General features: G+C 36.7%; 1 protein-coding gene across 10 annotated transcripts; it reads left to right on the forward strand.

Moving 5' to 3' along the window:
* Positions 1–392: 392 nt before the first annotated feature.
* Positions 393–51,166, forward strand: ADAD1 (adenosine deaminase domain containing 1). 10 transcript variants are annotated; one of them, NM_139243.4, is made up of 13 exons: positions 393–497; positions 754–827; positions 1,444–1,623; positions 2,374–2,562; positions 5,181–5,348; positions 14,971–15,039; positions 17,634–17,759; positions 29,290–29,413; positions 32,604–32,774; positions 33,962–34,191; positions 36,761–36,998; positions 42,643–42,772; positions 51,008–51,166. In NM_139243.4, the coding sequence occupies exons 3-13, from the start codon at positions 1,452–1,454 to the stop codon at positions 51,119–51,121; spliced, it is 1,731 nt and encodes a 576-aa protein (NP_640336.1). In that variant the 5' UTR covers positions 393–497; positions 754–827; positions 1,444–1,451; the 3' UTR covers positions 51,122–51,166. The 10 variants fall into 10 exon arrangements, with proteins under 10 accessions (NP_640336.1, XP_005262800.1, XP_024309656.1 ...); XM_005262743.4 differs by lacking the exon at positions 754–827; XM_024453888.1 differs by lacking the exon at positions 393–497 and having other exon boundaries at positions 740–827.

Raw genomic sequence — 72,089 nt, forward strand, 5'->3', positions numbered from 1 at the left:
TCTGGGAATACCAGTGCCCACCACCATGCCTGGCTTCCTTCTTTTTTTTAAAAAAAAAGATTTACATCTGACTTAATTACTGAGAAAACTTATCCCTATAAAAAGGTAGATGGACACTGAAATTTTGTTATAACAAAGTTACTCCATCCTTTGGATTACTTTTTGTTTACATGCCGAAATTTGTTGGGTGACTTAGTATTCTTATTTTCCACGAACTATCACCTAACACCTCGAGTAGGGCCTCCTTCAACCTTTAGGAGAGCAAAGAATTGAAAACATCCACACTGGATTTGTCATCCGGATAGCAGAGCCATTTGCTCTCAAAGACTCCATCTGTTTTCATGATTGTTCGCTCACTGGCCAAGCTTCAGGACGTGTGAGGTAGTTTTTCTGTAAACAGGAAGGCCACAGTGGAGGCCAAGCCTTCCCCATGGGCACCTTCTCAGATTGCGATTGTGGATGAAATGAGGGATTTTCTTGAAACAACCCTCACGCAGGTACCCCTTGGGCAGCCTTCAACCGCTCTGGGGAAGGAGGCCCCAGGCATAGACAACTGCAGTATAAATAATCATCCCTACAGTGCTCTGTCAGGGCTGTAGGGGGGCACGGGACAGTAAGGGAGGAGGCTGAACTGCGCGATTTTACCTGGCTTCTCCAGAAGGGTAAGGCGGCCAGTTGGACCCGGTCCTTGTGTTCGGAGAACAGAGTCACCCAGGCCTCGAACGCCTGCGATGGTCGGCGTCTCTTCCCTAGGTGACGCAAGACGCGGAGCTCGGCTGCACGACGCTGGCGCAAGCGCGGGGGCAAGAGCGCCGGCCTCCGAGACGGTTAGTGATTGGACGAAGCAGGGCGCGGGGGCGCAAGCCCGGGTCCTGCAGGGGCGACGCGAGGCCTCTTTTGAAAGATGCGGCCCTGACCCTGTGAACCTCGCGCAGAGCGGCCTGAAGCGAGAGGTTGAGGCTGGGAGGTGGGAGCAACGGCGGCGGCGGCCGCCTGCGAGCCCCCGGCCTGAGGCGCAGCAGCAGCTGCCCGTCTTCCCACATAGAGGGCAGGAAGGACAACTTTGGTGGGTAGGGGTTGGGCCAGGACTCAGGAGGCCACCTACGAGCTGATTTTTTTTTCTTTTTTTCTTTTTTCCTGACCTTGCTAATATCTTCCCTAACTCCTGAGTAGTTTTAAGGTCTTTTACAGGGACCTCTCTCTGTTCCTTCTTTCCTCCTTTGTAGCAGAGGTTTAGGGAAGGGATTCAGGAGAGAAGAGGTCCGTGTCTATGAAAACTCAAAAAGCAGTCGTGAGATCAGTTCAAGAGGGATTTGACTCTAGTCATCTGAATATGTGCCAAGGCCATTTATGGAAATAATGGGGGGGTGGGGTTTGGAGTAAATATTTTCAGTTTACATAGCGTTTTGTCTTGTTTTCTGCCAATTTTATCGTGACCTCTAGGTGAGAAAATGGCTAGCAACAATCATTGGTTTCAGAGTTCGCAGGTCCCCAGCTTTGCCCAGATGCTGAAAAAGAACCTGCCAGTTCAACCAGCGACAAAGACGATAACTACACCCACAGGATGGTCCTCAGAAAGTTACGGCCTGTCCAAGATGGCATCCAAGGTTACGCAAGTAACGGGTACGACTTTTTTCATTTGTAACAATGAGTCAGTTCTTTAAGATTCTAGGATGGCCAGTAAGTTCTGTCGAGTCTCTGGTTTAAAGGTTTCGTGGTTGTATAGACATTTACCCGTGGCCGTGTACCTGGAGCTGGCATCTGACTCAACATTTGGAGGAGGCCTGTAGAGCTCTTTACCTGTGCCGCTCGTTTAACCATCTGTTACCACCTTGACTGTTCAAACCCCCCCCTTCAAGTGTGGCTTGCCTTTCTGAGGTGAGGCGCAAGGGAAGATACTGGACTTACACTGGTCTGTATTCCACATAGCACTTAGCGTAGTGTTAAGTATAAAGCAGGGGCAAACATACTTTAAAATTCGGTGGAATCCAGTGAGAAAATGAGTGGATGGGAGCCAGAAGCTACGTTTTAGTCCCAGATCTGTGTCTTTCTGTATTCTAGGCCTTAGTGATATTATCTGTAAAAATTTCTTGGTTTCTGGAGACCCTGACATCACTAAAATTCCATGACCCTTGATATCACTTAATAATGACATGTTGATATTACCTTTTTGCAAAATAGTCTTAGTACTCGATAGATGCAATAACATGTGGTGCTTGTCATGTGTGCCAAAATTGTTTAGTAGAAACTTAAGAAAAACATATGATGAAGTGTATCTGGGACAACCTTCCATTTCGGGGAGGATTTATTGCTTTTGCTCATTTTTGTTTGTTTGTTTTAAACCAAATTGACAAGTATAACATTTGTTTTTAGGTAATTTTCCAGAGCCGTTGCTTTCCAAGAATCTTTCATCTATTTCAAATCCTGTCCTTCCTCCAAAAAAAATACCTAAGGAATTTATAATGAAATACAAACGTGGAGAGATAAATCCTGTGTCAGCCTTGCACCAGTTTGCACAAATGCAGCGAGTTCAGCTTGACCTTAAGGAAACTGTGACAACAGGCAAGTGTAAAATTGTATTTGTCTCAAAAACAAAACGAAAAGTATAGCAAAATAATTGTGCTAAGTTTAGTTCTTTCTTCTAATATTGGAGTTAGGTAACTGATTGTATGTTTTCACAAGAATACTTAAATGTTTATGTTCACACTTCTTTAGCCTTTGCAGCCTCTACAAATAACTCACATATACCAAAGTTTTATAATCATTGAATTGTAATTTTCTTATGTGTCGCTAGCTGAATGGAAATTAGTCTCATGGACTATTTTGGGGTGTAATTACTTCCTGTATCATAAACATGCTTTTGTAAAGATGTTAAATATTTGGACTATGATTATTTTATGAGAAGGATTCTGTGAGGATGATGACTAAGAAAAGGTCAAATTTGCCTTCTGAAACTCAAGCATTAGATTATATGATTGGTACTTTGTCTGCAGACTAGTCTGTTACAGTTTTCTCAATTCTCTCTTAAACTCCCCAAACAGAATAATCTGTAACCATGCTGTGCCTGTGAAAGGCTACACGAGTACAGATAAGGAAAATGCAGAAAGTAGTTTCTGATCTCTTCACATTATAGCCAATGATTAGGAAGATTTTAGGAAAGTGGAAGGATAAGTGCTCTTAAGAGGCATTGACAGCTTAAAATTTTAAATTTTAAAAACTTTGTGTATATGTACATGTGTGTGTGTTTGTACACACACATGAGTAGTTAGGTTGTTTCTTTAATTTTCCTGGTGCTAACTTGCCAATATGGATCTCAAAGCTAACATCTTTGCTAAATAACTTTAACATGTCAAGATTTTAGTAAAGATAGTTACAGCGACATCAAGTTTCAGTCTGTTGTTTTAGGTGGAATACCAGTAAACTAACAGGTGACAGAAATAGTATCTTAACATAGATGGTGGTGGTAATGTAGAAGGTGGACTTAATTTCCGTGTAACTAGTTAGCTTTCCTCCAGTAATCTCACACTGCTCTTGGAAAATGTAAACTGTTGGTCATTGTAAGAAAAAATAAATGATCAGGACAAATCTTCACTGCTCTGAGCAAAAACTACTAAAAAACATGACCTGTTGGTTGTTAATGGTGTACATTTTATGCTCAAAGTATATAGTTCAATAATCCAGTGTGTTTGGTAGTGAAACCACAGTGTCAGAATTTTTTAATAGCTCTATGTGTGATTTAGATTTACACTAAAGTTTGAGAACCTGAGTTATAAACAGGCTGAAGCTTAAAGGCTCCGCATTCTGACACAGAAGACTTACTAATAAATTTTAGGTAAAATATCTTTTTTTTTCTTTAGATAGAGGCTCTCACTCTGTTATCCAGGCTGGAGTGCAGTGGTGATCCTCCCACCCCAGCCTCCCAAATAGCTAAGACTGCTGCAGGCATCCACCACCAGGCCTGGCTAATTTTCAAAATGTCCTGTAGAGAAGGAGTCTCACTATATTGCCTAGGCTGACCTCGAACTCCTGGCATCAAGAGATCCTCCAACCTCAGCTTCCCAAAGTGATGGGATTATGAGTGTGAGCCAGTGCACCCAGCCAAGATGTGTAATATACATAAGAATCATCTGGGCCACTTGTTGATTATACAAAATTCTCTCTGATTTAGTAAACCTGGATTGGAACCCAGGTGATCATGAAGAAAAGAACTTGGGAAACTGAAGTCTGAGATGTTATGGGGAAAGCAGTTTACCCAGAAGCAGTCAGGAGTTGCTTGTAAAACCTAGATGTACATATTAAAGAGTTAATGTAATATAATTGTGAGTATGTGAGGAAATAAGAGTGGGGTTTATGTGTGGCAGCATTGTATGTAGCCATCTGTAACCAAAGAGTGGAGAGTCAGATTCCTAAAGGCCTCCTAAAGTCTAAATACTAACAAGCAAAACCTCAAACAGAAGAATCTTTGACCTGTAAATACGGGAGACAAGACAATTCTATTTCATTTTTTATCCAAATATAAAAGCTAAGTAAATAAATTGTGATGACTGGACATTCAGTTTAATTCTTTAGTTTATCATTATGTTTTGGTTTTCTCTTCCTCTCTCTCCCCACCTCCTCTCCCACTCCCCAACCTTCACAGCTGTAATGGGTTGAGTTGCTTATAATGCCCTGATAGTACACAGGGTTTCTTCAAAGAGATCTCTTATATTCTGGAGCTTAAAAGTATATTAGGGCAATCCAAGGGGTGGGGGAAATTCAGCTTTCTTTGTTTTAAAGTTTTAAAGACGTTTGTATTTAAGTTTTAAAGATGTGAGATGTTACGTGAAATCTCCACATTTTATCTCTCACTAGCCGTTTGACAGATAGTGGAGTGTTTACCATTGCCAGGCATTATACTAGACACTCACTGTTACTCCACGTGTGATCAGTACTCTACTACTGGCCCTATTGCTCACACTGAATCTGGAGCTGGCCTAAGCTGCTTGAATCCTCAGAGTTAGTTCAGATGCCCATTCAGTTTTAGTTTAACTCCTATTGGTCCTACAAAAGGACTTGTAAAGTTGGTGTTTATGAGGTAGTTTTTGAGAATTTTTGTACTGGAATGTTTTCCTATGTACATACATTGTTTGCAAGAATATAATAAAAATTATTGTAGCATTCATTCTGAGTTCTTTTTCAAGGTAATGTTATGGGACCATATTTTGCCTTTTGTGCTGTGGTGGATGGTATTCAGTACAAGACTGGACTGGGACAAAATAAAAAGGAGTCTAGATCCAATGCAGCAAAATTAGCTCTTGATGAGCTTCTACAACTGGATGAACCTGAACCACGAATTTTAGAAACATCAGGTAAATACTCTTGATTATAAAGTATTTATAAGAGGTATCATTTTTCAAAAGGAATCACCTGAAAGATTTATGTTAATGAGAGTTACTTGGCAGCTACAAGATAGAAGTTGCAGGATTTGAATAATTTATTTCAGTTGCTGTCCACTGATGTATTTAATAGTAGTTAAAATGCTCTTGCATATTTCAGCACTGAAAGGTATAATCATGTTGCTAAACTGTCCGGTAACTTGTCAGGTTGTTAATTGACAGATTAAGTCCTAAAATATAGTTTTCTTTGTAATTTGTTAGATTCTTATTATGAATGTAATACTGTACATTTAATACTTAGAGGTTTTAAATGCAGCGTTTGTGAAGTTTATGTTAAATTCAGTAAATGGTAGAATTACTTGAGAAAATGGCCTAAGGTAGCATAGCAAATAGGTTAAGTGTGTGAACTCCAGAATTCGATTGCTCAGGTTGGAATATTGACCCTATGCTGACAAGTTGTTTGCCCTCTAAACCTGTTTTATTTGGAGAGGGGAGACAGTGATAGTTATACCTTCTGTGGTTGTCATTAGGATTAGATAAACAATGCATGCAAAGTCCTTAACCAGTGCCTACTGAAGAATACACAATCAAATTACAAAGTATTTAAAATACTTTGTTGAACTCAAGTTAAAACATACCTATAGAATTTCCTAAGCATCCAGTTAAATTGTGAGAAAAATATATTGATGATTAGTTTCTCCTGCCTTTTCCCTAATAGCTTTCAGAATGTTTATGTAGGGCTAGCGAATGTTTTGCCCACTGGTCTGCAAACTTTAGTTTCTAAAACATTTATTTTTTTCCCTCCTTCATAAAAATTAAGGTGGCATTTAACCATGTCTGCTGCCACTACTTTGAAAACTAAGGCAGCATTTACCCATGTCTGCTGTCGGCACTTCTATATTCATTATTGTTTTCTCCAAAAAGTACCAATGGTGCCTTAATTACAACTAAAAGTTCTTTAACGATATATTCTGTCTTGGGCTAGAGCCTGAAAAAATAATAAGGTCATCTTTTTCCCTATAGTAAGCTAGAGTTTCTTCTTTATTTTTTCTACTGTAGACAGCTGAGTTTAAATATCTATTTGTGTTATGAAAGGATGTAGAAGATAAGAGTTCAGTATTCATTATTAACAATTTTTCTAGTCTTCTCCTTCTTATTCACAACATAAAACTTTTAAAACTTTAGTTTTTTTCAAAATTTTGAGCTCATCACTGTTTTAAAATTATTTTTCATGTATATCTTCTTTAATATTTTGCACATGGTTTTTTTATGTAGTGTTTTTCGTTTTGTTTTGTTTGAGACAGAGTCTCACTCTGTCACCCAGGCTGGAGTGCAGTGGTGCGATCTCTGCTCACTGCAACCTCCCCCTCCCGGGTTCAAGTGATTCTCATTCCTCAGCCTCCCTAGTAGCTGGGATTATAGGTGCCTGCCACCACACCCGGCTAATTTTTGTATTTTTAGTAGAGATGGGGTTTCACCATGTTGGCCAGGCTGGTCTTGAACTCCTGACCTCAAGTGATCCTCCCACCTTGGCCTCCCAAAGTGCTGGGATTATAGGCATGAGCCACTGCACCTGGACTGATGTAGTTTGTTTGTTTTTTTAAAGGATACGTGTGCAGAACATGCCAGTTTGTTACATAGGTATACATGTGCCATGGCAGTTTGCTTTACCTATTAACCTGTCCTCTGTTCCCTCCCTCAACTCCCACCCCCTAAAAGGCCCTGGTGTGTGTTGTTCCCCTCTCTGTGTCCATGTGTTCTCAATGTTCAGCTCCCACTTATGAGTGAGAACTTCAGTATTTGGTTTTCTGTTCCTGTGTTAGTTTGCTGAGGATGATGGCTTCTGGCTTCATCCATGTCCCTTCAAAGGACATGATCTCATTCCTTTTTATGGCCGCATAGTATTCCATGGTGTATATGTACCATATTTTCTTTATCCATTCTATCATTGATGGCCATTTGGGTTGGTTCCATGTCTTCGCTATTGTAAATAGTGCTGCAGTAAACATACGTGTGCATGTGTCTTTATAGTAGAATGATTTATATTCCTTTGGATATATATCCAGTAATGGTATTGCTGGGTCAAATGGTATTTCTGGTTCTAGATCCTTGAAGAATCACCATGCTGTCCTCCACAATGGTTAAACTAATTTACATTCCCACCAATAGTATAAAAGCATTCCTATTTCTCCACAGCCTCACCAGCATGTATTGTTTCCTGACTTTTTAGTAATAGCCATTCTGACTGGCATGAGATGGTATCTCATTGTGGTTTTGATTTGCATTTCTCTGATGATCAGTGATATTGAGCTTGCTTTTTTCATATGTTTGTTGGCCGCATAAATGTCTTCTTTTGAGAAGTGTCTGTTCATATCTGTGGCCCACTTTTTGATGGGATTGTTTTTTTCTTGTAAATATGTTTAAGTTCCTTGTAAATTCTGGATATTAGACCTTTGTCAGATGTGTAGATCAAAAATTTTCTCCCATTTTGTAGGTTGCCTGTTTGATCACAGTTTCTTTTGCTGTGCAGAAGCTCTTCAGTTTAATTAGATCACATTTGTCAATTTTGGCTTTTGTTGCAATCGCTTTTAGCATTTTTAACATGAAGTCTTTGCCCATGCCTGTGTCCTGAATGGTATTGCCTAGGTTTTCTTCTAGGGATTTTATGGTTTTGGATTTTACATTTAAGTCTTTAATCCATCTTGAGTTAATTTTTGTATAAGGTGTAAGGAAGGGGTACAGTTTCCATTTTCTGCATATGGCCAGCCAGTTTTCCCAGCACCATTTACTGAATAGGAGATCCTTTCCCTATTGCTTGTTTTTGTTCAGTTTGTTGAAGATCAGATGGTTGTAGATGTGTGGAGTTATTTCTGAGGTATCTATTCTGCTCCAATGGTCTACATGTCCGTTTTGGTGCCAGTACCATGCTGTTTTGGTTACTGTATTCTTGTAGTATAGTTTGAAGTCAGGTAGCATGATGCCTCCAGCTTTGTTCTTTTTGCTTAGGATTGTCTTGGCTATATGGGGTCTTCTTTGATTTCATATGAAATTTAAAATAGTTTTTTCTAATTCTGTGAAGAATGTCAATGGTAGTTGCGAAAGTAGCATTGAATCTATAAATTAGTTTGGGCAGTATGGCCATTTTCTTTTCACGATATTGATTCTTCTATCCGTGAGGATGGAATGTTTTTCCATTTGTTTGTGTCCTCTGTTATTTCCCCGAGCAGTGGTTTGTAGTTCTTCTTGAAGAGGTCCTTCACATTCCTTGTTAGTTGTATTCCTAGGTATTTTATTCTCTTTGTAGTGATTGTGAATGGGAGTTTATTCATGCTTTGGCTCTCTGCTTGCCTACTGTTGGTGTAAAGGAATGCTTGTGATTTTTGCACATTGATTTTGTATCCTGAGACTTTGCTGAAGTTGCTTATCAATTCAGGAAGTTTTGGGGCTGAAAAGATGGGGTTTTCTAAATACAAAATCATGTCGTCTACAAACAGAGACAAATTGACTTCCTCTCTTCTTATTTGAATACCTTTTATTTCTTTCTCTTCCCTGATTGCCCTGGCCAGAACTTCCAAAACTATGTTGAATAGGAGTTCAACATACAAAAGTATGTTGAATAATAGTGTGCCAGTTTTCAAAGGGAATGCTTCCAGCTTTTGCCCATTCAATATTATATTGGCTTTGGTTTGTCATAAATAGCTCTTATTATTTTGAGACATGTTCCATCAATACCTTATATATTGAGAGGTTTTTTTTTTTTGTTTTTTGTTTTTTGTTTTTTTTTGAGACGGAGTCTTGCTCTGTTGCCCAGGCTGGAGTGCAATGGCATGATCTCGGCTCACTGCAAGCTCTGCCTCCTGGGTTCATGCCATTCTCCTGCCTGAGCCTCCCGAGTAGCTGGGACTACAGGCACCTGCCACCACACCCAGCTAATTTTTTGTATTTTTAGTAGAAACAGGGTTTTACCGTGTTAGCCAGGATGGTCTTGATCTCCTGACCTCGTGATCCACCCGCCTTGGCCTACCAGAGTGCTGGGATTACAGGCATGAGCCACTGCGCCCGGCTGAGAGTTTTTAACATGAAAGGATGTTGAAATTTATCAAAGGCCTTTTCTGCATATATTAAGATAGTCATGTGGTTTTTGTCTTTGGTTCTGTGTATATGATGGATTACATTTATTGATTTGTGTATGTTGAACCAGCCTTGCATTCCAGGGATGAAGCCGACTTGATTGTGGTGAATAAGTTTTTTGATGTGCTGCTGGATTTCATTTGCCAGTATTTCATTGAAGATTTTCCCATTGATGTTCATCAGGTATATTGGCCTGAAGTTTTCCTTTTTTGTTGTGTCTTTTCCTGGTTTTAGTATCAGGATGATGCTGGCTTCATAAAATGAGTTAGGGAGGAGTCCTTCCTTTTCAATTGTTTGGAATAGTTTCAGAAGGAATGGTACCAGCTCCTCTTTGTATTTCTGGTAGAATTCAGCTGTGAATCCATCTGGTCCTGGACTTTTTTTTGGTTGGTAGGCTACTAATTGCTGCCTCAATTTCAGAGCTTGTTATTGGTCTATTCAGGGATTTGACTTCTTCCTCGTTTAGTCTTGGGAGGTTGTATGCATCCAGGAATTTATCTATTTCTTCCAGATTTTCTAGTTTATTTGTGTAGAGGTGTTTGTAGCATTCTCTGATGATAGTTTATATTTCTGTGGGGTCAGTGGTGATATCCCCTTTATCATTTTTTATTGTGTCTATTTGATTCTTTTCTCTTCTTCTTTATTAGTCTAGCTAGCAGTCTATTTTGTTAATTTGTTTCAAAGAAAAAAAACAGCTTCTGGATTCGATTTTTTTTGGAGGGTTTTTCATGTCTCTGTCTCCTTCAGTTCTGCTCTGATCTTAGTTATTTCTTGTCTTCTGCTAGCTTTTGGATTAGTTTACTCTTGCCTCCGAAGCTCTTTTAATTGATGTTCGGGTATCAATATCAGATCTTTCTAGCTTTCTGATGTGGGCATTTAGTGCTATAAATTTCCCTCTTAACACTACTTTAGCTGTGTCCCAGAGATTCTGGTACATTGTCTCTTTGTTCTTATTGGTTTCAAAGAACTTCTTGATTTCTGCCTTGATTTCATTATTTACCCAGGAGTCATTCAGGAACAGTTGTTCAATTTCCAATAAATTGTGTGGTTTTGAGTGAGTTTCTTAATCCTGAGTTCTAATTTTATTGCACTGTAGTCTGAGAGACTGTTAGGATTTCAGTTCTTTTGCATTTGCTGAGTGTTTTACTTCCAATTACATGGTCCATTTTAGAATTAAGTGCCACGTGGCACTGAGAAGAATGTATATTCTGTTGACTTGGGGTGGAGAATTCTGTAGATGTCTGCCAGGTCCACTTGATCCAGAGCTGAGTTCAAATCCTGAATATGCTTGTTAATTATCTGTCTCATTGATCTAATACTGACAGTGTGGTGTTAAAGTCTCCCACTATTATTGTGTGGGACTTTAAGTCTCTTTGTAGGTTTCTAAGAACTTGTTTTATGAATCTGGGTGCTCCTGTATTGGGTGCATATATATTTAGAATAGTTAGCTCTTCTTGGTGAATTTTTCCCTTTACCATTAGGTAATGCCCTCCTTTGTCTTTTTTGATCTTTGTTGGTTTAAAGTCTGTTTTGTCAGAGACTAGGATTGCAACCTCTGCTTTTTTCACTTTCCATTTACTTGGTAGATTTTCCTCCATCCCTTTATTTTGAGCCTGTGTGTGTCTTTGCACATAAGATGGATCTCCTGAATACATCACACCAATGGGTCTTGACTCCTTACCCAGTGTGCCAGTCTGTGTGCTTTAATTGGGGCATTTAACCCATTGACATTTAAGGTTAGTGTTGTTATGTGTGAATTTGATCCTGTCATCATGATGCTATTTGGTTATTTTGCACACTAGTTGATGCACTAGTTTATTCATAGTGTCATTGGTCTTTATATTTTGGTGTGTTTTTGCAGTGGCTCTTTCCGATTTTTCATTTCCGTATTTAGTGCTTCTTTCAGGAGTTCTTGCAGGGCACATCTGGTGGTAATGAAATCCCTCAGCATTTGTTTCTCTGAAAAGGATTTTATTTCTTCTTCACTTATGAAGCTTAGTTTGGCTGGATGTGAAATTCTGGGTTGATAGTTCTTTTGTTTAAGAATGTTGAATATTGGCCCCCAATCTCTCCTGGCTAGCAGAGTTTCTGCTGAGAGATCCCCTGTTAGTCTGAAGAGTTTCCCTTTGTAGGTGACCTGGCCTTTCTTTCTGGCTGCCCTTAATAGTTTTTCCTTCATTTCAGCCTTGGAGAATCTGATGATTATGTGTCTTGGGGTTGATCTTCTTGTGGAGTATCTTAATGGTGTTCTCTGTATTTCCTGAATTTGCACTTTGTCCTGTCTTGCTAGGTTGTGGAAGTTCTCCTGGATAACATCCTGAAGTGTGTTTTCCAGCTTGTTTCCATTCTCTCTGTCTCCTTCTGGTACTCCAGTCAATCATAGGTTTGGTCTTTTTATGAAGTCCCATATTAGAGTCTTTGTTCATTCATTTTCATGTTTTTGTCTATTCTTGTTTGCATGTCTTATTTCAGTAAGGTGGTCTTCAAATTCTGATATCCTTTTCTCTGCTTAGTCAATTCAGCTGTTGATACTTGTGTATGCTTCACAAAGTTCTCATGCAGTTTTTTTCAGCTCCATCAGGTAGTTTATGTTCCTCTCTACACTGGTTATTCTAGTTAGCAATTCCTCTATCCTTTTACCAAGGTTCTTAGCTTGCTTCTTTGCATTGGGTTAGAACATGCTCCTTTAGCTCAGCGAAGTTTTTTGTTACCCATCTTCTGAATCCTACTTCTGTCAATTTGTCCATGTGATCCTCCATTCAGTTATGTGCCCTTGATGGAGAGACATCGTGATCATTTGTAGAAGAGGCACTCTGGCCTTTTGGGTTTTCAGTATTTTTTCATTGATTCTTTATCATCTTCGTGAGGTTGTCTAGTTTCAGTCTTTGAGCCTGCTGACCCTTGGATAGGGTTTTTGTGGGGAGCTTTTTTGTTCTTGTTGATGCTATTGTTGCTTTCTGCTTGTTCGTTTTTCTTTCAATAGTCAGGTCCCTCTTCTGCAAGGCTGCTGCAGTCTGTTGGGGTTCACTTCAGGCCCTATTTATCTGATTCTCTCCCGTGCCTGGAGATGTCACTCAGGGAGGCTGGAGAACAGCAAAGATGGGTGCCTGCTCCTCCCTCTGGGGCCTCTGACTTTGAGGGGCACCAACCTGATGCCGGTAGGATCACTCCTGTATAAGGTGCCTGACAACCCCTGTTGGAATGTCTCACCCAGTTGGGTGGCACGGGGAGCAGGACCCGCTTAACAAGGCACTTTGTCCTTTGTTGGAGAGGGTGTGCTTCGCTGTGGAGAAACCCACTCCTCTGCGTTGCCCAGATTCCTCAGAACTACCAGGAAGAAAGGCTAAGTCTGCTGGTCCGCAGAGACTATGGCCACCCCTCCCACTTAGGGGCTCAGGCCCAGGGAGATCCAAATTCTGTCCCTGAGCCTCTAGCTGGAGTTATTGGAGATCCTCCAGGGAAGCCCCGCCCAATGAGGAAGGATGGGTCAGGTTTAGGCCTGAAGAGGCCCTTTGGCCACAGACTGCCACAGCCGGTATGTTGGGCTGTGGGGATAAGTCTTGGGACTTGTCTTTTTTGTTTGTTTGTTTTTTGTTTTTTGTTTTGAGACAGAGTCTCTCTGTCACCCATACTGGAGGGCAATGGCGCAGTCTTAGCTCACTGCAACCTTTGTCTTCCAGGTTCAAGTGATTCTTGTGTCTCAGCTTCCTGAGTAGCTGGAATTACAGGTGCGCGCCACCATGCCCAGCTGACCTTTGTATTTTTAGTAAAGATAGGGTTTCGCCATGTTGCCCAGGCTGGTCTCAAACTCCCAGCCTCAAGTGATCTGCCCAACTCAGCCTCCCAAAATGCTGGGATTACAAGCATGAGCCAACATGCCTGACCTTGTACTTGGTGTTTTAAAATGCAAAACATCTTGTACAGTCTTTCTTTCTTTGTTTATTGAAATTATTTATGCCTAATAAACAGGATTTAATATCTTTAATTTTCATTCCATGGAATTAAATCTATCTGTCTCTGAGTTTTAAAGTTCTGCTTATCTAAAATCCAGAATGTCAACAACTCTATTACTGGGTTTATAACCAAAAGAAAATAAATTATTCTTTCAAAAAGACACATGCAATCTTATGTTCATCTCTGCACTATTCACAACAGCAAAGACATCAAATCAACCCAGGTGCCCATCAGTGGTAGATTGGATAAAGAAAGTGTGGTACATACACAACTGTGGACTACTATGCAGCCATTAAAAAAATAAAGTCATGTCCTTTGCAGCAACATGGATGGAGCTGGAGGCCATAATCCTAAGCAAATAAACGCAGGAATGTAAAACCAAATACCTCAAGTTCTCACTTGTTGTTAATATTAGGAGCTACTCATTAAGCATGTGTAGCCATAAATATTGGAACAATAGATGCTGTGGACTACTAAAGGGTGGAGGGAGGTGGGGGTAAAAGAAAAACTACCTTTGGATACTATGGTCACTATCAGGTGATGGAATCCATACTCTAAACCTCAGCATCATGCAGTATTCCCATTTAACAAACCTACACATGTACCTCCTGTATCTAAAAAGTTGAAAGTTTTTGAAAAAAGTTTATACTTTATAAATTGTTACTATATGGTATATGGGGGATGTAGTGCTCTAAATAAATAAAACTGGAATTTCTTATCAGATAAAAAAATAAAAAGTCCAGCGTCTATGTATCTAAACCATACTTAGTATTTTTCTTTTACTCGTATGAGCTCTAAGGTGACATTGTCACTCTTTGTTCACTTCTGTCTTCCTCAAAATTAATTCCAGAGAAGCAGTTCTGTTTGCTTTCTTTGTCTTTATGAATGATTCTTAAGAGAAACTGACTACTTTAATTGGTACCTTAGCTTCTGCAGCCTCTTCCTTAAATTTTCCTGATTTTTTTTTTTTTTTTTTGTCCCTCAGGTTTAGTGGTTTTTAAACTTTTTTCTGTACTCCCTAACTTTGGAGACCAAATTGAAAAGCAGTTGTAAAGAGTGAGACTAAAAGCATTGAAAACTGCGAATGTAGCATTCCCTTAGAAAAATGGCCTGGTAAAATAGTGTTATTTATAAAATGATATATTTTACTCATTAATTTTTAATAGAACATTAATTTAAAATGTTTTTCACAGTATTATAAATAGAAAGTTGTTTATATGTATCTAAAATAGGATTTCATTTTAGCAGCTTTTCAGGATGTTGCATCTATTATAAAGCAAGCAATATTGTACTGTAAGATTAGGAAACTCAGAAATTTGTTTGCATAAACAATTTCAAAATAGGAAAGACATTTATCAGGGCTGAGCTAATGAGTATTTGATGGCCCAGAGTTGGCAAAAATACGGAAAAAAAAATTTTTGGATTGCTGTTTTATTACAGAATAAAAGAAATACCAGCTCTTTGGAATGTTGAAGTTTCATGTTTCCTTATGTTTTTGTTTTGTTTACAGGTCCTCCTCCTTTCCCTGCAGAACCTGTTGTTTTATCTGAACTAGCATATGTTTCAAAAGTACATTATGGTAGGAAAGTTTTTTGTGACGTTCTTCTTTAGAAGAGTAGCCCAATTAAAAATAGTAACAACATAATTAAAATAAGCATAGGTATGAAAATGTACATTAACACTTTATCATCCAAACCTTTCACACTTCTACAAAAAGAAGAATTTTTTTCTATACTATGCTAAAAATGAAAGAAACAAGGAATGGAGAGGACAGATTGAAGAAAAGATTTTTTTTTCCTATAAGGAGATGTTTTATCAATTTCATACATCTTTTTTAGAATTCTTTGCTTTGGTGGGCTTGTCATGAACGAAAACCAATGGCTTTGTGATACTTGGAGGTCATTTGACACATTCATTTCAAATAATTTGTTTATTTTGTTTTAATGACCATTATTTGTCACTCAAGCCCGAGAAAGCTGCAACTTCAATTGAAGTTACTAGTTGTGTGACCTAGGACCAGTTACTTCTCTGTGTACCTTTTTTACTCATCTATGAGATAGTCATTACGGTAATTATCTTATAGGGTTATCATGAGGATTAAATGAATTCATAAATGTAAAATTCTTAACATCAGTGCCTAACACACCATAGATACTCACTAAATAGTAACTAATATTATTTTATTATAACAATCATATTTCACATTGTATGGTAGTTATTATATATTTTGCCTTTTAGATTATGAATCTCCTGAAAGCTAGACAATTATTCTTAATTTTTACTTTTACTACCAAGTGGGCACACTTCAGACTTTAAAGTTTAGAGTATTTGTAAGAGGAAAAAGGAAAGGAGCCTTTATTTTCCATTTTCAGGCCTGCAGGTTAGGATTTGACAAGTTCCATGCCTATTCAGCATCCATTGTCTTTCTAAGACAGGAAAAAGGCCTTGCACATTTGTGTGCTTGCGTGAAGTAAAAGGACCAGACCAGGGAAAATAGGCCCATTCAAAAGACAAAAATCCACCAATAGTTAGATATAGTGTGTGGCCTAACAGTTGTAAGAACTGATGAAGAGAGGGCAATGAGGGATCAGTCCTACAGCAGTGATCTCTTAATATGGGAAGAGGTTCTTGTCTTTCCTTTCAGCTTCTGTGTACATTTTTAACGAATAAGAGGATAGAATCCTAAGTCAAGGATGGCAAATAATATAGATTGCTATTACTTCAGGAAAACAGGTGATAATCTGTGAGAAAGAATATGTAGTTTTTAAAAATACCAGGTTTGGTAGGCTTAGGTCAGGAGACATATCTGTCATAAAAGGGAAAGCAAATTCTTTAAATTTATGGGTAAGAACAAGTTTTGGATGTTATAACTTTTGAAGAAGAAAGATTTGAGACCCACAAATTGTTGGGCCAGTTACAGAGGTAGTCACTATTTCCCAGCCTGTGTGGTTTGCTATATATATGTGTGTGTGTATTTATTTATTTATTTGAGGTGGAGTTTTGCTCTTGTCGCCCAGGCTGGAGTGCAGTGGCACAATCTCAGCTCACTGCAACCTCTGCCTCCCAAGTTCAAGTGATTCTCCTGCCTCAGGCTCCCAAGTAGCTGGGATTACAGGCACCCACCACCATGCCTGGCTAATTTTTGCATTTTTAGTAGAGACAGGGTTTCACCATGTAGACCAGACTGGTCCCAAACTCTTGACCTCAAGCGATCCACCTCCCTCAGCCTCCCAAAGTACTGGGATTACAGGTGTAAGCCACCGCGCCCAGCCTACTTTGCTATATGTTTCTAACTGGACCATATCTTCATTAAAAATAATGAGGCCGGGCGCGGTGGCTCACGCCTATGATCCCAGCACTTTGTGAGGCCAAGGCGGGTGGATCATGAGGTCAGGAGTTCAAGACCAGTCTGGCCAATATGGTGAAACCCTGTCTCTACTAAAAATACAAAAATTAGCCGGGCATGGTGGCGCACGCTTGTAGTCCCAACTACTTGGGAGGCTGAGACAGAAGAATCGCTTGAACCCGGGAGGCCGAGATCATGCCACTGCACTCCAGTCTGGGCAACAGAGCAAGACTCCATCTCAAAAAAAAAAAAAGGATCCATAGATAACTTTTGATGTATATTCTTGGTTATAAACTGTTCTATGGTAATCCTGGGTTACTTAGAGCTATCCTCCTCCTCTTTCAAAATTTCTGTCTTTTTTAGTGAGAACATGGAACTATATCAAGAATCTAAATGCTTAGTGGTTTATAGCGGTTCTCAATGGGACAAATAATAAGAGAATGTATTTTGGTTGTCACAATGATTAGGGCATTCAGTGGGGTGCTGGTCATCTTGCAAAGTGTGGCACAGTCCTGTACAACAAAGAATTGTCTTGTGTCCTGTATGACTTTTGAATATATCATCAGAGAAACTCTACAGATATAAATCAGTAGTCTGCTAGTATGTAATACTGACACATCTTTTTATAAGTTATCCAAAAAGCTCAATAACTCATATTCTTTTAGAATTGAAAACTTTGAAATCTCAGTCATGACCTAAATTATAAATTTGCTTACAGATGTCTATATATTATTAAATAATTTGATTGTAAGGTTATAATAAGAATAATAAGACAGCTCTAGGAGGAGCACAATGTTCTTGAAATTTATGTTTTGATTTTTTTCTAGAAGGGAGACATATTCAATATGCAAAGATTTCACAGATCGTTAAAGAAAGATTTAATCAACTAATTTCTAATCGTTCAGAATACCTGAAATATAGCAGTTCATTGGCTGCTTTTATAATTGAAAGAGGTAAGTCCACATATTTGGGAAAAACTAATATTGTAATAATCTAATAGTAATATTTTAGTTAACTATCTTTGCCCCTGTACACAATGGTGTTGCATTGATTTGAAGTGACTTTTTCTAGTAAGTGTGGGTCATTAAACACAAAGCTTCTCCAAGGTAGAGATAAAGCACACTGACCAGGACCCAACAGAGAACTGCAAAATGGTGAAAGTCCTAACATTTTAAACCTTAGCCCTGCTGGCATCACTACCCTTCTGAAATCTAGTCCTCAGTAACATTAAGAGTAGCATCTTTTCTTCATTTTCAAGTAAGAAAAGATTGAAATATGGAATCTTATTCTTGTGGACATATAATGTGATTCTAACTATGTTTTTATCTTGTGTTAACGCTTTAATGTTCTGAGTTCATCATTAATTAAAACCATTTGAGTCTTACATTCATCTCTGAATTAGATATTATAAATTATATAGAAACAATTTGAGATTTGATTCCTATTCTTAAGGAGTTGTTATGATCTAAGTAGGCAGAGTAGATAAATATACTAGTCGAAAGTCTAAGATGATAAAAGTTAAAACTTGTTTTCCATAATGCAAAAAGTGTGTGAGAATTCATAGATAGGAAAGAAATGATAGGGTTTAGAATCTTTTGGAATAGGCATGACTTAAGCTGTAACTTTAAGGGTTGATAAAATTTGGATAAATAGAAGAAAGGAAGACATTTTTGCAGAGAGAAAGGAATGAGGGAAGCAGCAGTGAGAAAACTGCAGGACAATGAGGTAAATTTATTGCTAGCACAGATTAGTCTGTGTACAGGAGTAATACAAAATGCAGTTAGATTGATAAAATAGTGCCAGATTATGGAGTGGTTTAAAAACAGGTCAAAAGTTAAATTTAATAAGATCAGTTAAAGCTGTAATTTCAAACAGTGATAGACCATGGGCTGTAATTGTTGGGAGCATTAATCAGACTCAGTTCTGCTATTTAAATTACTTTGGGCAAATTATATACTTAACGTCTCTATGCTTTAATTTTTTCTCATTTCTTAAAAGTAGAGATAATAGAAACAGTGACAACCCAACTTCATGGAGTTGTTAGGATTAGATATAATAATGTCAATATTAGTACTTGGCATTTAGTAAAAGCCTAATTTCATTTGTAATGATTAAGATAAATGAATATTTAAACAATAATTGACAAATAATTTTTTAAAAGATTGCAGGGGTTGAACCTGAATTATGGAATCACAATTTATGTGGTTGTGATGGAGTGCCTACATTAGAGTTGAGGTGGACATAAATGGGAAGGGAAAAATACATTTTTAAAAAAATTTGATAAGGTGAAAGTGACAATAAATGATAGATGAAGTGACATGAATAAAAAGTAATACCAACATTTAAAGTTGACGTAGGATAATCATGTTTCCTCATCCATAGGGAATCTAGAAGCTAGTGTGAAGCTGATTGAAGAAGAGCATGGATAAGAATAATAAATGTAGTTTTAGATAATATGAGTATGAATATAAGCAGGAAAAGCTTGAGTGCAATCAGATGAACATTCCTGGAGTAACTCACATAATCAGTACATATTTAAGATGTATTATTAGAAATTTTGCCTCATCAGTTTTTAAAAAATTTCAGTAGTTTTGGGGGAATGGGTGGTGTTTGGTTATAGGGATAAGTTCTTTAGTGGCGATTTCTGAGATTTTGGTGCACCCATGACACAAGCAGTCTATGCTGTACCCAGTGTGTAGTCTTTTATCCCTCATCCCCCCTGCTACCCTTCCCCCGGTGCCCCAGAGTCCATTATATCATTCTTATGCCTTCTTGTCTTCCTGGCTTAGCTCCCACTTGTAAGTGAGAACATAGAATGTTTGATTTTCCATTCCTCGTTACTTCCCTTAGAATAATGGTCTCCAACTCTATCCAGGCTGAGTAGTATTCCAGGGTGTGTGTGTGTGTGTGTGTGTGTGTGTGTCTGCGCCACAATTTCTTTATCCACTCATGATTGATGGGCATTTGGGCTTGTTCCATATTTTTGCAGTTGCAAATTGTGCTGCTATAAACGTGTGTGCAAGTGTCTTTTTCATATAATGACTTTTTTTCCTCTGGGTAGATACCTAGTAGTGGGATTGTTGGATCAAATGATAATTCTACCTTTAGTTCTTTAAGGAGTCTCCATACTGTTTTCCATAGAAATTGTACTAGTTTACATTCCCACCAGCATTGTAAAAGTATTCCTTTTACACCACATACACGTCAACATCCATTATTATTTTAATTTTTAAATTATAGCCAGTCTTGCAGGAGTAAGGTGGTATTGCATTGTGGTTTTGATTTGCATTTCCCTAATAATTAGTGATGTTGAGTATTTTTCATATATTTTTGTCCATGTTATATCTTCTTTTGAGAATTGTCTATTCATGTCCTTAGCCCATTTTTTTGATGGGATTATTTTTTTTTTTCTTGCTGATTTGAGTTCCTTGTAGACTCTGGTTATTAGTCCTTTGTCAGATGCATAGTTTGCAAAGATTTTCTCCCACTCTGTGGCTTGTCTGATTACTCTGCTGATTATTTCTTTTGCTGTGCAGAAGTGTTTTAGTTTAAGCCTCATCTGTTTATCTTTGTTTTTGTTGCATTTGCTTTTGGGTTCTTGGTCATGAACTCTTTGCCTAAGCCAAAATGTAGAAGAGTTTTTCCAATGTTATCTTCTAGAATTTTTATGGCTTAATGTCTTAGATTTAAGTCTTTGATCCATCTTGAGTTGATTTTTGTATAAGGTGAGAGATGAGGGTCCCAGTTTTATTGTTATACATGTGGCTTGCCAATTATCCCAGCATCATTTGCTGAATAGGATGTCCTTTCTCCACTTTATGTATTTGTTTGCTGTGTCAAAGGCCAGTTGACTGTATTTTGTTTTATTTCTGGGTTCTCCATTCTGTTCCATTATTCTGTTCCATTATTCTGCGTGCCTAGTTGTATACCAATACCAATACCATGTTGTTTTGGTAATTATAGCCTTGTAGTGTATAGTTTGAAGTCTGGTAATGTGATGCCTCCAGATTTGTTCTTTTTGATTAGTCTTACTTAGACTATGCAGGTTGTTTTTTGGTTCTATGTGAATTTTAGGATTTTTTCTAGTTCTGTGAAGAACAGTGATGGTATTTCTATGGGAATTGCATTGAATCTGTAGATTGCTTTTGGCAGTATGGTGATTTTCACAATATTGATGCTACCCATCTTTGAGCATGGGAGATGGGAGGTGTTTCCATTTGTTTCTGTCATCTGTGATTTCTTTCAGCAGTGTATTGTAGTTTCCCTTGTAGAGATCTTTCATCTCCTTGGTTAGGTATATTCCTAATTTTCTTTTCTTTTTTTTTTTTTTTTTTAGCTGTTGTAAAGGGGGTTTAGTTCTTGATTTGATTCTCAGCTTGGTCACTGTTGATGTATAGCAGAGATACTGATTTTTGTACATTGATTTTGTATCCTGGAACTTTATTGAATTCATTTATCATATCTGGGAGGTTTTTGGATGAATCTTTAGGGTGTTCTAGATATGCGATCATACCATCAGTGAACAGTGACAGTTTGACTCCCTCTTTACTGATGTGGACGTTCTTTATTTCTGTCTTTTGTCAGGTTGCTCTGGCTAGGACTTCCAGTACTATGTTGAATAGAAATGATGAGAGAAGGCATCCTTGTCTTGTTCCAGTTCTTTCTCAGGGTGAATACTTTGAACATTTCCCTGTTCAGTATAATGTTGGCTGTGTGTTAGTCATAGATGGCTTTTATTACCTTAAGGTATGTCCCTCCTATGCCAATTTTGCTGAGGGTTTTAATCTTAAAGCGATGCTGGATTTTGTCAAATGCTTTTTCTTTATCTATTGAGATGATCACATAATTTTTGTTTTTAATTCTGTTTATGTGGTGTATCACATTTATCACCTTGCATATGTTAAACCATCCCTACATCCCTAGTATGAAACCCACTTGATCATGGTATATGATCTTTTTATGCTCTTGGATTCAGTTAGCTAGTATTTTTGTTGAGGATTTTTGCATCTATGTTACTCAGGGATATTGGTCTTTAGTTTTCTTTTTATTTAATGTCTTTTGCTGGTTTTGGTATTAGGGTGATACTGGCTTCATAGAATGTTTTAGGGATCATTCCCTCTTTCTCCATCTTTTGGAATAGTTTCAGTAAGATTGGTACCAATTCTTCTTTGAATGTCTGATAGAATTCAGCTGTGAATCTGTTCGGTTGCGAACTTTTTTGTTGGGATTTTTTAGATTATGGTTTCACTCTGACTGCTTGTTATTGGTTTGTTCAGAGTTTTATTTCTTCCTGGCTTAATCTAGGAGGGTTGTCTGTTTCCAGGAATTTATCCATCTCTTCTAGATTTTCTAGTTTGTGCATGTGAAAGTGTTCATAGTAACCTTGAATGATCTTTTGTATTTCTGTGTCATCACTTATCTCCTGTCTTGTTTCTAGTTGAGCTTATTTGGATCTTGTCTCTTCTTTTCTTGGTTAATCTCACTACTGGTCTATCAATTTTGTTTGTCTTTTCAAAGAACCAGCTTTTCGTTTCATTTATCTTTTGTTTTTGGTGTTTTTTGTTTCAATTTTGTTTATTTCTGCTCTGATCTTTATTATATCTTTTCTTCTGCTGTGTTTGGGTTTGGTTTGTTCTTGTTTCTCTAGTTCCTTGAGGTGTCACTTTAGATTAGTCTGTTTGTGCCCTTTCAGACTTTTGATATAGGCATTTAATGCTATGAACTTCCCGCTTAGCACCCCTTTTGCTGTATCCCAGAGGTTTTGATAGATTGTGTCACAATTATTGTTCAGTTCAAATAATTTTTTAATTTCCATTTGATTTCATTGTTGATACAAAGATCATTCAAGAGCAGATTAATGTCCATATACTTGTATAGTTTTGAGTGTTCCTTTTGGAGTTAATTTTCAAATTTATTCCACTGTAGTCTGAGAGAGTACTTGATATAATTTCAATTTTCTTAAATTTACTGAGACTTGTTTTGTGACCTGTCATATGGTGTATCTGGTAGAATATTCCAGGTGCTAATAAATAGAATGTATATTCTGCAGTTGTTGGATAGAATGTTCTGTAAATATCTGCTAAGTTCATTTGTTGTAGGGTATAGTTTAAGTCCATTGTTTCTTTGTTGACTTTTGTCTTGATGACCTGTGTAGTGTTGTTAGTGGAGTATTAAAGTCCCCGACTATTATTGTGTTGCCGTCTATCTTTTTTCTTAGGTAGTAGTAATTATTTTATAAATTTGTGAGCTCCAGTGTTAAGTGCATATATATTTAGGATTATGATATTTTCTTGTTGGACTAATCCTTTTATCATTATATGATGTCCCTCTGTGTCTTTTTTAACTGCTTCTGCTTTAAAGTTTGTTTTATCTGATATAAGAATAGCTACTCCTGCTTGCTTTTGGTTTCCATTTGCATGGAGTATCTTTTTCCACCTCTTTACCTTATGTGAGTCCTTATGTGTTAGGTGAGTCTCTTGAAGACAGCAGAAATTTGGTTGGTGAGTTCTTATCCATTCTGCAATTCTGTATCTTTTAAGTGGAGCATTTAGGCCATTTACATACAACATTAGTCTTGAGATATAGGGTACTGTTCTATTCATCATAGTAGTTGTTGCCTGAATACCTTGGGTGTTTTTTTTTTAATTGTGTTATTGTTTTATAGGCCCTGTGAAATTTATGCTTTTATGAGCTTCTATTTTGGTGTATTTTGACATTTTGTTTCAAGATTCATAAGTCCTTTTAGCATTTATTTAATACTGGCTTCGCAGTGGTGAATTCTCTTAGCATTTGTTTGTCTGAAAAAGACTTTATCTTTCCTTCATTCATGAAGCTCAGTTTTGCTAGATACAATATTCTTGGCTGATAATTATTGTTTAAGGAGTCTAAAGGTAAGACCCCAATCCCTTCTGACTTGTAGGGTTTCTGCTGAGAAATCTACTGTAAATCTGATAGGTTTTCCTTTATAGGTTACCTGATGCTTTTTTCTCACAGCTCTTAAGATTCTTTCCTTCATCTTGACTTTAGATAGCCTGATGACTTTGTGCCTGGGTGATGATCTTTTTGTGATGAATTTCCCAGGTGTTCTTTGAGCTGCTTATATTTGGATGTCTACATCTCTAGCAAGGCCTGTGAAGTTTTCCTAAATTTTTCCTTCAAATATGTTTTCCAAACTTTTAGATTTCTCTTCTTCCTCAAGAACACCATAGTTATTATGTTTAGTCATTTAACATAATCCCAAATTTCTTGGAGGCTTTGTTCATTTTTTTATATTCTGTTTTCTTTGTCTTTGTCAGATTGGATTAATTAAAAGCATTGTCTTTGAGCTCTGAAGTTATTTCTTCTACCTCTTCTAGTCTATTGCTGAAACTTTCCAGTGCATTTTGTATTTCTCTAAGTGTGTCTTTTCCAGAAGTCATGATTTTATTTTCATTATGATAGCTATTTCTCTGGAGACTTTTTTATCCATACCCTATATATGTTTTTAATTTCTTTAAGTTGGTTTTCACCTTTCTCTGGTACCTCCTTGAGGAGCTTAATAATCTTCTGAATTCTTTATCTGGCAGTTCAGAGATTTATTCTTGGTTTGGATGCATTGCTTGGAGAGCTAGTGTGAACTTTTGGGGGTGTTACAGAATCTTGTTTTGTCATATTACCAGATTTACTTTTCTGGTTCCTTCTCATTTGGGGAGACTGTTTCAGTGGAAATATCTGGAACTCAAGGCCTGCTCTTCACATTCTTTTTTTTCCATGGGGTGAGCCCTTGATGTGGTGCTCTCCCCCTTCCCCTAAGGATGGGTTTTCCTGAGAGCCAGACTGCAGTGATTATTATTGCCCTTCTGGGTGTAGCCATCCAGCAGGATTACCGGGCTCCAGGCTGGTGCTGGAGAACGTCTGCAAAGAGTCCTGTGATGTGATCCATCTTCAGGTCTCCCAGCCATAAATACCAGAACCTGCTCTGGTAGAGGTGGCAGGGTAGCGAAGTGGACTCTGTGGGAATCCTTGGTTATAGTTTTGTTTAGTGTGCTGGTTTTCTCAAATGCTGGTTACACTGGCAGTGAAGTTGTCACATGGACAGACTCAGGACCTCTGCTTAGCCAGGATGTTGCAGGCGGTGAAATTAGCTGTTGTTTTCTCCTTCTTTGGAGCAGGGTGGTTCTGTTACGAGTTGCTGTAATGGCTTGAGTTGATTGGCCTCCAGTCAGGAGGTGGCACTTTCAAGAGGGCACCATCTGTCGTAGGAGAATGGGGGGATATAAGCTTGCCCTACCTTAGCCAGGATAAGTATTCAGGTTTCTCTGGCAGTGGATGGGGCTGTAGAGCTCCCAAGAGTGCCTTTTGTCTTCGGCTACCAGCATAGGTTGAGAAAAACCATCAGATAGAAGCAGGGTTAGGTGGGTCTGAGCTCAGACTCTTCTTGTGCTGTGGCCACGGTGGGGAATGGCAGGATGCTTCTCAGTCCAATGGAGTTATGTTTTAGGGGGATTATGGCTGCCTCTGCTCTGTCATACATGTCACCAGGGAAGTTGGGGAAAGCCAGCACTGACAGGCCTCACCCAGCCCCCACACAGCCAACAAGGCCAGTCTCACTCCTGCAGTGCCCCGCCAACAGAGCCCAGTTTATATTCAGGCTGCAGCAGGCAGCGCTGAGATCTTGCACGAGGAGGCTATAATCCTCCCCACTGAGAAAGCAAGCAGGGCTTTCAGGCCTGGAGCCTGTCATAGGGTGTGGCTTCTGCACTCCTATCTGCACTTCCCATTCACCCCCATGGATTCTGCTCAGGAAAATTTGTGCTTGGTCAAAATTATTACAGACTTCAGCTAGAAGCTTCCTTTAACCTGTAGCCCCTTCCCAGTCCCACTGGCTGCGTTACTCAAGGACCCCTGTGAGATAAAGCCAGGGATGACTTCCATAGGCTGGGGACTGGGATCTCCTACAGGGCTCTTCCCGCTGTTGGTCTTCTGTTTTGCTTGGCTCCCTAAATTTATTTCATCTCTAGGGAAAGTTAAATCCTTCTCCTGTGATCTGGATTTTTAGGTTCCCCAGTAGGGATGTGTGTTCAGAGGTAGGCTTTTCCCCACCTCACACTTTGGGAACTCAGTTTTTCAGCTGTCTCACAGAGTTTGCAATGGCAAGCTACTTCTTTCAAAGGGTCTGTAAATTCCTTTGGTTTTCCTGGTATGTTCCTGCAGTGGTTCTTGGAGTAAAAGTTCATGATGTGAGTCTCCACACGCTATTCTGTTCATCCAAGTGGAAGCTGCATGTTAGTCCTGTGTCCTATCTGCCATTTTCCCCCATCAAAAATCACCTTATCATTTTTAATTGGGTCTATAAGAAGCTATCAGATCTAAATGTCCTTCCCTCCCCTGCCACCAAATCTATATACTTTCCTGCACTTGTACCCATCTTCTCTACTGTGACAGTAGAGGAAGCATCACTCCTCCTATAGGCTAATTCTTCTACTTAAATTCTGATTCCATTCCTTCTCACATCTTGCTAAATTCCTTCTTTTGGTTAACTCTTCTTTTTTCCGGCAATAACAAACAAGTATCTCCCTGAAGCATTGCAAGTTGAGTTACAGAGCTGAGAAAGAAGCTGAGTTCTTTGCTACATTATTACCCTTTACAACTCAGAGCTTATTATCACCATTCCGGAACTTATACTGACACTATATAATTCTATTTAAGGGAAGGTTTACGGACCTGGTTATTGAGTCAGATTCAGCATTCATGGCATGACATCCGTATCCTAGGAATGAAAGCAGAGTCTGTGCCCAGGTGTCCATGAATAATATATCTTTGCTTTCATCTCTTCAGTATTCTGGAAAGCCTGGCTTCCCAAATTTCCATCCTAAAAATAAAACAAAGAAACCCTCCTTTAAACCCATGACACCTTTCTACTTAACCCAGTCATTATTTATTTGACTTTGTAGCCAGACTTCATCAAGAAGCTCCTGACAGCCACTGTGTCTACTCTTTACTTCAACTTAGTTTTTTCTTTTTCTCCACTACTTCTTGGAAATTAGCCTTGCCAAGGTACCCACTGCCTGCATGTTGCACAATCCAGTGGATTTTGTTACCTATTCACTTGACTTTCTAGAAACATTTAACACAGTTTACCACTCCTTGTTTTTTCTACCACAGTACCCTCCTGGTCTACCTGCTCTCCACCCTACCACCCACAATATTGACAACAAATTTCAAATATACAATACATTATTATTAACTGTAGTCTCCATGCTCTACATTAGGTCTCCAGGAGTTATTAGTTTTACAACTCCAAGTTTGTACCCTTTGATCAATGTGTCTCCATTTCCCCTTCTTTCTAACCGCTAGTAACCACCATTCTACTCTGTTTTTACGAGTTCAACCTTTTTAGATTCCACATATGAGTGAGATTATGCAGTGTTTGTCTTTCTGTGTCTGGCTTACTTCACTTAACATAATGTCTTCCAGGTTCATTCATATTGTTGAAAATGGCAGAATTTTCTTCTTTTTGGGGGGGCTGAAAAATATTCCATTATATATATGTCATGGTTTCTTTATCTGTTCCTTTATTGGGACATGTAGGTTTTTTCTGTATCTTGGCTATTGTGAATAATGCTACAGTGAACATGGGAGTGTAGATATTTCTTCCAATCTTAATTTCACTTCCTTTGGATATATACACAGAAGTGGGATTGCTGGATTATATGGCAAGTTATATTTTTATTTTGTTGAGGAATCTCCATAGTTTTCCACAATGCCTATAAAAATTTACATTTCTGCCAACAACATATAAGGGTTTTATCTACATCCTCACGAAAACTTACATTTTGACTTTTTGATAATAGACATCCTAACAGGAGTGAGGATATCTCATTGTGATTTTGACTTGCATTTCTCTGGTGATTAGTGATGTTGAGCACCTTTTCATATACCTGTTTGTATGTCTTCTATAAAAGAAAATGTCTGTTCAGGTTCTGTTTCCATTTTTAAATCAAGTTACTTGCTTTTTACTGTTGAGTTGTGGGAGTTACATATATACTTTGGGTATTAACCCCTTATTGGAGATATGGTTTGCAAATATTTTCTTCTGTTCCGTAAGTTGTCTTTTTATTTTGTCGATTATTTTGTTTGCTTTGTAGGAAGGAAATGTAACCCAAGATGGTTTTTACTTCAGTAGCTTCCCCATAGCTCTTTGGTAAAAATCCATAAACTTCTCAGTATAGTATACTATATAACACCTCTTTCTCCAACTTCATCTTACACCATCCCCTTCACCCCACTTACTAGATTAGCTATACTTCTCTCTTTGCCCAGGAGAGAAATAGTCTTCTGTCTTTGCCCAGGGCAGTGTGCACGTGTTATTTCTTTTGGCTAGAATACCCTTTGTCTCGCTGGTGCTGAAGCTTAAATTTCAGCTCGTTAGGGAGGGATTCTGCAACTGGTCTGCATGAGGTAAGCTTTTCTCTCATTATCTTCATATAAGCCCCATAATTGTTTCCTTCAAAGCACTTATCACACTTTGGGGTTGGTTTAATCTTTTTTCTGTTTCTTCTGCTGTAAGCCTCATGAAGGTATGTCTTGCTCAACATTTTATTCCTAACATCTACTTTTGTTGCCTGGTACTTGGTAACACCTCAGCAATTGTTGCTGAGTTATTAGGTTGGTGCCAAAAAAAAAAATGACAAGAACTGCAGTTACATTTGCACCAGCCTAATAGTAAAAATCCATTAGGCGGTTGTGAATGTAGAACTGAACTTTGTTTGAAAAACGAAAACTCAAGATTTCCTGAAGTAAGAGATAGAAAGAATGAGGAGTATATTCAAAGGGGAATATGGGGAAAAAAAAGAGTGATCTAGTCACTGGGGAATGGAAAGACCTAATCAGAATGTGAGAGGAAAAAAGACTGCCAATTTGAATTGTGTATTTTTGGAGCATAGAATTTCCAGGAGATTTCAAGCAGGCCACAGCAAAATGTGAATGGAGCAAAGTTACTGGAAAAAGCATAAGGTTTTTTTGTTTGTTTGTTTTTTGTTTTTAAGAAAGCAGCTTCAGTAGAACAGAGAAAGAAATTAATTTGATTTATAGGGTTTGAGTGGATTAAGAAAAATTAGAGGCATTAAATATAGATAATTTAAGACAGAAGCAGAATGGCAAATGAAGTGTCTTAGAAGATCAAATACATCTAGATGTAGAAGAAATAGAAAGCGATATTTGAAAGCCAAGGACATTTGGTAATTCCATTGATCATGGTAAAGATTTAGATGAAGTATTATAAAACATCTGCCTTTTTCATTTATATTTCATTATAAAACATCTGCCTTTTTAATTTTGCTTCTTAGAAGACTCTAAGACTCTTATTTTAAATTGTGGAATTATTTTTTCATCTTTTCAGTTAATATATTCTACTAAATTAAAAATGATGAGATAGAGGTAAGAGGTGAATGTAGGGAAGAGAGAGGTTAAATTAACCTGCTACTGTCTACCTTTTTCTTTCAGCTGGACAACATGAGGTTGTAGCTATAGGCACAGGTGAATACAATTACAGCCAGGACATTAAGCCAGATGGAAGAGTATTGCATGACACTCATGCTGTTGTTACAGCAAGAAGGTCTCTTCTTAGGTAAGACAATACATATATTAATGTTATTAAATATGAATGCCCTCAGCCCAAAGTAACTTCATATAAATGTCTTCATTTACAAATGGAATTTTATTGATCATAGAGCCAAGGATGTCACATTTTCTTATCTAAGTCATCGGATTAATTCCATGTCACCTTTGGAACATTTATCATAGTAACGCCAATGTCTACCCTGTGGATTTTAGTGGCTTCTATTATTAAGAACTGTGAACTCAGTTTTTGTTGTTTTGTTTTGTTTTGAAATGGAGTTTCACTTTTGCTGCCCAGGCTGGAATACAGTGGCACAAATCTCGGCTTACTGCAACCTCTGGCTTCCAGGTCCAAGCGATTCTATTGTCTCAACCTCCCAAATAGCTGGGATTACAGGCATGCGCCAACACACCCGGCTACTTTTTTGTATTTTAGTAGAGACAAGGTTTCACCATGTTGGTCAGGCTGGTCTTGAACTCCTGATCTCAGGTGAGCCACTTGCCTTGGCCTCCCAAAGTGCTGGGATTACAGGGGTGAGCCACCGCACCCGGCCAAACTCAGTTTTAAGAATCCTGCAATCAGCTGGGCATAGTAGCTCTCACCTGTAATCCCAACACTTTGGGAAGCTGAGGTGGGAGGATTGCTTGAGTACAAGAGTTCGAGACCAGCCTGGGCAACATTGTGGGACCTAGTTTCTACAAAAAAATAAAATTAACCAGGTATGGTGGCACACAACTGTAGTCCCATCTACTTTGGAGAATGAGGTGGGAGGATTGATTGAGCCCAGAAAATCGAGGTTGCAGTGAACCAAGACTGCTCCACTGCTCTCCATCATGGGCAATAGACGTACATCTTGTCTCAAAAAAAAAAAAATCCTACAATATATTTTTTTGAAAGATAAAAATAACACTTTTTTATGACTAAAGTTACTGGAAAGTGTAGCTTTTGACCCGCACTAAGTAGGCTTGGTCTTATTTCACCCCTGAATTAGCCATAATTGTCCAAGGACAGCACCAGAAACCAACAGGTTTTTATTCATGAGGATTACACAAAGTTTACCATAAAGCAGAGTATATAGATAAGGGATTCTTGAGGCTGACATATCTTGAAGAGAGAGGGAGAAAAGGGCTTAGGTGAGCATGCCTAGTTTCTTTTTCCAGACTCAGTCACTCTGTTCTTTACAAGAGGAATGAATAGCAAGTGGGAAAGAAAGGAATTTGCAAGTCACTTCATATGAAAACATGTAAAATGGGAAATGAGTGCTACTTCTCATAATATCCACCAGCTTTTGGTTATTTTTTGTTTTGTTTTTAATTCTTCTTTATTCCTACTAAATTAGGAATTCTTTTTTAAATTTTATAATTTCTTATTTTTAATTTTTGTGGGTACATAGTGTATATGTTTATAGCGTTCATAAGCTATTTTGACACAGGCATACAGTGCATAATAGTCACTTTAGGGTAAATGGAGTATGTATCACCTCAAGCATTTATCTTGTGTTACAAAGATTTCAATTATAGTCATTTAGTTATTTTAAAATGTACAATTAAATTATTGACTATTGTCATCCTGTTGTGCCATCAAATACTAGATCTTATTCATTTTGGTTCTTTAAACCATTAAAATGACTTTTTATTTAACTTTTTCTTATGGATGTTTTGGGCGGTTTTTTGTGTGTTTTGTTTGTTTGTTTTTGAGACGGAGTCTTACGCTGTTGCCCAGGCTGGAGTGCAATGGCGAGATCTCCACTCACTGCAACCTCCGCCTCCCAGGTTCAAGCAATTCTCCTGCCTCAGCCTCCCGAGTAGCTGGGATTACAGGCACCTGCCACCATACCCGGCCTTTTTTTGTATCTTTAGTAGAGAATGTTGCTGGTCTTGACCTCCTGACCTTGTGATCTGCCCCCCTCGGCCTCCCAAAATGCTGGGATTACAGGGGTGAGCCACCGTGCCTGGCCTCTTACGGATGTTTTCAAAGACACTCAAGTGAGAATAGGATAACAAATTCTCATTCAGCTTCAACAGTTATTAGCATTCTACTGTCCTTGTTAAATCTCTGCATTCTCACTTTTTGTGTTGGTGTTTTCTTCACTAGAGTATTTTAAAATAAATTTAGATACATACACCTGAAAAAATATAAATTTGTGTCTCTAATAATGAGGAATCCTATAATCTTAAACATTATTCAGCAAGACTATGAGGGTAATGCATCTCATTGCCCTCCACCCCTCTTGGTGCTTATGGAATTATTTGACCTCTTTAAAAGCTACCTCTTTTGTGTTACTTATTCCTGTGCTTGGCGTTTTTACATACTGCTGCTTAATTTTTACTATATATTTTTGATGATGGGATTCAAGGGAGTATATCTTAAAGTCATGGTTTATTAAATAAGCAAAATAGTATTTGTCCTTGATTTGATTAGTTGTAGTCTTTCAGGAGATCTGCTTCCCTTTTTAGAAAAAAAAATTTGAATTTTAAAATTTTTAATTATTGTGAATATATAATCTGCATATTTATAAGGTAAATGTGATATTTTGATACAACCATTAAATGTGTAATGATCAAGTCAGGGTAATTGGGATATCCCTCTCCTCAATCGTTTTTCATTTCTTTGTGTTAGGAGCATTCCATTTCCACTCATTTAGTTATTTTGAAACATACAATAAATTATTGGTAACTGTATCTGCTTCATTTCTTAATACAGCTTCTGGTGTTCATTGTATTGTTCCTATGCTCTTGTATTTTTTCTTTAAAACCATTAAGGAGCAGGGACCACAGTTTTTGTCATTTTTGTAGTAGTTTGTTTGGGTAGGTAAGGGGAAATAGAAGTAAGGCAGAAAGTTGGCAGTTCATCTGGGAGGCTGGGAGCAGAACTCTCTGAGGAAGAAGGGAGCAATCAGTAGAGAAATGAGTCTTTTGGAGAAGATGATAGTTGGGAGACTCTAATGTGAAACAAAAGTGGAGTAGTAGAGAAAGGATGGTGTTTTAAGTCAGGTTACAGGGCAGACTGGGCTCCAGTTGAGAACTTTCAAGAAACTTAATTTTTCATTAAATAAAGCTAAGATTGATTTAGGAGTTCTTACCTGTGTCAAAACTTTTAACATGCAGGACATTGCTTCTGACACATGTGGACATGATGCTCATTAAGATATATCTTTTATAAAGTTTATTACTTGACAAAATTATAACATTTATTTTAGGTACTTTTATAGACAACTTCTGCTCTTCTACAGCAAAAATCCTGCTATGATGGAAAAATCAATATTTTGTACAGAACCAACTTCTAATCTACTCACTCTTAAACAGAATATCAACATTTGCCTTTACATGAACCAGTTGCCTAAAGGATCAGCCCAGATTAAGTCACAGTTGTAAGTATTATAGAAGTTGTTTTTAAAAGCAAGTAGGATGGCCATGCCATACATTCTGACTTTCTACAGCAAATAGAACATATAAATTCTAATTACCCGTATTTTCTCTTCAGCTTTGAGTTGTTATTTGTGGCCTGCAGGAGACCCCAAATCCTTTTCCCTTCCCGTCAATCTAATCTATTACTTCTACAGGTTGAGCTTCCCAAATCCAAAAGTCTGAGATTCAAAATGCTCCAGAATTGGAAACTTTTTGAGCACTGACATGACGCTCAAAGGAAATTCTCATTGGAGCATTTCATATTTCAGATTTTTGGATTTGTGTTCAACTGGTATGTATAAAGCAAATATTCCAGTGTGAAAAAAATAAAATCTGAAACACTTCTAGTTCCAAGCATTTTAGATAAGCAACACTCAACCTGTGACTAAAAGTTCCATGTACTTCACCACTTTTTTTGCTATGCTATGCTTTAAAAAAATCTTCTACTCCTTTCTACTTTTAAGACCTCATAAACTTGAGGAAGTATGGATTTATGCACTACTCACATACAAATACGAGAGTTAAGAAAAACTTTAACCTATGGCCAAAATATTATTGCTTTGATGAATGAATATCATCAGGTAGCATAACATTTAAACAGTACAAACAAGAACAAAGAAGACAGTAAAAGTCACTTTAAGTCTGACCATCTAGTGGTAAACATGGGTAATATTTTAATAAAAATCCCTCTAGGAACACCTTTGAAATTAAGGTCAGTGTTCTCTAGAAAGAACCTTAAAGAAAAATAATTTTGCATTTTTATTGAAGATGACAAAGAAAAATAGTTTTCCTTTTTTTCATTCTTTCATTTTGTAATTTTAAAAAATTTTCATACAGAGGAAGGAACTAATTCACAAACTATGATAGGGATAACAATTAGTGTTTCTTTGGGTTTTAAGGGACATAAAGTGGTGATAATATGAAAAATATCTCTGTTGGAAGCTCTAGATGTGGTTCATTTCTGTTTTATAGTACTATTGTAGAATAAAGGCACTCCACTCCTACCTTGCTTTCTTGCATCTGTTTCTGTTACTGGAATTAAATGTACACTGGGAAGTTAAACATGTTACAGAACAGCTGTTAGGTACAGGTAGATTTTGTTCTGTCACCTTTGTTTTTTAAAGGAAGAAACTTTCTTTTCTTTCTCTAGACGTCTTAATCCACATTCTATATCTGCATTTGAAGCCAATGAAGAACTCTGTCTCCACGTGGCTGTTGAAGGCAAAATTTATCTGACTGTTTACTGTCCTAAAGATGGTGTTAATAGAATAAGCAGTATGTCCTCAAGTGACAAATTGACCAGATGGGAAGTGCTTGGTGTACAGGGAGCATTGCTGAGTCATTTTATACAGCCAGTTTACATCAGCAGTATACTTATTGGTGAGTGGGATTTCAGAACCTCCTGGGCCTCTCACTCACTAAGCAAATTCTCTGTATTTTACTTATCAGTATAAAATTAGTTTTAGTTTTTGCATACGTGAAACTTTATTTAAGGTCAAAACACAGATCTGCTGTTTTGTAGAGCTGTTGGTTTCATGATAAATTATCAGGGAGAATGAATGAATCCCAAAGGTGGGAGGCAGAGGTTGTGGGATAAAGATGCCATAAGTTGTAGTGACCGTCCAGCTGGATAAGGAAATTCCAGAGAGAGCTCCTTCTGGTGCTTTGGGAAAGATCAGAGACACAGGGAAATGAGGGAAAGATCAGAGAAAAACCTTGGTTGTGAAGCTTATTTCTGAGGCCTTTCAATTTTCAAAGCACTCAGCATGCTGAAGTTTCATATTTTGAGGAATTGTTTTCTGTACCCCAACATTATTTTAAAGCATTATTTTACTTTTCAAAAAGTTTGCAGAAACAAATTTTATGCTGTGGATGTTCTGTAGATAATCATTTTGTCATTTTATGGTGGTGGAATTTTTAAATTTAAAACATGGGATCTAGGCTTGCATTAAAAGGGCATTTACTATATTTAAACAGAACTATTTAGATAGAGTAATCTGGAAAAAAATTCTCTTTCTTGACTATTAAAAAATAGCTAGATTTATATTCATTCTCAAGCTTTTTACAATATATCTTGCAAATTTGGTAACCCCATTACAATTATTTTTTCTGCTTAAGTACTTCAAAAATGTTTGTCCAGAAGTTATTTCCATCCAGAGGTCCTTTTCATATACTGATTTGATTTGTATAATTGAAGTGTAGAGAATCCTTCCTAGTGAAGAAATCCACTTTAAATATAGTTCGTGGACTTTTAAGAAGCAGCTGATAACCTTAGGGAATCTGTTATTCAGTCCTTTCTTTTTCAGATCACATTCAGAATGTTAATAAAATGCTTGCCTAAAGTCAGTCAGTTTGCTTAGTGGTAGAGCCTGAATTCAAACCCAGTTTTCATAACTTTTCACGCTGCTGCTTATGATAGATCATATATATATATATATATATATATATGAATTATTGTCAGGTCAGGTCTTCTATAGTGTTTGATTAGATTTAACCTTTGACTTTAACCTTGGAGTTTCGTGTTATTTCAGATCCTTTTGAATGAATCAAATCATAATTTTTCAATTATATGGTATAATTTTAGATATTTATTTTCTAGGAACAAGATTGAGCCTCAAGATGTATTAAAATCATACCTCAGATATAGTAAATTATTAATGCACACATATATGAAGGGAAAAAGTAAAATTTATAATAAAATATTTATAAACTTTTTTCTATTATATTAGGTTTTATACTTCCCATTAAAGCATCTACGTAAACAATTTGATGTTTAAAGCATTTCATGAGGAATTTGACTTACAGGTGTTTTTTTTTTCTTCCTTTTTCCAAATGTCTTTTTTTTTGGGGGGGGGGGTACAACTACTGTCATTATTTCATTGCAGAATGTAATAAATACATTAGGCTTTTTAAAAATCCTTATTATCTACTGTTCATTGTAGATATATTAACTATTCCTCACACATTTTTTTTCCAACTTTTATTCTGTGCCCAAGTATATTTTTATTTGATTAGTTTTCTTTTGTCACTCTTGTTTTGTCTTGATCATTTGTCACTCTTGATAAACACTTAAGGAAGTGTTTAGAAAAAGGATACCAAAAGCAGTACATGTCCTTTTTACATCATTTTCTAGTGCCCAGATAGTCATAATGCAGCCCTAGTAACTATCTCAACAATTTTAATCATAAGGACACAAAACTTTATTTGTGAAATATGTCTAGTGGTTTACAAAGATTCTGTTGTTGCAAGAACTTCTGACCTTCTGAGGAAGAAAGAGATATGCTTTAGAATTACTGTTTTTTAAATAAGAATGACTGCTTCCTAACTTCTGTTTTAAGTTTGATGCAGCTCACTGTTTTTTAGTAGTAACATTGCATCTTTTTGAGATCTCTCCTTCAATAATTATTATAACTGAGAATTCAAAGCTTTTGGTATTGGCACAGTTTTAACCAGAAATGGTCATTCTTTAAATTATTTTGCAGTGTGAAATTGAAGCATTGTGGTATTGGCAAAGTTGTAATTTGTGGCCCTTAGATGTTTGAAAGTAACTCACTTTCACCAGTTATTTCTCATCCAGATTTGTCAACTGTACTTGCAAGAAATCAGCATACAATGCGGTCAACAAATCTGGATGTACCAGATTTCTTTCTGAGTCAGTTACTAAAGTACCAGTTTCTGAGCAGCTGTGACTCTTTGCTAATATTCAGTAGAGGGACCTGTCATTATTTTCTGTATCAGAGTCTTTTTTAAAATGGAAAATCTGTTATTACCTTGTTCTGGTTCTGATTAAGAATATGGAGTAGATGCTAAGAGAATAGAACTAGGAAAGGGAAGGTTGAAAGATAAAGGATAGAGAAATGGGCTTTAGACGATTTCCAATCATTTCATTTATTTTATTTTGGGATGTTCTTTTAATATTGAACTTGAGTGTTTTGTTTTTGCTTTCTAGGTGATGGGAATTGCAGTGATACCAGAGGCTTAGAAATCGCTATAAAGCAACGTGTTGATGATGCACTCACTTCAAAACTTCCAATGTTTTACTTAGTCAACAGACCTCATATTAGTTTAGTACCCTCTGCATATCCCCTTCAAATGAACTTGGAATATAAATTTCTGAGTCTGAATTGGGCACAAGGAGATGTTTCTTTGGAGATTGTGGATGGCCTGAGTGGGAAGATCACTGAAAGGTTAAAATTACTAATTTCTTTAAACCATATATTACTTAAGCAAAAGAAGACATTTTATTGCAGTTTTTATTCTGACTCTTTTGGATACTATTTATTGAACTCTGAACAATAATTATTATCATTAGTCAAGTGTGACTATGTTACAGGCATTGTACTAATTTTAAAAATTTTTTAATTTTAAATTTTTTTTCTGATGAGAAGACAGATGTGGAGAAGTTATATAGCTTACTGAAATTACATACTAAATGGCAGAGTCACCTTTCAAACCCAAGGAATCTGGCTCCATAACGTATGTTTCTCCAACTGTAATTTCATATCATTAGTATTAGAATCATGTAAATTTTTTTAGAAATTCAATTTCTTCTACTGAATCTGACTTTGGATCTGGGACTCAGGAATTATATTTTTTTATGCTCTTCCAAATATTACTTATGTACCCTTACGTGTAAGAACTATGGTACTGTGTTATACTGTCTTATAATAACCCTGTAGGTTGAGAGATTTTATTTATTTATTTTTTACAGTTTCTGAGACTCAAGCTAGGTTAAATATCTTGCCTAAGGTTACCCAAGTAGTTAATGACACAGCTTGGGTTCTAACCCAGACATTTTATTTTCAAAGCCCTTGTTCTTAACTATGATGTTGTGTGCCTTCTAGACATTTCTTCGTAATGTCTCTGCCATTGATTATTAAGTAAAAGTAAAACTGTTCTTTTAGTGTGAACATACATTTGTAATGAGGCAGTGAATAATGTTAAAAATTTAAATGCTTAAAATTGCTTTCTTTGTGAAGGAGAAATTTAAATGAAGACCACATACAAATGTTTCTTAGCAGTCAAGAAAGCTCATACCTGTAATCCTAGCAGTTTGGGAGGCTGAGGCAGGAGCATGGCTTGAAGCCAAGAGTTCAAGACCAATCTGGGAAACATAGTGAGAAATCCAGTCTTTTTTATAAAAAATAAAAAGTATTAACCAGGAGTGGGAGTGCATACCTGGAGTTCCAGCTATTTGGGAGGCTGAGACAGGAGGATCACTTGAACCTAGGAGTTTGAAGCTGCAGTGAGCTATGACTGTATCACTGCACTCCAGCCTGGGCAACAGAGTGAGACCCTATCTCAAAAAGGGAAAAAAAAAAGAAAAAAACAGACAAACCCATAAACATTTCTTAGTATGGACTCAGTTAAGCATAACACTGATATTTTAACTAGGATGAATTATACTATTATCAAATGACTTAGGCCAGCATAAACAAGTGCTTTACTATTAATAACAGACTCAACTAAACACACAGACAAACAGGTCTTCTATGAAAGACATCAAAAAATTATTCACTGAAAACATAAAATAATGGCATAACAAGATGAAATTAAGTGTGTGAGCTTATCACTTTTTACGGCCAAATACTTGCCAAGTAATTACAAATAAAAAGAAAGCAGAGGCCGGGTGCAGTGGCTCACGCCTATAACCCCAAGACTTTGGGAGGCTGAGGCGGGCAGATCAGCTGAGGTCAGGAGTTTGAGACCAGCCTGACCAATATGGCGAAACCCCATCTCTACTAAAAATACAAAAGATTAGCTGGGCATGGTGGCAGGTTCCTGTAATCCCAGCTACTTGGGAGGCTGAGACAGGGAAAATCACTGGAAACCAGGAGGTGGAGGTTGCAGTGAGCTGAGATTGCACCATTGCACTCCAGCCTGAGCAACAAAGTGAGCCTCCATCTTTAAAAAAAAAAAAAAAAAAAGCCAGAATATATAGTCTAAATATTAGACAAGGTGTAATTCAGTCTCAAAGCATTACAATAAGACAAAAAAAACCTTAGCAATATAGACAGTATAATTTATACGGAAGACAGAACAGTTAAGAATGTTTATGCAGAACGTGACATAGCCACATTCACAAAGCGGAAATTATAGATGACAAGAGGAAAGGAAAACTAGAAACACACTGCTAATAGAGACAACAATTCACCTCTTTCAGTTCATGGTAGATCAGGTGGACAAAACAGTAAACAAAGATATAGCCGTTTTAAATAACAGTAAGGTAGATTTCATTACTTTAAACTCTGCATCATAAAAATATAAAATGTACCTAGTCCTCAAGAAACTATAGAACACTAACAAAAAGCTGACTGTGTGTTAAACGACAAAGAAAATAACAAATTCCAAAGGAAAAGTAGAAGCAATGTAGACATATTCTCTGATTATGAGGAGATAAAACTGTGAATAACAAACCAGAATACTAGGAGCTGATTTTACTGGAAAAATTCTGACTCCTGGTTCAAAGGGGAAATATAAACTGAAATTGCAGAATATTTAGAAAATAGGGATATTGAAAATATTACATATCAGAACTTGTAGGTTATACAGTTTAAACAAAGCTGAATAGAAAAGTCAGAGCCTTAAGTGCATGTAACAATAAATGATAGAAATAAATTAGAAATATAAAGAAAAGAGCTTTAAAAAACAAAAAAGTCAGAATTACTTATGAAATGCTGATAAGAAAAATCACCAATGTCATATAAAATAATAGATAAGGATGCAATCAGAAATAGAGAAAATTAAGAGGATCATAAGCTATTTTAGGTAACCACACAAATATAATTTAAAACCTGAATGAAATGGATAAATTTCTAGGAAAACATTACTTGCAAAACTTATATATAGAAGGAGGAAAAATATAAACGTTATTTTCTTTTTTTTTTTTTTTTTTTTTGAGACGGAGTCTTGCTCTGTCGCCCAGGCTGGAGTGCAGTGGCGCGATATCGGCTCACTGCAAGCTCCACCTTCCAGGTTCACCTTCCTGGTTCACGCCATTCTCCTGCCTCAGCCTCCCGAGTAGCTGAGACTACAGGCGCCCGCCACCACACCCAGCTAATTTTTTGTATTTTTAGTAGAAAGGAGGTTTCACCGTGTTATCCAGGATGGTCTCTATCTCCTGACCTCATGATCCGCCCGCCTTGGCCTCCCAAAGTGCTGGGATTACAGGCGTGAGCCACCAATAAACGTTATTTTCATGAGAAAGTTACCAAGAAGGCACCTTAGCTGTTCCTCAAAGTACCATTCTGAGGTAGTTCAGAGGGTTTTTTTCTAAACCTTTAAAAAGCAGATAATTCCACTGCTATCCAAAAAGATGGAAAGCATCCAAATACTTTTATGAAACAAGTATATAATACTTAAATCTGATTTTTTAAAATTGCTAATCAAAGCCACAATGAGATACTATCTCACACCAATCAGAATGGCTATTATCAAAAAGTCAAAAAACAGATGCTGGTGAGGTTGTGGAGAGAAAGGAACACATATACACTATTGGTGGAAGTGTAAATTAGTTCAACCGTTGTGGAAGACAGTGTGGCAATTCCTCAAAGACCTAAGGATGGAAATACCATTTGACCCAGCAATCCCATTACTGGGTATATACCCCAAGGAATATAAATCATTCTGTTATAAAGACACTTGCACGCATATGCTCATTGCAGCACTATTCACAATAGCAAAGACATGGAATCATTCCAAATGTCCATCAATGATGGACTGGATAAAGAAAATGTGGTACATATACATCATGGAATACTATGCAGACATAAAAAAGAATGAGATCATGTCCTCTGCAGGGCCATGGATGGAGCTGGAGGCCGCTATCGTTAGCAAATGAACATGGGAACAGAAAACCAAATCTCGCATGTTCTCTCTTATAAGTAGGAGCTAAATGATGAGAACACGTGGACACATAGAGGGGAACAACACACAGTGAGGCCTTTCAGATGGTGGAGAGTGGGAGGAGGGAGACGATCAGGAAAAATAACTAATGAATACTAGGCTTAATACTTGGGTGATGAAATAGTCTGTACAACAAACCCCCATGACACACATTTATCTATAGAAAAAACCTGCACATGTACCCCTGAACTTAAAAGTTTACAAAAGAAATTGCTGCTCCTCCTCTCCACCACACAAAATTACAGACCAAACTCACCTATATCCAAGAAAAATTGCTGTATAAAAGATCAGGGAGCAGAATTTAACAGCACATTACAATAATATGTTTTATACAGTAACACCAACTGGCATTTTTTTCTAGGAATACTAAGATAGTAACGTAATAGAAATAATACCAGACTAGAAACTCTTACTAATGTGTCATATTAATTAATCTAGGGAAAATATCATATGTTTATCTCTATAAATTCTAAGAAGGTGTATAAATAATTTAGCTCTACAACTATTCTAGATTAAGATACTCAATAAAAAGGAATAGCTAGGTAGTTTTTTTACAGGATAAAGTATATCTTTATTAGTCAAAAAATATTATCATGATTGATAAAATGTCAGAGGCATTCCCACTAACATTCAGAGCAAGACATTATTTACTGTTATTGCTGTTACTCAGCATTTTACTGGAGGCATTAATACATTTGGACAAGGGAAATGAGAGAGAGAAAATATTGGAAAGAAGGAGCTACAATTATCACTCTTTGAAGATGGTATTTATATCCAAAAATCAAGAAAATTATCAAAACCACTGCAACAAAAGTGTCATGGTGGAAAATTAATATGTAGAAATCAATAGATTTTGTACACATGAGTGTATGTTAGCTATTGCTGTGTATAAACTACCTCAAAACTTAGTTGTTTAAAACAACTATTGTTACTACTTGGAAGTTCTTGAGTCAGCTGAATGGTTTTTCTGGATTTTCTTGGGCTTTCCCACACATCTGGGGTCAACTGTTGGTCAACTAAAGGTCAGGTGAGCTGATCTTAGCCTGTGTTCACTTACCCTCTAATAGGCTAGTCCTAGCAGGGTCACATGGGAGAGGCAGCAGTGCCAAGAAAATAAGAACACAAGGTATCTCCAGGCCTAGATTCAGAATTATCACACTGTCTATTGTGTTTGCTAAAACAAATCACAAGGCTACTAAAATTCAAGGGAAGGGAAAATCAGCCATGCCTGTTGATGTGAGGATCTGAAAAGTCACATTGCAAATAACTGGAAACTAGGAGGAATGAAGGATTTTGACTGTTTTTGTTATCTATCCTAAGAACAACTAATGAGAAGATACAATAAAGGGGAAAAGTTACAGTAGCAAAAATGTTCATGATCTAGGGACCCACTTTCATTAGAAACCCAAATTACACATCTACATGCACATAATATACACATACAGGAAGGCTTGTGACATAGGTTATGTGTATATGTTACACTTTTATTGAGCCAAAACTTCTTGCAGTGAAACACAAAATAGATTATACAATTTCATTAATTTTGATATATTTGTATACCTATGTAACCATCATTCTAGTCAAAATGCAGAAAGTATTTCCATACCCATTTCCAGTGAATCCCTCATAGAACTGCTGTTTAATTTGTATCATCATAGGTTAATTTTGCTTCATACAATAGAAATGTTCCAAGGTCAATCTTCTACATTAATTTTTGATGCAATACTAAATAATTTAAAATGTAATTTAAGAAATTTACTTCAGAAAGTAAATATTAAGAATGCCTCTTATGTAAAAAAAAAATTACTATGTATATTGCAAATAATCAAGAAATATTTTGTAGATCCATATTGATTTTAATCTATACAATTGCCAACATAAATTACTGAAAAAGAAATTTAAAAAATTTTATTTCTCTCTGCTTAGTTCCCCATTTAAAAGTGGTATGTCAATGGCAAGTCGGCTTTGTAAGGCTGCAATGTTAAGTCGGTTTAACCTGCTTGCCAAAGAAGCTAAAAAAGAATTACTTGAAGCTGGTACATATCATGCAGCTAAGGTAAGTCCTTAAAGGAATAAAGTTATCATAGGAATAAAATTTAAGACATTAATGTGGTCATTTTAAAATGGTTATCCTTAGCAAAAGTTTGTTGAATACTTCCTGAATATAAGATATTACCAGGTAATGGTAAAATTGGTTTTTAAATGAACATGTCAGAAATTAGATATGTAAATAAGTATTGCCATTTAAAGTAGCCATTTTAGTATGGTATATACTTATTTTGACAGTGTAGGTTACATAGCACTTAAAACCTGCTATGTCATACCAGAGAAACAAAATGTTAATAAAATTTATTCTGTATATGGTATTAATTGTACTAACTATAGAATGTTAAGTATTCTAAAAGAATATATTATTTAAGATATATGAATTTTTCTATTTTAAAGTTGTGAGAAAAACTTTAATTTCAGCATCTTGATTTGAACCTGATTTAGTAGGTAAGGTACATAGCCTTTTTTTCTCTCTTCCAAAATATATTTTACATAAACATAATGTAAGTTTAAGTCAAAAATTTGAAGAAGTTTTAAAAATACAGAAAAAATATTATTAATACTTGTAATTCCACTTACTATTCAAAGTTAATACTCAGTCTTTTAATGTGAGCATGTTATTTCAGTTCCTTCTCATATATACGTATTTGTGTATGTATCTGTTTAAAAATAAGGCCATATTGGGTATGGTATGTTTTAATCTACTTTTTCTTTCTATGTGATATGACATGAACATCCTTTTTTTTTTTTTTTTTTTTTGAGATGGAGTCTCACTCTGTTGTCCAGGCTAGAGTGCAATGGCACGATCTCAGCTCACTGCAACTTCTGCCTCCTGGGTTCAAGCAATTCTCCTGCCTCAGCCTCCTGAGTAGCTGAGATTATAGGTGCACACCACCATGCTGGGCTAATTTTTGTACTTTCAGTAGAGACGGGGTTTCGCCATGTTGGCCGGGCTGGTCTTGAACTCCTCACGTCAGGTGATCCACCCGCCTCAGCCTCCCAGAGTTCTGGGATTACAGGCTTGAGCCACCGTGCCTGGCTGACATGAACATACTTCCATGTTACCATTATTAAATATTAAATGTAAATTGTTTTGCTATCCTAATGCCAATAATGATACAGCATTATATGAAAGTCTTTTAATTTTACCAATTTTACCAACTTAATGCTCAACCTGTATAATTACAGCCTGTAAAGCCGTTACATTAATTACAGGTGTATGTATACATAATCACATATTTTTAAGTATAAAAGCTTTTCTAGACTATTTCTAGTTTTGTGGCATAAAGAAGTTGTAAATCACTATAAAAACAAGTAGAAAACCAGACAAAATTGTCAAAACTTCCTTCCATAACTCTGGACATTGACAAAAGGCAGAAAAAACATTAAAAAGTGTGTATTCCTCACAAACTCTTATTATTAGCTGGACATGGTGGCCCACAGCTCTAGTTCTGGCTACTTGGGAGGCTGAGGTGGGAGGATCACTTGAGCCCAGGAGTTCAAGGCTGCTGTGAGCTATAATCACACCACTGCACTTCAGCCTGGGGGACAGAGCAAGACCCTATTTCTCTTTAAAAAAAAAAAAAAAAAAAAAAAGAAGAAGAAGAAGAAGAAGGAAAAACTGCTATTACTTTGAGCAAGAATTACAGGAGTACATGGCCTTGCCCAAGGCTTTTCTCATTCATTTTCTCATTCTCATTTTCTTCCTCTCTGCTGGTTTCAATGCCAAGAACTGTAGTTTTTTGACCCAGTGAGGCTACCACCAAAAGCAGCAGCTTTGCTTTCAGAGGAGGTATACTTGATTTGGGACAGGGGAATGAAAGTTTGCAGTTTTGTTGGCTTAAATGCCAAACTTGGTAGGAAATTAATGGGGAAAACTGGTAACTTTGCTGGCCCAAGGTTGCCATCCTGGTTGGAGGCAAGTGGTAGGCCAACTAGCAAGTTAACAAGGAGATTTGGAAAATGAGAGAGCCCTGAAAGGGCTGAGGTAAATTCTTCATATTTTCCTGGCTGACTGAAAAACTACACTCATGTGCAGGGAATACCCAAGAGAGCCCATCAAGGATACAAGCCAAGGGATACTTGAGAGCTGACTGTAACATTCAGTACATTCTCTTTCACATACAAGTTGATCAGAAGATGGTAGAAGTTTTACAAAGGCTTAATGTGTTGATTTCTTATTAGCAACAGTGGAGGCCATCCCAAAATAGCCAAAAAAATTTGAAAAAGAAAAAAAGTTGAAAAATACATAGTTCTTAATTTCAAAACTTTCTATAAAACTACAGTAATCAAGACAGTGTGGTACTGGCATATAGACAGTGGAATATAATTGAGAGCCCAGATACAATAAGATATTATGTCAAGTGAAAGAATGCATAGGCCCCATATCATATGGTTTGATTTATATGAAATGTCTATTATAGGCAAATGCATAGAGACAGAAAATAGTGGTTTTCAGGTGCTAGAGGAGGAAGAATTAGGAGTGACTGCTAATAGATACAAAGTTCTTTCTGGGATGATGGATAAGATCTAAAATTAATGGTGATGGCTGCACAAATTATTGAATATACTGAAAGCTGAATTGTACACTTTAAAGGGTAAATTTTGTGACTCGTGAATTATATCTTAACAAAGCTGTCATAAAAGAGACAGTGGAGGCCCAAAGGGCAGTATAATGGCAGGTTCAAGGTGCTGAAGGAAAAATCCTGGCAACCAAGGATTCTATGTCCAGGAAAATAATCCTTCAGAAATAAAAGCAAAATAAGAACATTCACAGGTTAAACTAACGTTAAGAAAATGTGTTGTTAGCAGTACTTCCCTAAATGGAATTCCAAAGAAAGTACTTGAGGCTTGGAAAAAATTATACCAGATGATAGCAAATCCACAGGAAGGAATAATAAATACTGAAAATGATAATTATGTGGATAAACATGAGACCTATGAGTATGTGTGCGTGCATGTCTATATATTTGCTCTTATTTTCTTTCTAAAAAGTTGTTTAAAACAACACTGTGTTGTTGAGTTTATGACTTAGATGCAGTATATATGACAATATAACAAAGGATTTGGTAAGAAATCGCTCTATATTGAAATAAAGTTGCTGTTTTACCATAAGCCAGTATGAATCTGAAATCAAATATGTAAGGTAAAGAGGTATATTGTAATTCCTAATGTAACCATGAAGAAAATAAATGAAAAACTATTGATAAAATACCAACAGAAGGATTAAAATAGTTCAGTAAAACATTTTTCTTAAACTATACGACAGTAAGGAAAAAGAAGAGAAATTGTAAAAAGACATAAGATGTGAGAAATACATAGTAAAATGGCAGATATAAATTCACCATATCAATAATTACAATAAAGTAGACTAACTGCTCCAGTCAAATGACAGATTGTCAGATTGGGTTAAAAAAAAGCCTGATTCAAATATATGCTGTCTGCAACAAACACATTTTAAATTCAGTCTCAAATAAATTGCAAGTTATAAGGATGAAAAAAGACCTATCATGTAAATGATAACAAGACAGCTGGAATGTTTATATTAATATTAAATATACATGAAGAGGAGAAATATTGCTAGAGACAGAGCAACATCTTACAGTGGTAAAAAGGTCAATACATCAGAAAGATATGTGTATGTGGGTGTAACAACAAAGCCGTAAAATACACAAGCAAAATCTGATGGAATTGTAAAGTAAAATAGACAATTCAGCAACTGTAGTTGGTTTTAATTCTCCTTTGTCAGTAATTGATAGAACAACTCCACAGAAAATCAGTAAAAATATAGGATATTTGAACACTACCAACCAATCAAAACTCACTGACCTGTAGAAAACACTCTACACAACAGCAGAATATATGTTCTTTTCAAGCCCACATGGAGCATTCTTCAGCATAGGTCATAAAACAAGTCTCAGTAATCTTAAAAGGATTAAAATCATGCCAAGTTGTTCTAACCACTGTGGAATTAAATTAGAAATCAAGAACAGAATGAAATATGAGAAATTGCTATATATTTGGAAGTTAACTTGCCTCTGAATAACTCATGGTTCAAGGAAGAAATTATTAGGAAAACTAAGAAATATCTTGAACTAAGTGAAAGTGAAATGTGATATATTAAAATTTATGGAATACAGGTGGCCATTTGTATCCATAAGTTATGCATCCTCAGATTCAACCAACTATGGATCGAAAATATTTGGGGGAAGAAAAGGAAAAGTAAAAAAAAAAATACAAAAATAAAAATAATACAAATAAAATACAGTATAACAACTATTTACATTGAATTTATATTGTATTAGGTATTATAAATAATCTAGGGATGATTTAAAGTATATGAGAGAATGTACCTAGGTTATATGCAAATACCATGCCATTTTATATAAGGGACTTGAGCATCTGCAGATTTCGGTATTTCTAGGGGGTCCTCGAACCAATTCCCCATGGATACCAAGGAATGACTATATAAATAAGTACTTAGAAATGTATAGCTTTAAATGCTTGTGTTAGAAAAGAATCTTAAAAATCAGTTATTGGAGCTTCCAGTTCAAGAAGCCAGAAGAAGAAGAGCAAATCAGAATCAAAGTAAGTGGAAGGAAGGAAATAATGAAATGTAATGAATCAGAATAGAAATCAGTGAAATTGAAAATAGAAAAAAATAGTAGGAAAAAATCTAAATTTGGTTCATTAAAAAGTTAAACTCGGTAATCCTTTAGCTAGATTAACCAAGAAAAAAATAACAGATAACACAAATTATCAAAATCTGGAATTTTAAAAAAGGTGGTTATCACTACAGACCTTAAGAAGCTTAAAATTATTATAAGGGATTATGAACAACTGTTTGTCAGCAGACACATTAGATGAAATGGACATGTTCCTAGAAAGACACAAATCATAAAAACTGACTTAACAATAGAATATCCAAATAGAACTTAAGAAATCAAATTACTAATTAAATTATTTTCCTAAAGAAAATCTCAGACACATATATGACTTCACTGGTGAATTCTGTCAAACATATAAGCAAACTATAAGACAAATCCTACAAAAGCTCTTTCAGAAAATGGAGGAGAAAACACTTCTCTACTCATTTTACAAGTCCAGTGTTACCCTGGTACCAAAAGTGGGCAAGAAAACCTTACAAGAAATGAAAACTACAAACCAATCTCTCTCATAAAAATAAATGTGAAAATCCTTAGCAAGATATTGACAAACCAAATTCAGCAACATACAAAAAGGATTATACTCCACAACCAAGGTGGTTTATACCAGGAATGCAAGGTTGATTTGAGATCAGAAAATTATTTTATGTAACACACCATATGAATAAATTCAAGTTTAAAATTTGTATAATTATCTCAAAAGACATACAAAATGCGTTTGACAAAGTCCAGCACCCATTCACAATAAAAACACTGAACAAACAAGGAATAGAAGTGAACTTCCTCACCTTCATAAAGGGCATCAATGAAGAGCCTACCATTGACATTCTGCTTAATGGTGAAAAGACTGAATAACTCCTTTCCCTACTCAAGATTGGGGAAGAAGGCGAGAATGTGTGCTCTCAGCACTTGTATTCAACACTGTTCTCTAGGTCCTAGCCAGTGCAGCACGGAAAGAAAAAGAGATTAAAAGGTACCTATACTGTAAAGGATGAAGAAATATTCCTAAATTGTATCATCTTGTAGGTAAAATATACTTTGGCAACTACCAAAAACAAACAACTGGATCATATATGACTTTAGCAAGGTCACAAGATATAAGAGCAATATAGAAAAATAAATTGTTTATATACTAGGAATGAATGCTCAAAAAATTGAGAAAACAGCTTCATCCACAATAGCACCAAACGTGTACATTTGTGTGTGTGTGTGTTCGTGTGTAAACACAGAGGAATAAATTTAACAAAAGAAATGGAAGACCTGTACACTGGAAATGATGAAACATAGATGAGAGAAATTGAAGGAGACCTAAGTAAATGGAGAGATGTACCATCATCATGCATTGGAAAACAGTATTGTTAGGTGTCACTTCTCTCCAAATTAATTTATAGTTTCAATGCAAAATTAAAGTTCCAGCAGGGTTTTGTGTAGAAATTGACAAGCTGATTGTGAAATTGATATGGAAATCCAAAGGCCTTTTTTTTTTTTTTTTTTTTTTTTTTCCTGATGCGGAGTCTTGCTCTGTCACCCAGGCTGGAATGTGATGGTATGATCTCGGCTCACTGCAACCTCTGCCTTCTGGGTTCAAGTGATTCTCCTGCCTCAGCCTCCCGAGTAGCTGGCATTACAGGCACCCGCCACCACGCCCGGCTAATTTTTTGTATCTTTAGTAGAGATGGGGTTTCACCATGTTGGCCAGGCAGGTCTCGAACTTCTGACCTCAAGTGCTCCACCCACCAAAGTGCTGGGATTACAGGTGTAAGCCACCACACCCAGCGCAATCCAAAGGCCATTTAAGAACCAAAAGAATTTTGAAAAAGAAGAAAGTTGGAAAACTTACCTACTTTCAAAACTTACAATAAGGCTATAGTAATTAAGACAATGTATTGATGTAATAATAGAAATATAGATCAGTGGAACAGAAATAAACCTATACACATATGATCAATTGCTTTTGTACAAAAGTGCCAATTCTATGGGAGAATCATTTTTTCAACAAATAGTGCTGAAATGGTGGGATATGTGTGGGTAAAACAATTAACTTAGATCTTTATGTCAGTCATACACAAAAATTAACTCAAAGTGGACTTTAGATCTAACTGTAAGAGCTAAAACTATAAAACTTTCAAATAAAATATGAGAAAATATTTACATTATTAAATATAAATTAGAAAATATTTACATTATTAGGCAAATTTCTTAGATGTGATACCAAAAGTATAACCCAAAAAGAAATTGATCATTTGACTCCAAAATAAAATGCTTGCTTTTCAAAATTCATCATTAAGAAAATGAAAATACAAACTACAGACTATGAGAAAATGCCACTTTGGAAAACAGTTTGGCATTTTCTTAAGATGGTAAATGTGTGATCAGCAATTCCACCGGTATTTACATGCATGTTTATAATAGCATTATTCAGAAAAGCCAAAAACTGGAAGCAATTCAAATGTTAATCAGCTGGTGAATACATAAACAAAATGTGTTATACCCCTACAATGGAATATTATACCCCTGCAATGGAATATTAATCAGCAATAAAAAGGAACAAGCTACTGATACATGAAACAACGTAAATGAACTGAAAGAAGCCTGACATAACAGGATCCTTATTGTGTTAGTTAATTTATATGAATTTTTTAGAAAAAGCAAAACTCTAGAGACAGCAAGTAGATTCATGGTTGTCTGGGTTTAGGGCTGGTACTGGCACCAGGACTGCAGGTGAGTACAGTGGAACTTTTTAGAGGTGAGGGATTTGTTTCACAACTGGACTATGCTGATATTTACATGCCTCTATGAATTCATTAAAAAACACCAAACAATGCACTTAACAATGGATGAATTTCATGGTATGTAAATTGTATCTCAATAAAACCAGCTTGTTAAAAGTTCATTTATATTTTCATTTATAAAAAATGAAAATTCGCCAAAATATTAATGGTGGCTATCTACCACCATTAGTTTTATCTGCCACCATCGAGTTTTGTGATTACCGATAATTTTTATTTCCTTCTTTATATTTTGTCTGTTTTTCAAATTTTCTGCAATTAGTATGATTAATCTTTTAATTTAAAATGTTAAAAAAAAAAAAGAACAAGAAGAAAAACTGGCCAGGTGTGGTGGCTCATGCCTGGCCAGAGCTTTGGGAGGCCAAGGTGGGAGGACCACTTGAGGCCAGGAGTTCAAGACCACCCTAGGCAACATGCAAGACCTTGCCTCTGCAAAAAATAAAAAAAAAATAGCAGGGCATGGTGGTGCATGCCTGTAGTCCTAGCAACTCAGGAGGCTGAGGCTGGAAGATGGCTTGAGCCCAGGAATTCAGTGATCATGCCACCATACTCCAACCTGCATGACAGAACAAGACCTTGGCTCTTAGGAAAAAAAAAAAAAGGAGAATAATTGCTCTTTAGGAGTGTTGGGAAGGAAATTTTTTAGCTTCAAAAATATTAAAATATAGGAATTAAAAAAGACTTTGATTAACTTTTTTAAATTTCAAGCTAAAGAAACAGTATTGGGGCTACTTTTCAGCAATCAAATGCTGCCTATTTTCTATAATTCATTTTTTCTTTCTTCTCTAGTGTATGTCTGCCTCCTATCAAGAAGCTAAATGTAAGTTGAAATCCTACTTACAACAACATGGCTATGGATCCTGGATTGTGAAATCTCCCTGCATAGAGCAATTTAACATGTGAAATAGGCAATCCATTATCACATTAAAAATCTTGTTTTGTTTGGTGTGTTTTGACTAGTAAAAATGTTTTTAAAATATTGGTGGTTTTCAACTTTCAGAATCAGAGTCTTATTCAGCAATGTGCAATGATTGCTGAAAATTTCTAAATATTCCTGCCAAATTACATTGAAACATTAGGGCTTTTTACTTTTTCATTTTCTCAGAAAATGACTTACCTGTTTGAATATGTAGCCATTTTGTATTTATTTTGATAGATATTGTAAAGCCATTTTCCTTTTTGTAGTTTAATAGAGATTTCCTTTTAAGTTTTTGCTTTAAAGCTGTCCATATGGCTACCATATTCAACATTGTATCCTGGCATCTCACTCAGTTTTTTAAAAATTAAATATTGGAAGTCAAGAATAAAAATAATGATTTGTACTCATTGATGAATTCAACAAACATTTGACTGCCTAATATTTGCCAGTCACCATGCTAGGTGTTAGTAAAGAAACAATACCTGAAACAGCTCTCATGTTAAAGGAGTTCATGAATGCAAACTGCACATATAAATGTAGAAAAATATTAACCATGTTAAGGAATAGTTTGATAAAGTAGTTATTCTATTAATAGAGGATTATCGTATGTGCATTAAATAAGATTGCCCATTTTCAACTGTTCTACAAGATCTATCTGTACCAAATGTGATTTAATTATTTATAATTTAGATTAACAGGGATTTCTAAGTCAGTAAAAGACTGCTTAGCTTTATATCTGTATGTGTTTATACAGTGATTAGAAAGAAAAAAGGGAAAGTTTACTTACTTTTGAGTTAGGATAAGTATCTTTAGTGAAATTGTTTGTCCCTTACTTCTACATCCTATTCCTTGGTTTACAATCACAGATATATTAAACATGATTGGTTCTCAGAGTTTGTCCCCCTTACCTTAGATCTTTACTAAACTTATAAATCTCACAACTACCCCACATGAACTATTATAATCACAGACGAGGTTTATATAAATTGTTTTGGTTTATTGTCTGTTCTAAAAGTATGGTAGAATTTAGTTAATGAACAGTGAAGTCATGCTGGAAAGACATCTTTCAGTAATCTAAACTCTACTGATACTAGGTTGAATCATGTGAAGTTGCCTTTTTGGTGGATTAAAAAGGATCAAAATATGGGCAGTTTCATGTGGATTAAAATAAACACAATATTAATAAATTCCATTTCCATTAGTTACATAGTATTTATTGCTTATTTCTGCAACTGCTATTTCCCTCTTAAATATTTTTATTTTCTTTGCAGGGCTGTTTCTTTTCATAGCAAATGTTCAGCCTTCTATTATTTCACTTCTTGATAGTAAATTTGCCTTTGAAAATACAAGATCTTTCACCTTCTCTTGGCTCTTCCACCTTCTCTTGGCTCTTCCATTCATAAGTATTTTGCTTTTAGCTGACACTTATAAAATGTGGGAAAGCACCAAGTACTTTTATTTGTGTCTGAAAGTTCTGCCTCATTAGTAAAAAGCCCAGAGTTAAGCACTGCCATGAGGACCAGTAAAAGACAATTTATTTCCTCAAGAAATTTGCAGTTTTAAGGGAAAGATAAAAATGCCCAACTGCTTTATAGACAAAATCTACTAAGTACCACTCATTTATTCAACATGTAGTCGCTGTCTCTATATACTATGTGTATTCAATTATATGTGGTGTTTTGGTTTAGAGAAAGGAAGGATTTTGTCTAGATAAGGGATATCAAGAGAGACTTCATAAAGGATAAAGGAGATGGCATGGAGTAGAAGGCAGTCATTTAGTAGAAAGGTCAGGAAATGGACGTGAAGCCCAACATTTGCTTTTATGGCTGAGACTACTGTAAATCATTTAATCTCTCTTCAGTTCTTTATCTTTGCAAGGATGAAGTTTAGACTAATGATTTTCATTCTTTGTTCAAGGATAAAGGCGTGGGAAGGGCTCCGGGCTGCCCTTCGTCAAAAACAGCTGTGCTTTTCATCTCTCATATGTTATGTATTGAAGTTCTACAAGATAGTTTGCTTGAAGAAAACCAAACTTCTAAATTCAGACTTCTAAACTTCCACTTTTAAAATTGTTCAAAAACCACTAAATTGCTCATTTCTAAGTTTAAGCCCCCTTTTAGCTCTCAGGTGATCTAAGGCAAGCACTGAAGGATGGGTAAAATTTGGTAGGCTGAAATGGGAGAGAAAATGCATTATATTTGGAAATAATAAAGATTAGAGATGAATTGTGTTCAAGATTAGAGAAGAGAAAACTAGAAATTTAGGAGGCCATGATAATAGCCTACATAATAGATAATGATGACCCAAACCAGGGTTGTTACCATTTATAAAGAAGATAAATTCAAATAACGATGGGATGCTAGGCAATGAAAACAGAATATATGAAATAAAGGAGATGGACTAGACAAAGGTAACTCCATGACTTTGAGCTGGGTGACTGGAGGTACCATTACTACAAGTAGAGAAGTCAAGAATGGAATATGATTTGGCTGAAAAGATTTGAAGTTTTGACATTTTTAAGATGGTAATAAGATGGTTAATTGGAGATAGATAGCAATAAGAAATATGGTAACAGAGACCTTAAGAAAGTTTTGGACCTTTGGTAAAAGGTTGGGAAATCAGTCGTTCGCAAATATTATGCAGATAATTAACGGTAATTATTGAAGTTGTGAGAAAAGATGTTTGCCTCTTCAGGGAGTATACAAAGAGGATTAGGGCTAGAACCTCAAGGAACACTCAAATATTGGATTTGGAAAAATAAGGAAACATGGAGTTATTTGACAGGTAAGTGTAGAGTGAGGATAGCACAAAGAGAATAAAATAAGCATTCTAAAGTGCTGCAGAGGGGTCAAGGAGAATGAGAACTATAAAAATAACTTTTGATTTGGCAACCATGAGTTCACTGGTGTCTAAAACAGCAGTTCGCAAACCTGGTTGCTCGGGAGAAGCACCACTCCAAGATAGTCTGAGCAAATCAGGGGAAAGTTCCCAAATCTGCATTTTGACAAGTTATTACAGGTGATTTGATACAGGTGGTACTTTGTCCACACTTTGAAAAATACCACCCTGCAGAATAATAATAAAAAGTAGTATCAGAATTGAGATTGGCCATCATTAAGGAATGAATGGAAGATGAGAAGTTGTAGGCAATGTCTGCATTCTATTCTTCCTAGCAGTTTGGTGATGAGAATAATATGGTTAGGATGTTTTAAATGTTTGTTTAAAGATTACGGAGATTTCTGCCAGGCGAGGTGGCTGACGCCTGTAATCCCAGCACTTTGGGAGGCCGAGGCGGGCAGATCACCTGAGGTCAGGAGTTCAAGGCTAGCCTGGCTAACATGGTGAAACCCCGTTTCTACTAAAAAATGCCAAAAATGAGCCAGGTGTGGTGGCACGCACCTGTAATCCCAGCTACTCAGGAGGCTGAGGCAGGAGAATCACTTGAACCTGGGAGGCGGAGGTTGCAGTGAGCTGAGATTGCATCATTGCACTCCAGCTTGGGCAACGAGCAAAACTCAGTCTAAAAAAAAATTTTTGGAGATTTCGTGTACATGCATGAATTTATAGTGGAGCCACCTAATGTGATTTTTACAACTTGTTTTGGGTCCTAATGGATGTTAGCCAGGTCAGAGAATTGACCCAGCTGTAATTGGGTCAGCTGTGATTATAGAGAATCTAGGCTGATATGAATATATTACTGAAATGGCTGAAGCCAAAATGAGGGAAATAAGAGTAAAGAGAAGAATTGAGTGGAAGTAAAGCAGTTTCATTGAGTAATGGGCAGATTATGTTCAGGGTATTTTCAGTGTGAGTTCATAGAAATTTAACCCTGGCCTGTATTTTTTCATGCTCCCCTCCACCTTATCCCCAACTGAACTCAATTATTAGCAGAAATAGTACAGTAGTTAAAATAGACATGAATGATGGCTTATGAATGGAGACTTAATAGTGGGTTGTTTTAGCCTTTGAGAGGTGTGTATGGGCCCTGAGACAGCTAGAGCCCTGGACAGTTAACTCTGGCCTCAGGCAGCCTGTTATTTACTCCACTGTGCAATGCCATTTTCTTATCTGTGCCATGGCATAAGTAAGTATGGTTAGAAAGTACTGCTCTAAACTTTTAAATGACAAATATGATTGTCTTGATCATGTATTGAGGTAGTGCCTATAAAAGATAGAACAGACATTTAGTTATATCTGTTTTAGAAACAATGTTTTAAACAGAAGGTATTTTTAGATATATATATGCAGTCATCCCCCAGTATAACAGTGGTATTGTTTGGTTCCAGCACACCCTCCCACTTCTGCATATACCAGAATCCACACAATCTCAAATCCTGCAGTCAGCCCTGTAGAACCCACATAAATTGGCTCTCTCTATAGGTAGGTTTTGCATCCCCAAAATACTGTGTTTTTCATTTGTATTTGGTTGGAAAAACGTGTGTGTTAAGTGGACCAGCTCAGTTCAAACCCATGTTGTATTTTATTTTGCACATGAAGTGAAGTGATATGACAGAATTATTCCAAGGGGCATTAGATGGAACTTGTGAAAAATAACGAGTATAATATGTACATAAGATATGTACAAATACTTTGAAAATATTGATGATCCCCATCAGTCAACCTTAATGTGACCATCTTCACGCTTTAAAACAATAATGAAAGAACACTGTGACTTCCAAATGCAACTTTGTCTTTGAGAATGAGCTGAAATTGATGGTTCCTAGATAAAGGTAATTGTTCTTTGATGTGAGAAAGAAGAAAGAATATTGTTAAGTAAAACAGGAAGCATGCGAATTTCCTTTTCAGAACCTTTTGATCCTCATAGCATCCTATAAATTAAAGTACAACTTACTATTCTGTTACTTCTTGTGTTACAATAGATGTCAGAAATATTTAGTTTTATTTAGCTTAATGGTTATACTGTTAAGGAGCATCCTGGTTACCAAAACGTTACTAGTTCCTGGAAATAATATACATGTTTCTAGTGTTAAAATTTCTGCTGAGCCTGAGTTGCCTTTCTCTATGGTGTTCTAAGTCTGGATTACTTTCTATTTTCATGGAAACTGTAATTTTCATTTGTTAAATGATGGTAGAAATGAAAAGGTGTGCTACTCAGTGGTTGGTGTTGCTATTTAAAATTTTTAAATGAATGATTTCCTGAGAATTAAGTTTTATTTTTTCTACATGCGTTAATATACTTGTCAGAGTCTTGCTTTACACTTTGACTGTAATGTAAAGGGAATTCATTATTGTAGAAACATTCTAATATGTAACTTGTTTGGACAGATGACTTTATAAATTTTTAAGCTATATCTTCGGGTACTTGTTCAAAATGTTAATTCTTTGTAAGTTTTTTTCATCAACTGTTGCATTGTTTCATTAGTAGAAAGATATTTTAGAGTACAGTTTGGTAGTACGTCAAGTCAGACTGAATATTTTAGCCCTGAAACTGTCAAAGTTTACTAGAATTTGAGAACTGAAAAAATTTGATGGCATCTGCAGTGTTCTGCACAATAGGAAATTCTATGATTTTTTTTTTTTGGACTCTACACAAGTAATCTATTTACTACTTCCCACTTCTTTAACAATACTATGTTCTTCAACCAATTTAAATCTGTGTTTCTTGAATATATCATGTATTTCTTGCTGTATTCTCTTTACTTATGTTCTCCCCTTAGCTTAGCAAGACCAAACATTTCCACTTCATCTTTATCCAAATTCTGTCCTTTCTAGGGCAGCTGAAATAGAATTTCTCCATGAAATTGTCTTTGAAATCTCCTGCTCTTAAATGTTTCTTCTGCCTCTGAACTCTCATATACTATGTCATGCTATGCTATACTCTCTTATCACATTCATTTTTGCATGTCTTAGCACTGTTAACAAAATTGTAAATTTATTTACTTATTTATTGCCTCCTAGGCAATGACTTTCCTATAAAAGTTAGTTAATATTTACTTATTGAAAACATTAAAACTTTTTATTTTCAAGAGTGAAAGTACAAGCCAGGTGTGGTGGCTCACGCCTGTAATCCTAGCATTTTGAGAGGCCAAGGTGGAAGAATCCCTTGAGCTCAAGAGTTCGGGACTAACCTAGGCAACATGGTGTGACCACAACTCTACCAAAAAATATTTTTTAGTTACCTGGACTTGGTGGTGCGTGCTTGTAGTCTCAGCTACTCAGTTGGCTGAGGAGAGAGGATCACTTGAGCCCAGGAGGTCAAGGCTGCAGTGAACTATGATCTGGCCACTGTACTCCAACCTGGGTGATAGAGTGAGACCCTGTCTCAAAACAAAAAAAAAAAACAGCTATTTTTCATGTCTAGAAACATCTAAATTTACTGGTAGGGTTCTTTAGATATAGTCTCTTACAAACGAGTTGTCTTCTTTGATCATTTACTGCTAAATTTTTAATGAGTACTCTTTCTGTATAACTGCACTAGATGACTTGTATATTTCTTCCTTTTTTTGTTTTTTTTTTGTCTGTTTGTTTATTTTTTGAGACAGAGTCTCACTCTGTCACCCAGACTGGAGTGTAATGGCGTGATCTTGGCTCACTGCAACCTCTGCCTCCCGGGTTCAAGTGATTCTCCCTGCCTCAGCCTCCCAAGTAGCTGGGATTACAGGTGCCCGTCATCATGCCTAATTTTTGTATTTTTAGTAGCGACGGGGTTTTGCCATGTTGGCTAGACTGGTCTTGAACTCCTGACCTCAGGGGATCCACCCACCTCGGCCTCCCAAAGTGCTGGGATTACAGGCATGAGCCACTGCACCCAGCCGACTTGTATTTTGCAAATCCAAAAACTTCCTGGAATATTAAGAATGTATATGATACCAATTTTAATGTGTGCTTTTTTAAGTAAAGGAATTATTCTTCTCTCAGAATTTTAAAAAATGTTTTATTCTGAAACAGAGGCTCATAAGAAGTTGCAGAGAGGTCCTGTGTACCCAGCACCCAGCTTCCTTCAATGGTGCTACATAATTATGTTATCAAAACCAATAAAGTGACATAATACAATATAACTAACAAGACCACAGACCCTACTCAGGTTTCACCAGTTTTTGCATTCATTCCTTTTTTGTGTGTATAGTTTTATGAAATATTTTCTTATATGTAGATTTGAAAAATTACCACCACAAAGTACAGAATTGTTTCATCACCACAGAATAACTCTGTCATGCTGCTCCTTTATAGTCAAATTCTGTCCCCTAACCTCTGGCAACCACTGATCTGTTGTCTTAATATATTTTTGTTGCTGAGATTCCATATTATATAAATCATATAACCTTTGGAAACTGGCTTTTTTTTAACTCAGGATAATAATCTGGAGCTCATTCCAAGTTGTATGTATCATAGTTGCCCTTTTTCATTACTGAACAGTATTCTATTATATACATTACCACAGTTTGTTTATCCTTTCACCCATGTAGGGACATTTGAGTTGTTTTCAATTTATTCTATTATAAATACAGCTACAATGAATATTCATGCATTTTATATTGTGGTAAAATATACGTGACATAAAATTTACTATTTTAACCATTTTTTGTACAATTCTGTATTATTAAGTTCACAATGTTGTACTGCACTGTGTTCTCCATTTCCAGAAGTTTTTCATCATCCCAAAAAGAAACTTTGTACCCATTGAAAGTAACTCCCCATTCCTTATTTCCCCAGGCCCCTTGGACGTTCCAGTCTATTGAATGTTTTATGGATTTGCTTGTTCTACATAATTCACTTAAGTGGAATAATATAATATTTGTCCTTTTGTGTGTCTGGCTTATTTTACCTAGCATGACATTTTCAAGGTTCATCCATGTTTGTAGCATGTGTCAGAACTTTCATCCTCTTTTAAAGCTGAATAATATTTTATTGTATTGATACACAGCACTTTTGTTGTTTAAAAGTTCATCTGGGCTGGGCGCGGTGGCTCACACCTGTAATCCCAGCACTTTGGGAGGCCAAGGTGGGTGGATCATGAGGTCAGGAGATCGAGACCATCCTGGCTAACACGGTGAAACCCCGTCTCTACTAAAAAATACAAAAAATTAGCCGGGTGTGGTGGCGGGCGCCTGTAGTCCCAGCTACTCAGGAGGCTGAGGCAGGAGAATGGCATGAACCTGGGAGGCAGAGCTTGCAGTGAGCCGAGATTGCGCCACTGCACTCCAGCCTGGGTGACAGAGCGAGACTCCGTCTCGAAAAAAAAAAAAAAGTTCATCTGTTAGACATTTGGGTTGTTTCTACCCCTTGGCTATTGGCAATCTTGCTGCTATGAACATGAGTGTGCAAGTATCTCTTTAAGTCTCTCATTTCTTTTGGCAATATACCTAGGAGTAGAATTGCTGAATCATATGGCAATTTTGTTTAACTTTTTGAGGAACTGCCAAACTGATTTCCACAGTGGCCGCACCATTTTGCATTCCTACAAGTGATGCGCAAGGACTCTAATTTTCCACATGCTCACCAACACTTGTTATTTTTCATTTTTTGACATAACGTTCAAGAACTTTTAAAAATATGGCCGGTTGACATAGCGGCATTTATTGAAAACACCATCATTTTTCCTCTGGATTGGAGTTGTACATCTGATGTAACCTTATATATATAGGTCTTTTTTCCAGTGTCAAGTCTTTATACCAATACTACACTGTCTTAATTACTATGTAGCTTTATAATGTCTTGATATTTGGTAATATAAGCGTTCCAGTTTGTTTTTCTTCAAGTATATTTGGCTATTTTAGAGTCTTTGTATGGCCATAAAAATGTAAGATTCACTTTGTTGGTTTCATGGTCTCCCCTCTACCACTCACACCTATATAAAATCTGAAATTTTGAATGAGATTGCATTCACTCTGTGGATCAGGGAGAATTAAGAAAAGTGAAAATTACAAATCAGGAACATGATATAACCATTTATTTAGGTCTTAATTTCAGTAATGTTTTGTAGGGGCATATATTTCATTATATTCTCAGTTATTTGTTTTTTTGTGCTATTACAAATGGTACTGTTTTTAAGTATATTTGATAATGGCATGTAAAAATAAATGGACTTTTATGTATATTAACCTTGATAACTGTTAATCTTAACTAAATTCACTTATTCTAATAATTTGTAGTTACAGATTTTTTTAGATATCCTGTTCATACAATAATGTCGTCTATGACTAGTGATAATTATTGTACTTCTTCCTTTCCAATCTCTTTTTTTTCTTACTACAGTCAATAAAACCTACACTTCACCATTGAATAGAAATGGTGATGGACCTTCTTATCTTAGTCTTACTCCCAAACTAGGGGAAAATGTTCCATATTTTATCATTATGTTAGTTATGGTATTTGGTTTCGTTTTTTTGTAGATACCTTTTGTCAGATTAAGAAAATTCTGTTTTTCTCGGTGCCACTGATTTTTATTTTCTTCTCTTTTCTTTCTTTCTTTCTCTTTTTTTTTTTTTTTTTTTTGGAGTTGGAGTCTCGCTGTGTCACCCAGGCTGGAGTACAGTGGTGCAATCTCGGCTCACTGCAACTTCCGCCTCCCGGGTTCAAGCAATTCTCCTGCCTCAGCCTCCCGAGCAGCTGGGACTACAGGCGTGCCACCACACACAGCTAATTTTTGTATTTTTAGTAGAGATGGGGTGTCAACATATTGGCCAGGCTGGTCTCGAACTCCTGACCTCGTGATCCACCTGCCTTGGCCTCCCAGTAATTTGTGTTTTCTTAACGTGAGTTTTATGCACCAATTGCGTTGATTCATGTAGGCTATATCATTGTTTTGTTGTTGTTAATATAGTGGGTTACATTTTTTTAGAAACATATAATCAATCTTGCATTCCTGGATAAATTCCAGTTTGGTCACATATATTATCTTTTACAGATAGCAAATTTTAAATTTACTAATATTTTAATACTAAAAGTTTTGCATTATGTTTATGAGAGATGCTGACCTATATATACTTGTTCTTTTTTTGTAATGTTAGTTTGGTGTCAAGGTTATGCTGACCTAATAGAATGATTTTTGAAGCATCCACTCTTTTTCTGTCCTTTGAAATTGTGTAAGATTGCTAGTAGTCAGTCTTTATTTCTTCAGTGTCTAAACTCCTATTATGCCCATATAGTTAATTTTTCATTTCATATAATTTTCACTGCTAGAACTTCTGTTCTGGAACATTGGTTAATTTTTATAGATTTTTTTATACTTTCAATTTTTATGGTTTCCCTTTTTCTGTTGGATTCACTATTTGTCCCCTCATTGTGTTCAGATTTTGCTTTAAATCTTGAACATGTTTGTAATAACTAATTCCTTCATCTTTGTTATATTTTTTATTCCTTTTTTATTATACTTTAAGTTCTGGGGTACATGTGCAGAACGTGCAGGTTTGTTAGGTATACACCTGCCATGGTGGTTGGCTGCACCCATCAACCCGTCATCTACATTAGGTATTTCTCCTAATGCTCTCCCTCCCCTAGCCCCCCACCCCCCAACAGGCCCTGGTGCGTGATGTTCACCTCCCTGTGTCCATATGTTCTCATTCTTCAACTCCCACTTACAAGTGAGAACATGCAGTGTTTGGTTTTCTGTTCTTGTGTTAGTTTACTGAGAATGATGGTTTCCAGCTTCATCCATGTCCCTGCAAAGGACATGAACTCATCCTTTTTTATGGCTGCAAAGTATTCCATGGTATATATGTGCCACATTTTCTTTATCCAGTCTATCATTGATGGGCATTTGGGTTGGTTCCAAGTCTTTGCTATTGTGAACAGTGCCGCAATAAACATACCTGTGCATGTGTCTTTATAGTAGAATGACTTATAATCCTTTGGGTATATGCCCAGTAATGGGATTGCTGGGTCAAATGGTATTTCTGGTTCTAGATCCTTGAGGAATTGCCACACTGTCTTCCACAATGGTTGAACTAATTTACACTCTCACCAACCATGTAAAAGTGTTCCTATTTCTCCACATCCTCTCCAGCATCTGTTGTTTCCTGACTTTTTAAAAATCACCATTCTAACTATAGTGAGATGATATCTCATTGTGGTTTTGATTGACATTTCTCTAATGACCATTAGATCACATTTCTCTAATGACAATTGATGATGAGCTTTCTTTGAAATGTTTGTTGGCTGCATAAATGTCTTCTTCTGAGAAGTATCTGTTCGTATCCTTTGCCCACTTTTTGGTGGGGTTGTTTGTTTTTTTCTTGTAAATGTGTTTAAGTTCTTTGTAGATTCTGGATATTAGCCCTTTGTCAGATGGATAGATTGCAAAAATTTTCTCCCGTCCTGTAGGTTGCCTGTTCACTCTGATGGTAGTTTCTTTTGCTGTGCAGAAGCTCTTTAGTTTAATTAGATCCTATTTGTCAATTTTGGCTTTTGTTGCCATTGCTTTTGGTGTTTTAGTCATGAAGTCTTTGCCCATGCCTATGTCCTGAATGGTATTGCCTAGATTTTCTTCTAGGGTTTTTATGGTTTTAGGTCTTAAGTCTTTAATCCATCTTGAATTAATTTTTGTATAAGGTGTAAGGAAGGGGTCCAGTTTCAGGTTTCTGCATATGGCTAGCCAGTTTTCCCAACACCATTTATTAAATAGGGAATCCTTTCCCCATTGCTTTTGTCAGGTTTGTCAAAGATCAGATGGCTGTAGATGTGTGGTGTTATTTCTGAGGCCTCTGTTTTGTTCCATTGGTCTATATATCTGTTTTTGTACCAGTACCATGCTGTTTTGGTTACTGTAGCATTGCAGTATAGTTTGAAGTCAGGTAGCATGATGCCTCCAGCTTTGTTCTTTTTGCTTAGGATTGTCTTGGCTATGCGGGCTCTTTTTTTGTTCCATATGAAATTTAATAGTTTTTTCTAATTCTGTGAAGAAAGTCAAATGGTAGCTTGACGGGGATAGCATTGAATCTCTAAATTACTTTGGGCAGTATGGCCATTTTCACGATACTGATTCTTCCTATCCATGAGCATGGAATGTTTGTGTGTGTTTTTTTAATTTTTTTATTATACTTTAAGTTCTTGGATACATGTGCAGAACGTGCAGGTTTGTTACATAGGTATATGTGTGCCATGGCGGTTTGCGGCACCCATCAACCTATCATCTACATTAGGTATTTCTCCTAATGCTATCCCTCCCCTAACCCCCCACCCCCCAACAGGCCCTGGTGTGTGATGTTCCCCTCACTGAGTTCTCATTGTTCAACTTCCACTTATGAGTGAGAACAGAGCATGGAATGTTTTTCCATTTGTTTGTGTCCTCTTTTCTTTCCTTGAGCAGTGGTTTGTAGTCCTCCTTGAAGAGGTCCTTCACATCCCTTGTAAGTTGGATTCCTAGGTATTTTATTCTCTTTGTAGCAATTGCGACTGTGAGTTCACTCATGATTTGGCTGTTTGTCTGTTATTGGTGTATATGAATACTTGTGATGTTTGCATATTGATTTTTGTATCCTGAGACTTTGCTGAAGTTGCTTATCAGGTTAAGGAGATTTTGGGCTGAGATAATGGGGTTTTCTAAATATACAATCATGTCATCTGCAAACAGGGACAATTTGACTTCCTCTCTTCCTATCTGAATAACCTTTATTTCTTTCTCTTGCCTGATTGTCCTGGCCAGAACTTCCAATACTATGTTGAATTGCAGTGGTGAGAGAGGGCATCCTTGTCTTGTGGCAGTTTTTAAAGGGAATTTTTGTTCATTTTGTATGATATTGGCTGTGGGTTTGTCAGAAGTAGTGTATTTTGAGATATGGTCCATCAGTACCTAGTTTATTGAGAGTTTTTAGCATGAAGGGGTGTTGAATTTTGTCAAAGGCCTTTTCTGCATCTTTTGAGATAATCCTGTGGTTTTTGTCATTGGTTCTGTTTATGTGATGGATTATGTTTATTGATTTGCTTATGTTGAACCAGCCTTGCATCCCAGGGATGAAGCCGACTTGATCGTGGTGGATAAGCTTTTTGATGTGCTGCTGGATTCAGTTTGCCAGTATTTTATTGAGGATTTTCGCATCAATGTTCATCAGGGATATTGGCCTGAAATTTTCTTTTTTTCTTGTGTCTCTGCCAGGTTTTGGTATCAGGATGATGCTGGCCTTATAAAATGAGTGAGGGAGGATTTCCTCTTTTTCTGTTGTTTGGAATAGTTTCAGAAGGAATGCTTCCAGCTCCTCTTTGTACCTCTGGTAGTTTGGCTGTGAGTTCATCTGGTCCTAGACTTTTTTTTGTTCGTAGGATATTAATTATTACCTAAATTTCAGAACTTGTTATTGGTCTATTCAGGGATTCAACTTCTTCCTGGCTTAGACTTGGGAGGGTGTATGTGTCGAGGAATTTATCCATTTCTTCTAGATTTTCTAGTTTATTTGCATAGAAGTGTTTATAGTATTCTCTGATGATAGTTTGTATTTCTCTGGGATCAGTGGTGATATTCCCTTTATCATTTTTTATTGTGTCCATTTGATTCTTCTCTCTTTTCTTCTTTGTTAGTCTGGCTAGTGGTCTATTTTGTTGATCTTTTCAAAAAACAAGCTCCTGGATTCATTGATTTCTTTTGAAGGGTTTTTCATGTCTCTATCTCCTTCAGTTCTGCTCTGATCTTAGTTATTTCTTGTCTTCTGCTAGCTTTTGGATTTGTTTGCTCATGCTTCTCTAGCTCTTTTAATTGTAATGTTAGGGTGTTGATTTACTATCTTTCCTACCTTGTCTTGTGGGCATTTAGTGCTATAAATTCCCCTCTACACACTGCTTTAAATGTGTCCCAGAGATTCTGCTATGTTATGTCTTTGTTCTCATTGGTTTCAAAGAACTTACTTATTTCTGCCTTAATTTTGTTATTTACCCAGTAGTCCTTCAGGAGCAGGTTGTTCAGTTTCCATGTAGTTGTGAGGTTTTGAGTGAGTTTCTTAATCCTGACTTCTAATTTGGTTGCACTGTGGTCTGAGAGACTGTTTGCTATGATTTCCATTCTTTTGCATTTGCTCAGGAGTGTTTTACTTCCAATTACGTGGTCAATTTTAGAATAAGTGCAATGTGGTGCTGAGAAGAACGTATATTCTGTTGATTTGGGGTGGAGAGTTCTATAGATGTCTGTTAGGTCCACTTGGTCCACAGGTGAGTTCAAGCCCTGAATATCCTTGTTAATTTTCTGTCTTGTTGATCTGTCTAATATTGACAATGGGGTGTTAAAGTCTCCCACTATTTTTGTATGGGAGTCTAAGAACTTGCTTTATGAATCTGGGTGCTCTTGTATTGGGTGCATATATATTTAGGATAGTTAGCTCTTCTTGTTGCATTGATCCCTTTACCATTATGTAATGTCATTCTTTGTCTCTTTTGATCCTTGTTGGTTTAAAGTCAGTTTTATCAGAGACTAGGATTCCAACCTCTGCTTTTTTTTTTTTTTTTTTTGCTTTCCATTTACTTGGTAAATATTCCTCCATCCGTTTATTTTAAGCCTATGTGTGTTTGCACGTGAGATTGGTCTCTTGAATACAGCACACCAGTGGGTCTTGACTCTATCCAGTTTGCCAGTCTGTGTCTTTTAATTGGAGCATTTAGCCTGTTTACATTTAAGGTTAATATTGTTACATGTGAATTTGATCCTGTCATTATGATGCTAGCTGGTTATTTTGCCTGTTAGTTGATGCAGTTTCTTCATAGTGTCGATGGTCTTTACAATTTGCTATGTTTTTGCAGTGGCTGGTAGCTGTTATTCCTTTCTATGTTTAGTGCTTCCTTCAGGAGGTCTTTTAAGGCAGGCCTGGTGGTGACAAAATCTCTCGGCATTTGCTTGTCTATAAAGGATTTTATTTGTCCTTCCCTTAGGAAGCTTAGTTTGGCTGGATATGAAATTCTGGGTTGAAAATTCTTTAAGAATGTTGAATATTGGCCCCCACTCTCTTCTGGCTTGTAGGTTTTCTGCCGAGAGATAATGCTGTTAGTCTGATGGGCTTCCCTTTGTGGGTAACCCGATCTTTCTCTCTGGCTGCCCTTAACATTTTTTCCTTCATTTCAACCTTGGTGAATCTGACGATTATGTGTCTTGGGGTTGCTCTTCTCGAGGAGTATCTTTGTGGTGTTCTCTGTATTTCCTGAATTTGAATGTTGGCCTGTCTTCCTAGATTGGGAAAGTTCTCCTGGATAATATCCTGCAGAGTATTTTCCAACTTGGTTTCATTCTCCCTGTCACTTTCAGGTACACCAATAAAATGTAGGTTTTATCTTTTCACATAGTCCCGTATTTCTTAGAGGCTTTGTTCATTCCTTTTTTTTCCCTCTAATCTGTCTTCACACTTTATTTCATTAAGTTGATCTTAATCTCTGATATCCTTTCTTCTGCTTGACTGATTTGGCTATTAATACTTCACGAATGTGTATGCTTCACGAAGTTCTCATGCTGTGTTTTTCTGCTCCATCAGGTCATATGTTCTTCTCTAAACTGGTTATTATTCTAGTTAGAAATTCCTCTAACCTTTTTTCAAGGTCCTTAGCTTCCTTCCATTGGGTTGGAATATGCTCCTTTAGCTTGGAGGAGTTTGTTATTACCCATCTTCTGAAGCCTACTTCTGTCAGTTCGTCAAACTCATTCTCCGTCCAGTTTTGTTCCCTTGCTGGCAAGAAGTTGTGATTTTTTTTGGAGAAGAGGCATTCTGGTTTTTGGAGTTGTCAGTGTTTTTGCGCTGGTTTCTCCCCATCTTCGTGGATTTGTCTACCTTTGGTCTTTGATGTTGGTGACCTTCGGATGGGGTTTCTGAGTGGATGTCCTTTTTGTTAATGTTGATGCTATCCCTTTCTGTTTGTTAGATCTCCTTCTAACAGTCAGGCCCCTCTGCTGCAGGTCTGCTGGAGTTTGCTGGAGGTCCACCCCAGACCCTGTTTGCCTGGGTATCACCAGCAGAGGCTGCAGAACAACAAAGATTGCTGCCTGTTCCTTCCTCTGGAAGCTTTTTCCCAGTGGGGCACCCACCAGATGCCAGCTGGAGCTCTCCCATATGAGGTGTCTGTTGGTCCCTGCTGGGAGGTGTCTTCTAGTCAGGAGACATGGGGGTCAGGGGCCCACTTGAGGAGGCAGTCTGACCCTTAGAGGTCGAGCACTGTGCTGGGAGATCCACTGTACAGAGCCAGCAGGCAGGGACATTTAAATCTGCCGAAGCCGTGCCCACAGCCGCCGCTTCCCCTTGATGCTCTTTCCCAGGAAGATGGGAGTTTTATCTATAAGCCCCTAACTGGGGCTGCTGCCTTTTTTTCAGAGATGCCCTGCCCAAAGTGGAGGAATCTAGAGAAGCAGTCTGTCTACAGTGGCTTTGCTGAGATGTGGAGGGCTCTGCCCGGGTGGAACTTCCCGGTGGCTTTGTTTACACTGTGAGGGGAAAACCGCCTACTCAAGACTCAGTAATGGTGGACGTCCCTCCCCTGACCAAGCTCGAGCATCCCAGGTCGACTTCAGACTGCTTATCAAGGCAGAAGTCTTGGTCTTTATATTTTGAAGCTATATATTTTGTTCAGCAATACATACCAATTCTAAATTTAATTTAGAATTTAATTTAGCTTTAAATTTAGAATTTTGTAAAACTTAGTTTAATAGTAAAACAAATTAAATTTGGAATTGGTATGTACTGTTGAATGAAATTTCTCTTTATCTCTGGTTATATAATTCTTGCTTTAAAGTCTGTTTTTTTCATCGTGTTGTTAATCTGCCTACCTCTGGTTTTTGGTTTTGGTTTTTGGTTAGTGTTTGCACATTATATTCCCTTTTCCTTTTTCTTTTAATCTTTTTCCTTTTATTTAAAATATGTTTTTTATAAACAGTGTATAATTGGGTTTGATTTTTATTTCATCTTACAATCTTTTTTTTAATTGGAGTTTGTAGTTCATTTGTATTTAATGACAATGACATAGAGTTTGGTTTAAGTCTGCCTTCTTGCTATTTGTTTCTGTCTCATTGTGGGTGTTTTGCTTTTTTCACCTTTATTCCTCTCTTCATTCTTTCTTGCCTTATTTTAGGATTATTAGTATTATATTACATTTTCTTCTTTATTGCTTTTCATTTATACAGGTTGAACATCCCTAATCCAAAAATTCAAAATGCAAAATGCTCCAAAATCCAAAACATTTTGAGCTCTGACATGATGCTCAAAGATCATGCTCAAAGGAAATACTCATCTGAGCATTTTGGATTTCAGTTTAGGGATGCTTAAGTAGTAAATATAATGCAAATATTCAAAAATCCAAAATAATCCAAAATTTAAAACACCTCTGGTCCCAAGATTTCAGATAAGGGATACTCAACATGTATTATTCTTTTAGAAGTTACCTTAGATTATAACATGCAGCTTTGACTTATTGCAGTCTATCTTAAATTCATTAGTTTAACACTTCCCAAGTAATGCAAGGATCCTGCAACATTTTAATGCCATTTATCACCTTTTGCCCTTATATATTTTGTCAAATATTTTAATTGTGCATATGTTAAAATGCCCCAAGACCTATTGTCTCCTTAACTAGTAACTTTCTATCTATACTATATGGTACTCTTTTGTTTTGTTTTTGCACACCTGTGCTTCATTTGGATTTTTTTCTCCAGCCTAAAATTATTTAGTTATTTCTTCAGTACTTCTTACGGTTCCAGTCTGCTTTTGCTCAGCTTTCTTAGCTTTTGTTGGCTGAAGTGTCTGTTTTACCTTTTCTAAGGAATTATGGTGCAGAATTCTAGTTTGCCAAGTTTTTTTTAATTAAGTATGTCATTCCATTGTTTTCCCAACTTTCATAGATTTTGCTGAAATATTTGCTGACGAATATATTGTTGCTTTGTGAAGGCAGTGCCTTTTTTCAGTTAGCTGCCTTTTATCTTTACTTTTCAGCAGTTTAATTGTGATTTGCCTGTGTATGGATCTGAGGGTTGTCTGTGAGTGTGTTTTGCTGTTGTTGTTTTGTGTTTATTCTGCTTGGGTTTTACCAACCTTTAATATGTAGGTAGATGTCTTTTCATTTGGTTATGAAAATTATCAGCCATTACATCTTCACCATTCCTTCTTTCCTCTCCTCTTGTTTTTTCTTTTTTTAATGACTCTAATTACCTCTGTGTTACTATGTTCTTTTTTTATATATATATCTTTTTTTCTGTTTGGATATTTTTTATTGTCTTATCTGTAGATCATTAATACAGTCTTTTGCTACATCCAGTATGCCGTTAAGCACACCTAGTGATTTCTTGATTTCACACATGGTATTTTTTTAGTTCTGGAATGTTCCTTTAATTTGTAAAAATATAATTCAATTTTTGGCAAAAATTTATCTTTTCATCTATTGTCTAGATATGATGCTTTATTTTCTTGAACATATTATATTAGTTAAAGTCTGTATCTTATAACTACACTTGAATCCTATGTTGGAGATGTTTATTGTTTCCCCTTGCCGCCCAACTTAATTTTGAGAGAGAGAGAGAGAGAGAGAGAGAGAGAGAGAGAGAGAGAGAGAGAGAGAGAGAGTGTGTGTGTGTGTGTGTGTGTGTTAGCAGGTCTCTTTTTTTTTTTTTTTTTTTTTTTTTTTTTTTGAGATGGAGTCTTGCTCTGTCACCCAGGCTGGAGTGCAATGGCACGATCTTGGCTCACTGCAAGCTCTGCCTACCAGGTTCACGCCATTCTCCTGCCTCAGCCTCCTGAGTAGCTGGGACTACAGGCGCCCGCCACCACACTCAGCTAATTTTTTTTTTTTGTATTTTTGGTAGTGACAAGGTTTCACGTGTTAGCCAGTAGGTTTCATAATTTTTAAGCTGATGCTACATGTGTCTGAAATAGTGTAGAGGCTCTGGATGATGTTATTTTTATCTAAATTAGATTAAGCTGTCTTCAGAAGACAAATAGAATCTAGAATATTCATTTGATCTTATTGAAGCTTGTTTTTAGTCTTTGTTAGGGCTGGTATATTTCAGATTTGTCCTTATTCCAAGACATGTTCACCTAGAGCCTTGGCTTTTTTTTTTTTTTTTTTTTTTTTTTCTTAAATCCTGTCATGTTTACTAGACCCTTTCTCCATGGCAGGGCTTTGGCTCCAACCTGTGTCTTCTCAGCACGATACAGCTTATTTGCCTCCTACCTGCTGTTTTCTGCCATATCTTTTGGTGGTTGGGAAGTGTCTTATATTCCATAAGCAGCTGATGGATCAGCCAGTGAACTGAGGGGAATTTATATGTAGATACATGGGTTCCTTCCCTGCAGGTCATTCCTTTATGGGGTTTTGTCACTTAAATTCCATCTACTTTGACAACCCTCAACTACTCCTGCCTCTTAACTCCTCATAGGACTGCCACTTCATTCCTTCATTCTTGGGTTCCATTTTCTTATGTCACAATTTGGAAAATGCCCTCAGGAAAAAGCAATAATGTCTGTTGTGTGCATTCCTTCTTTTGAGGACTGAAACCTGCAAGACCTGCCTGTATTGGTTGCTTTCATCACACAGGGAAACAGCTACTGCACCTAGGCCTGAAGAGAAGTATAGAGGAGTAGGTACTAGAACCTTGAAAGATAGGTAATAAAAGGCAACTTTGAGGGGAATTTCATCTTTGGTCAAGTGATACAGCTATCCCATGGTGATCTCACATTCACCTCTTACCAGGAATCCCATGTGGTCAAACTCAGCTAGAAACCAGAAGGCAAGAAAATACATTAATGTATTCCACACAATTTGACTTAGCAGGCTGAAGATCAGGATGGAAAAGGATATAGTGTTGTTTTTGAGGGAAAAGTAGAAGATACACGGTTCACACCTTCATTCCTCAGCATGTGCTCTCTTCCTTCCTTTGGGAAGAAGGTTTGTGTTCCTAGCAAAGGAGACACATGAAATCCCATCAGTTATTGTATCATTATAGGGTAATGTCAATTCAGCAATACTTTTCCTGAAATCTAAAATGTTAGGTATCACCAGTGTTCTTCACATAAAGAATAAGAGACGATGTCAAGTCCAACTTGACATAGTAAAGTATAAAAAATGGAGAAAAACAAAACTGCTCAAGTCTGTTCTCTGCCTCAATAGCTAGTCATGAAAATTGGTTAGTACAGCTGCATTCTTCCACTACCCTTTGCGTGTTCCCCTTTACCCTCTGCCATTACTTTGGTTGGGTGGCATTATTTACCTGGTGGTATACTCTATATCTCACTTCTGTGAAATCTGAGTCTTTGATGTTCTTGAATTTTAAGGATTGTTACAGTTTTCCATTGACCAATACTACTAAGGATAGAAAGCTAAGAGATTCCCCACTGAATTTCCTGAGTTCCAAATATAGTATTACCTATTGTGTAGTCGTTGCCCGGTTCTATAGAAGGCACTGAGTTTCCCCCTTTTCATCAAAATCAGTCACCCTGCTCAGTACGGTGGTCCTTTACGTGCTTGTTGGTTCAGCTATATGAAGAACCCCTAAATGGCCAAAAGGTAGTCTCAGCCATTTCATCAGTTCTCTGGTAGAAGTCAAGGCACCTGGTAGAAGAATGCCTCATTGAGCACTAAGACCTTAAAACTGACCAAGATAAGATTTAGTGGATGAGATGTGAAAAAAAAATCTTCCAAGTGAGGTATTTAATGAGAAGGGTCCCTTTTACTTCTACTCCTTGGCAATTTTGAAGAGAGGAACGACTTCTTCAAAGCTGCTGAAGAGGCATTCTGGTTGCCCATGTATGTTTTTAATTGTATGTTGATAACTTTTTTTTTCCTTTGTTCTCTGTCTGGGGTCATCATCATCAAAAGAATCTAGGTAATAATCATAATTTTTATAACTGTTGTTTCTGTAGCAACTAAGTGCCACAGCCATTTGACCTCACAACATCTTGCCATCTGTCTGCATTTCATCCCATTCTACCATTGATGATAAGTTCAGTAATTGCGATGCTACTACATTCCGTAGATTTCCCATGTCCTATTATCCTTGCATTCCTTGAATATATGAACAACCCAGTCCCAGAATCCTATTTTGAG

Source organism: Homo sapiens, chromosome 4 (assembly GCF_000001405.40).
Source record: "Homo sapiens chromosome 4, GRCh38.p14 Primary Assembly".
Taxonomy (NCBI): domain Eukaryota; kingdom Metazoa; phylum Chordata; class Mammalia; order Primates; family Hominidae; genus Homo; species Homo sapiens.

Excerpts from the sequence above, each read along its gene's own strand:
- ADAD1 (NM_139243.4), top strand. The coding sequence starts at position 1,452 with ATGGCTAGCAACAATCATTGGTTTCAGAGTTCGCAGGTCCCCAGCTTT. Across the intron at positions 1,624-2,373 it reads CAAGGTTACGCAAGTAACGG|GTAATTTTCCAGAGCCGTTG; the intron begins GTACGACTTTTT and ends ATTTGTTTTTAG. Across the intron at positions 29,414-32,603 it reads GCAAGAAGGTCTCTTCTTAG|GTACTTTTATAGACAACTTC; the intron begins GTAAGACAATAC and ends CATTTATTTTAG.